The 72089-nt window shown below is 42.0% G+C and overlaps 1 protein-coding gene across 2 annotated transcripts; it reads left to right on the top strand.

The window, feature by feature from the left end:
* Positions 1 to 32834: 32834 nt before the first annotated feature.
* RIPK2 (receptor interacting serine/threonine kinase 2) lies at positions 32835 to 71753 on the top strand. 2 transcript variants are annotated; one of them, XM_043507640.1, is made up of 12 exons: positions 33663 to 33839; positions 33896 to 34092; positions 39541 to 39694; positions 49441 to 49596; positions 53909 to 54066; positions 57350 to 57399; positions 57603 to 57764; positions 62591 to 62676; positions 62835 to 62930; positions 63642 to 63747; positions 65954 to 66133; positions 67242 to 71753. In XM_043507640.1, exons 2-12 carry the CDS (start codon positions 33902 to 33904, stop codon positions 67592 to 67594), a joined length of 1692 nt encoding a protein of 563 aa, XP_043363575.1. In that variant the 5' UTR covers positions 33663 to 33839; positions 33896 to 33901; the 3' UTR covers positions 67595 to 71753. The 2 variants fall into 2 exon arrangements, with proteins under 2 accessions (XP_043363576.1, XP_043363575.1); XM_043507641.1 differs by lacking the exons at positions 33663 to 33839; positions 33896 to 34092 and adding an exon at positions 32835 to 32924.
* Positions 71754 to 72089: the final 336 nt, after the last annotated feature.

Below are 72089 nucleotides of genomic sequence, written 5' to 3'. Positions count from 1 at the left end.
GCCAGGATTTCAACCTACATCTTGTGGATTCAGTCGTATCTCCTTACTTTAATGCTGAAAGTCAGTTTTTAACTGCATTTTGCTCCTGCCAGCACTGCACAGCCAACACAGCTAAGGGAGAGCTGCCAAAGCGTTTTGCTAACAGCCTGTAACACACGTTGGAAGTGCCATTTGCGGGATTTAAAGGTTTTGTCCTGTTAAGTTATAGTACATGCATATTATTTTGTATTGCATCAATGAGCTCAATATTCACTGAAGTTCTTCAATGAAAAAAATAATTTCAAGATTTTATTTTTTTTTAAAAAAAAGAAGACAGGAAAGGGAAGTGTTACACCTGCAGAAATTAGACTGCAGAATCAGGGCCTACACTTCCTTCCCTGTGTTTCTTCCACCCAATAGCTTGTTCTGAGAAATGTCGGTGGGTTTTTTTATATAGAATAGTTCTATATGCTAATAACGCATTAGTTACTCACATAGATCTCAAGTGGAGGTGGAGTTTCACCTGCAAGGAGCTCTGACTGGGATGACTGATACATTACAGTAAGGATGGCTCTGGAAAGGTTTTCAAAAACACAAAAGTTTGCCCTCCCACATAAGTGGGGTCACAGAATTTGCCCAGTCTTGTAAAAGAACACCACCCCAAAACCTGTACTGCAGCTTCCTCTTACATAGTTCTGTTGCTCTTTCCTTTTTAGTTTTTCTAAGTAATCTGGCCATTCCCCTGTATAAAAACTAGTCTGTTCTGTAGCTACCATTCATGCTCTTCTATGCCTTGCATGACATCAGAACAGCACCCTACCTCCTCATAGGCTGAAACTTACTAAGAAACATTTATTTGAAAATAAAATGAAAAAAGTATAATTTGCTGCTTTAAAATGTAGAAAAGAATCACTTTTATATAATAAATGTGTGTGAGAACTCTACTCCTATGGGTATCACATCCCTGACTACCAGGGAGGTTTATATAGCTTCTTGAACTGTCAAGCAGATTCAGCCCTGGTCTACACTACAAACTTATGCTGGTATAACTGCATTGCTCAGGGGTGTGCACCTAACTCCCAGTATAGACAGAACTATGTTGACAAAAGGGTTGGGGAGCGGGGAGAGGGTTTCTGGCTTTTCCCATCAACATAGGCAGCATCTTCACTAAGCACTACAGCATTTTAGAAAGGTTTTGAGCTATTAAATTGCAAATAAGCTAGCACATGATGTTGCTGTTCCCTTTATCTTCTGTTCCTCCTTTTGCTCCTATTCTTTGTCACTCTCACATGTCTTAAATTAGATTGAGAGCACTTTAGGGAAGGGAGCATATCTTTCTCTGAGTTTTTTGTATTGTGTTGAGTACATCAGTCCCTAAGTCCAACTGGAGCCTTTGAATACTACAAATAATAAGTGTTTAGAAACATTTCAAAACTAGTAGCTGTAAAGAAAGATCAAAACAAACATGGAATCTGAAGTCCCATCACCCCAGGGCGGAGGTTAGCTTCAAATATCTGATCTGAATCCACCTCCTAAGGTTTTGGTCAAAATGCTGTTTTCTGGTTCTAGTTCAGAAAGGGTCCCAGGTTGCCAAAAAAAAGTCTCATGAGAATTTCTGATCTTATAAGATTTAAAGCATTCCAAGATGAATGACGAAATCAGCATTCTTTCAAGATCTATCATTTGGAGTGAACATCTCATGACACCAACTCACAGAATTTCAGTGTCACTGAATGAAAGCCATTGACCTTGAACCTGAACAATGGATTTAATTCTATTACAGATCAAACAGGTCCTAGGGAATTTTTTGTTGTGTTTTTTTAATTTGGAGGGATTTATACCTGCAGATTTTATCTGCTACTCCTTTCATGTTTTGCCTTTCTTTAACCGTACAGGGATTGCTATAGCATATCTTGTGTCATGAGAATAGATTGCAGGTCTAAACTAATCCTGATTTGATATGGAAAACATCTAAGGTTTTAAGAAGCTTGCTGGAATCTGACCATGCTTAAGTTTTTCACATTTCATACGTCCCTAGACGTAATTTTTATTGCATAATCTTTCCTGTATGTCAAATCTGATAAATGGAATATGCCTTATTTTAGTTAATAACCACAAGGTGGCATGCAATACGCATAGAAATACTTACCAGGAAGAACACAGTACAAATAGTCGATGGTATGTACTTCCTCTACAGTGACTGGAAGTTTAAAGAATTTTGTAATATTAAGTCTAAGTACGTCAAGCTAAGTATCTTGGGAGTGTCAGCCTATTCCAGTCCTACTTTCTCAAATAAGACAAGGAATAAAATGGACTGTATACCTCTTAGCGTGGTTTTATATTCTCACTCACTTAATCACCACAGTCAGATCAGAAGTTTTAAAAAAACTTTTAAAAGTTTTAAAATACACAGAGAAATGGTTTCAAACAAAAACCAAGCTTCTACAGCAACTCTTTGAATGTAGTAGAAATTCCTGTGGCAAACTTAGAACTTTTAAAAACTTCCTTTTAATAAAAATGCTTCTTTGCATATTCTAACCCAGCCACAGGGATGTGTTCTACTCAGATAGATGGAGTTCAGAACAGTCAATGGAAACCTCAGAAAATTTCTCCTGTATGGCCCACAGAACTACAACAATTTTAGCTGCCTTGCTCTGCACGATATATGCACCTACAATGGGTGACCCTCCAATTTAGTTTAAACTACTAATCTCCATTGCAAACTTTTTAAATTAAACCTAAAGCATTCCCCTTTTTCATACAAATGTAGGTGCTATGACAGGTGTGTACTGTTGTTGCCTAGTATCTGAGGCCTGAGTCCATTCATGCTGAAGACCACAACACATGGAGAAAGCGAGTTTAAATATTTCTGCATTTTTTCAGTTGAAGGTGGTTACAGGAATGCTTAACTTACAGCCGATCTCTATTCTTATGAAGTATTCAATGACCCTATGACAGGAGGTTTGGGGCGTTGGTGGCCTAGTGGTTAACACACACAACTTCCAGGCCTTTGCCTCTCTGTCAGGGTTGTAGAGGCTTTGGCTTTCTACTTGCATCTAGGCCTTGGCCATCAAGGGGGTATTGTTGGGGACCTGGGCCTTCCCTCTCTATCAGGTCCCAGCCCAGGGATCTGTGGTAAGGAACACAGGCAGGGTCTTTCCTGCAGCAAATCCAAGTTTGTTTCTCTGGGCTACTTCCTACCTTTTCTGTTTGGGGCATGGTCCATAGTCCAAACACTCAGTCACTCAACAACAACAAAGGGAGTCCAAAGGAGGTTCTCAAATGGGGGATGGTGGCTAGATAAGGTACTTCCCAAGACTCTTACTCACCCTGTGATCCCCTCTCAGGTATCAGCCTCCTGTCTGGCTTCCTGAAGAAGGCTTCCTCTCTGCTGCAACCTATCCACCACCCTTTTCCTGGATTTCTGAGCCCCCACTTTAATCAGCTGCTCCAGTCAGAGCATGCTTGGCAGGCCCAGACAGGTGGAGCTATCTGGGCCTAGTATTGCCCCCTTTGGGCACCATGGGGTTTGTATACCCATCAGAGACCTTAGAATCATAGAATCATAGAATCATAGAATATCAGGGTTGGAAGGGACCCCAGAAGGTCATCTAGTCCAACCCCCTGCTCAAAGCAGGACCAAGTCCCAGTTAAATCATCCCAGCCAGGGCTTTGTCAAGCCTGACCTTAAAAACCTCTAAGGAAGGAGATTCTACCACCTCCCTAGGTAACGCATTCCAGTGTTTCACCACCCTCTTAGTGAAAAAGTTTTTCCTAATATCCAATCTAAACCTCCCCCATTGCAACTTGAGACCATTACTCCTCGTTCTGTCATCTGCTACCATTGAGAACAGTCTAGAGCCATCCTCTTTGAAACCCCCTTTCAGGTAGTTGAAAGCAGCTATCAAATCCCCCCTCATTCTTCTCTTCTGCAGACTAAACAATCCCAGCTCCCTCAGCCTCTCCTCATAAGTCATGTGCTCTAGACCCCTAATCATTTTTGTTGCCCTTCGCTGTACTCTTTCCAATTTATCCACATCCTTCCTGTAGTGTGGGGCCCAAAACTGGACACAGTACTCCAGATGAGGCCTCACCAGTGTCGAATAGAGGGGAACGATCACGTCCCTCGATCTGCTCGCTATGCCCCTACTTATACATCCCAAAATGTCATTGGCCTTCTTGGCAACAAGGGCACACTGCTGACTCATATCCAGCTTCTCGTCCACTGTCACCCCTAGGTCCTTTTCCGCAGAACTGCTGCCGAGCCATTCGGTCCCTAGTCTGTAGCGGTGCATTGGATTCTTCCATCCTAAGTGCAGGACCCTGCATTTATCCTTATTGAACCTCATTAGATTTCTTTTGGCCCAATCCTCCAATTTGTCTAGGTCCTTCTGTATCCTATCCCTCCCCTCCAGCGTATCTACCACTCCTCCCAGTTTAGTATCATCCGCAAATTTGCTGAGAGTGCAATCCACACCATCCTCCAGATCATTTATGAAGATATTGAACAAAACGGGCCCCAGGACCGACCCCTGGGGCACTCCACTTGACACCGGCTGCCAACTAGACATGGAGCCATTGATCACTACCCGTTGAGCCCGACAATCTAGCCAGCTTTCTACCCACCGTATAGTGCATTCATCCAGCCCATACTTCCTTAACTTGCTGACAAGAATGCTGTGGGAGACCGTGTCAAAAGCTTTGCTAAAGTCAAGAAACAATACATCCACTGCTTTCCCTTCATCCACAGAACCAGTAATCTCATCATAAAAGGCGATTAGATTAGTCAGGCATGACCTTCCCTTGGTGAATCCATGCTGACTGTTCCTGATCACTTTCCTCTCCTCTAAGTGCTTCAGGATTGATTCTTTGAGGACCTGCTCCATGATTTTTCCAGGGACTGAGGTGAGGCTGACCGGCCTGTAGTTCCCAGGATCCTCCTTCTTCCCTTTTTTAAAGATGGGCACTACATTAGCCTTTTTCCAGTCATCCGGGACTTCCCCCGTTCGCCACGAGTTTTCAAAGATAATGGCCAAGGGCTCTGCAATCACAGCCGCCAATTCCTTCAGCACTCTCGGATGCAATTCGTCCGGCCCCATGGACTTGTGCACGTCCAGCTTTTCTAAATAGTCCCTAACCACCTCTATCTCTACAGAGGGCTGGCCATCTCTTCCCCGTTTTGTGTTGCCCAGCACAGCAGTCTGGGAGCTGACCTTGTTAGTGAAAACAGAGGCAAAAAAAGCATTGAGTACATTAGCTTTTTCCACATCCTCTGTCACTAGCTTGCCTCCCTCATTCAGTAAGGGGCCCACACTTTCCTTGGCTTTCTTCTTGTTGCCAACATACCTGAAGAAACCCTTCTTGTTACTCTTGACATCTCTTGCTAGCTGCAGCTCCAGGTGCGATTTGGCCCTCCTGATATCTTTCCTACATGCCCGAGCAATATTTTTATACTCTTCCCTGGTCATATGTCCAACCTTCCACTTCTTGTAAGCTTCTTTTTTATGTTTAAGATCCGCTAGGATTTCACCATTAAGCCAAGCTGGTCGCCTGCCATATTTACTATTCTTTCGACTCATCGGGATGGTTTGTCCCTGTAACCTCAACAGGGATTCCTTGAAATACAGCCAGCTCTCCTGGACTCCCTTCCCTTTCATGTTAGTCCCCCAGGGGATCCTGGCCATCTGTTCCCTGAGGGAGTCAAAGTCTGCTTTCCTGAAGTCCAGGGTCCGTATCCTGCTGCTTACCTTTCTTCCCTGTGTCAGGATCCTGAACTCAACCAACTCATGGTCACTGCCTCCCAGATTCCCATCCACTTTTGCTTCCCCCACTAATTCTACCCGGTTTGTGAGCAGCAGGTCAAGAAAAGCGCTCCCCCTAGTTGGCTCCCCTAGCACTTGCACCAGGAAATTGTCCCCTACGCTTTCCAAAAACTTCCTGGATTGTCTATGCACCGCTGTATTGCTCTCCCAGCAGATATCAGGAAAATTAAAGTCACCCATGAGAATCAGGGCATGCGATCTAGTAGCTTCCGTGAGTTGCCGGAAGAAAGCCTCATCCACCTCATCCCCCTGGTCCGGTGGTCTATAGCAGACTCCCACCATGACATCACTCTTGTTGCACACACTTCTAAACTTAATCCAGAGACACTCAGGTTTTTCCACAGTTTCGTACCGGAGCTCTGAGCAGTCATACTGCTCCCTTACATACAGTGCTACTCCCCCACCTTTTCTGCCCTGCCTGTCCTTCCTGAACAGTTTATAACCATCCATGACTGTACTCCAGTCATGTGAGTTATCCCACCAAGTCTCTGTTATTCCAATCACGTCATAATTCCTTGACATCACCAGGACCTCCAGTTCTCCCTGCTTGTTTCCAAGGCTTTGTGCATTTGTATATAAGCACTTGAGATAACCTGTTGATCGCCCCTCATTCCCAGTATGAGGCAGGAGCCCTCCCCTCACAGACCTTCCTGCCTGTGCTTCCTCCCGGTATCCCGCTTTCCCACTTACCTCAGGGCTTTGGTCTCCTTCCCCCGGTGAACCTAGTTTAAAGCCCTCCTCACTAGGTTAGCCAGCCTGCTGGCAAAGATGTTCTTCCCTCTCTTCGTAAGATGGAGCCCGTCTCTGCCCAGCACTCCTCCTTCATGGAACACCATCCCATGGTCAAAGAATCCAAAGCCTTCTCTCCGACACCACCTGCGTAGCCATTCGTTGACCTCCACGATTCGACGGTCCCTACCCAGGCCTTTTCCTTCCACGGGGAGGATGGACGAGAACACCACTTGCGCCTCCAACTCCTTTATCCTTCTTCCCAGAGCCACGTAGTCCGCAGTGATCCGCTCAAGGTCATTCTTGGCAGTATCATTGGTGCCCACGTGGAGAAGCAGGAAGGGGTAGCGATCCGAGGGCTTGATGAGTCTCGGCAGTCTCTCCGTCACATCACGAATCTTAGCCCCTGGCAAGCAGCAGACTTCTCGGTTTTCCCGGTCAGGGCGGCAGATAGATGACTCAGTCCCCCGGAGGAGAGAGTCCCCGACCACCACCACCCGCCTTCTCCTCTTGGGAGTGGTGGTCGTGGAACCCCCAACCTCAGGACATCGCATCTCATGCCTCCCAACTAGCGGAGTCTCCTTCCGCTTTCTCCCCCCAGACATATCATCTGGTCCACTCTCCGCATTGGTACCTGTGGAGAGAACATGAAAGCGGTTAGTTACCTGTGTCTGTGTTACTGGAACCCGGACATTCCGCTTACCTCTTCTGGAGGTCACATGTTGCCTTATGACATCTCACCACTTAGTTATGCGAGAGGTATGGGTCATAGTAGAAAATGTGTGGCCAGTGGTTTTAAATCTCTGAAAGCAGCATTCTTCAGATTTTCTGAATGTCAGTTGACTGAACATTCCTTAACATTAAAGAGAAGTGCTAATTGCTAAAATTCTTAGATTTATTACATATTATTAAAGTCCAAAATGACCTACATCTAAATTAATGAGGATGAACTACAATAAAAAGATAAAATTGCTAATGAGATTGTGAAAGGCAGGGTTATCAAAATATATGTTAATGCATAGGGTTGACAGCAAACACTAGTATGGTTGTGATGTTTAAAAAAGTAAATTTTTGACACACAAACCTTATTATATATAGTGCAGCAATAGAGTAAATGATATCCCACGATATAAGAGGGTTTCTATGGAGATGACTCTGAGTCACAAAGTTTGGACCAGATCTGAACTTTCTTGAAGTTTGAAGGGGTACAAATCCAAAGTTCCAGTGTGAGACCCACAGTCTCATCTGGGGCTCAGTCCTGAAAGGTGCTAAGTACCCCCAACTCCCACAGAAGCCAACAGGCATTGAGAGTATTGAGTGCCTCACAGGATCAATTCCTAGTAGTCTTACCCCTGCAATTCATACTTGTTAATTTAGATGTAGGCCATATTGGAGTTTAACGTCATGGCACATAGACCTATATAGATTTTGGTAACTAAACTCTAGTTTCTGATGACATTATAAATTATAAAATGAAGAATGAATAGTCTGTACATGTCACTAGATTCCAGCCCCCAATGATAAAAATATAGCGAGAGTTTGGCCATGCTTTATTTTTTAAATAATTCAGTGCCGATATAAAACATGGAAAGCAAATATGAATGCTTATTAACATTTGCGTCCCATACCTCACCTTTTGTCTCAATGTACTTATTTTATTATCTAGACATTTTCTCCCTCGTCTTGTGATAATATGGCAAAAAATAATGTTTTACATCACATCCACAACAATTCTGCTCCATTGGGGTAACAAATTAAGAGAGAGAGAGAGTGAGATTGGACTAAAAAGATGTTTTAGCACATCCCTAATAGGAAATTTTCTGTCCAGGCTAATACTGGCTTAAATTAAAATCAAATTATCAGCCTCCTCGGACGTGGTGTTATAAAAGCAATGGCATTTTATAGATTTAAAATATACAAGGTCACATTACCCACCCCAGGTTGAACACTGGGGGGGCGGGGCAGGGGACGACATTCCCCCAATGTCTTCCATTGAGGGAATGTAGAAATTGTTCCAAGCAGAAAAGGGGGTGGGGCCTGACCCCAAACCTAGCAGACCACTGGGCCATCTCTGGGTAGGCCATGTGTCCTCACAGGTTCTCTGGCAGCAAATTGAGGAAAAGGAGATAACGCAGCATACATATGTGTTGTCTTTTCCAAGTCAGGTTTTCCAACACCCGCTCCCTAACCCCTCCACACCATCCTATCCTGTCCAGTCCCTGCCCCCTACACTAGTTCAGTGGAGATGGCTCCATTGGGTCCTTGTTGTGGGGGGTTGGAAAAGAATTGGCAACACACAGGTGTCTGACGCCTGTGTGCAAAAGAAGGAGAGATCCGTGCATGGAGGACACCTCTGTGCACAGATCTAATAGGGGGCCAATCTGATCCATAGATATCAAAATGATTAAAATGCAGGATGGCTTTGTTATGAACTATCACAACTGATGAGACACAATTACTGGAGTTTCAGAGAGCCACCAACTAGCCATGGTACCTTACCCAGATACTCTATTGTGATATTTGTATTATGATGTATCATCAGAACTTAGCATCATCACAGTGCAAAACAATGTAACCCAGTGTTAGGATGTAGTACTGAGAATATTATGTGACTCAGAGTCTGCTAAACACATTACCTTCTCCTTTTCTCCTCTCCTCCTCTCACTTCATCACTGCTGGATAGGAGCCTGGCAACTTTGGCCTGTTTATTCAGTACTTTCTGTGGTGCCATTGTGTTGCAATAGTTGAACACATATATATTCACTCATGTCTGCTAACAATGTTTCAAATGTAAAAAAATACTCACCAAAACATTATGAAGATTTCAGGTAATTCCTAAAAGATCTTAGGTCTTTAAAAACCATGTAGTGATTTGGGACAAGTATTGTCTTGCTCCTATGTACCTCATGCTAATTAAAAAAGAAGCTGTACCAAGGGGTACTTTAGGCATACAGGTGAATGAGGCAGCCTCTTAGGGTCCAATTTTCACCAAATTCCACTGTTATAGCTGCCATTGTCAACCAGATTTGTGTGTGTGTTTCCTCATGATACAACTGCTAAAGTAGACAGAACCAAGTTTAAGCCAGGGGACACATGGGGCAAACATGGAGAGGTTACTCACCTTGTATAATAACTTGAGATCTTCAAGATGTGTGCCTCTATAGGTGCTCAACCTGAGCAGGATATGCACTCACCTGAGCAATCTTGATCAAAGATTTTGTCAGCAGTGCATGTGGGTCGGCACCTGTGCCCTAGACACCCTCGTAACCTTCATATCAGGTATATAGACAGGGACGGACCCACCACCACTCCAGTTCCTTCTCAACCTCGAAAGTCCCATGAAAGAGGGGAGGGGCAGAGGGAGAAAGGTGAGTAATGGAGGACCCATAGGGACACACACCTTGAAGAACTCCAGTGATGGTCCTTCTTTGAGTAGCGTCCCTATGGGCGCTCCATGTCAGGAGATGCCCAAGCAGTACCTCCACCATGGAGGAGGGTGCCAAGGAGACGGATTCTGTACAGATTGTAGGATAGCATCTCCGAAGGCCACATCAGTCCTGGAAGTGGGCATAAGAGCACCATGCCGGTAAAACATGTGCAGCAAAACCAGGTGCCTACCCTGCAGATGTTTGAAATGGGTACATTTTTGAGAAGTGTTACTGAGATAGATTGAGCCCTGGTGGAATAAGCAATAACTCTTATGAATGAACCCCTGCCCTGAGGCTTCAAAGCACGGCAGGACACAACCTGCAATCCATTTGGACAGTCTGTGGGTGTAGATTGGATGACCCTTCATTTGTTCTGCAATAGAGATGAAGAGTCTAAGGGAAACCCAAAAGGGCCTACACTCCTGTTGAGGTAAAAATCAAGAGCTCTTTTAATATCCAGTGCATGGAGGCTTGCTGTCAGGCTCTGTGTTCTAGATGGTCAGGCCTGGTGGTTGGATCAGTGGTCAAAGCCAGAGGTAGGGTTGGAGCGGACCGAGGTGGGGGCAGTGCTGAAACCAGGGTCTATGGACAGGCTATGTTTCAGAACCAGGGTTAGACTCCATGGACAAGCCAAATCAGGACTGAATTCAGAAGCAGGTAAAAGACCTGGCGTAAGTCCAAGGGTGCGGGGGTCAAGAGTTGGGTGCAAAGTTGGAGAGGGTCAGGAACAGGGCTGGAGCAGGAACAGGGTAGGGCAAAGACAAGGCTGAAGTGGGCTGGAACCAATCTTGGCCAAGGCTGGGGCAGGCACAGGAAATGGATCAAGCGCAGGCTGGAAGCCTAGGGAGTCTGACACTGAGGCAGAAGGAATATTTCTGGCCAAGCAGTGCTGTTGCTCAGACTAACTTGCAACTCCTGAAGGGTCAGCAAAATACCCGTACCTCAGGATAATCTGATGCAGGCCCTGCTCAGAGATAGGCTGCTGCAGCATGACTGAGGACTGAGTCACTCAGACTCTGCTGGAGAGATGAGTCATGGCAGCTGAGTGAGCAGCCCTGGTCTAGCTGTGGGTTTGCCTCACACTTCTTCTCTAGAAAAGGGAGGCTTGGGGTAAAATATTGGTAGGTGACTCTCCTGATTAATGTGGAATTCAGAAGATACTTTAGGAAGGAGGAAAGGATGTGGATGTAGAGTCTCAGAATCTCAGACTTTAAGGCCAGAAGGGAACGTTGTGATCATCTAGTCTGACTTCCTGCACATCACAGATCACATTACCCACACTCTCCTGTAATAGACCCATAACCTCTGGATGAGTAACTGAAGACCTCAAATCATGATTTAAAGACTTCAGGTTACAGAGACTCCACCATTTACACTAGTTTAAACCTGCAAGTGACCCAGGGCACATATTACAGAGGAAGGCGAAAAATCCCCAAAAACAGGTTCTCTACCAATCTGACCTGGAGGAAAACTCCTTTCTGAACCTAAACATGGTAGCCGGCTGAACCTTCAGTACGTCAGCAAGAACCACCAGCCAGACACCTGGGAAATAATTCTCTGTGGTAACTCAGCCCTCCCTATCTAGTTCCCCATCTACAACCGTTGGGGATTTTTGCTACTAGCAGTCACAGATGAGCCACATGCCATGGTAGGCAGTCTCCTCATACCATCCTCTCCATAAACTTATCAAGCTCAGTCTTGAAACAAGTAAGGTTTTTTGCCCCCACTGCTCCTCTTGGAAGGTTGTTCCAGAACTTCACTCTTCTGATGGCTAGAAACCTTCATCTAATTTCATGCCTAAACCTGTTGATGGCCAGTTTATATCCATTTGTTCCCAGGTCAACATTGGCACTTAACTTAAATAACTCTCCCTCCCTGATATTTATCCCTCTCATGTATTTACAGAGAGCAATCATTTCTCCCCTGAGCCTTCTTTTGGTTAGGAGAAACAAGCCAATCTCTCTGAGTCTCCTCTCAAAAGGTAGGTTTTCTATTCCTCAGATCATCCTAGTAGCCCTTCTCTGCACCTGTTTCAGTTTGAATTCATCTTTCTTAAACATGGGAGACCAGAACTGCATACAGTATTCCAGATGAGGTCTCCCCAGTGCCTTGTATAATGGCAATAACAATTCCCTATTTTTACTGGAAATACCTCACCGGATTCATCCGAGGATTGCATTAGCCTTTTTCACGGCCACATCACAGTGGCGACTCATAGTCATCCTGAGATCAGTCGATACACCAAGGTCTTTCTCCTCCTCTGTTGCTTCCAACTGATACACCCCCAGCTTCTACCAGATATTCTTTTTGATAGTCCCTAAGTGAATGACCTTGCACTGTGCACTTGAAAGGGTTCCTTCCCCACTCTGAACTCTAGGGTACAGATGTGGAGACCTGCATGAAAGACCCCCTAAGCTTATTCTTACCAGCTTAGGTTAAAAACTTCCCCAAGGTACAAACTTTGCCTTGGCCTTGAACAGTATGCTGCCACCACCAAGCGTTTTAAACAAAGAACAGGGAAAGAGACCACTTGGAGACGTCTTTCCCAAAAATATCCCCCCAAGTCCTACACCCCCTTTCCTGGGGAAGGCTTGATAATAATCCTCACCACTTTGTACAGGTGAACACAGACCCAAACCCTTGGATCTTAAGAACAATGAAAAATCAATCATGTTCTTAAAAGAAGAATTTTAATTAAAGAAAAGGTAAAAGAATCGCCTCTGTAAAATCAGGATGGAAAATACTTTACAAGGTATTCAGATTCAAAACACAGAGGATCCCCCTCTGGGCAAAACCTTAAAGTTACAGAAAACAGGAATAAACCTCCCTCTTAACATAGGAAAAATTCACATAAACAGAAGATAAACTAATCCGCCTTGCCTGTCTTACCTATACTGGTTGCAATATTGGAGACTTGGATTAGGATGGGTTGGAGAAAATGGATTTCTGTCTGGCCTCTCTCAGTCCCAAGAGAGAACAAAAACGTAAACAAAGAGCACAAACAAAAGCCTTTCCCTCCCTTATTGGTCCTTTGGGTCAGGTGCCAGCCAGGTTAGCTGAGCTTCTTAACCCTTTAGAGGTAACAGGATGTTGCCTCTGGCCAGGAGGGATTTTATAGCACTGTATACAGAAAGGTGGTTACTCTTCCCTTTATATTTATGACAGCACTATTAAATTTCATCCCATTTCTATTACTTCAGTTTTCAAGATCTTTTTCTATGCTATTCCGGTCCTCCTCTGCATTGGCAATATATCCCAACTTTGTCATATCTGCAGATTTTATTAGCACACTCCCACTTTTTGTGCCAAGGTCACCTTATCTTGGTAGAATACTGTGTATGGTGGGTCCGCCCCCAATGATGCAAGCTCCCTTACTCTTCTGAAGTAATGGCTACAAGGAATGATGTCTTAAGTGAAAAACGAAGGAGGGAACAATACCCTATAAGTTTAAATGGGGAATTCCTCAGAGCACTGTGAACTAATGTGAGGTCCCATGGTGGAGTTGATTCCTTGATAGGAGGGAAGAGCTTGAATAAGCCTTTGATAAATCTTGCAATAGTGTGGTGGGAAATGACTGAGAACCCCTCTGTGGAAGGGTGAAAATCTGTGATGGCAGCTAGTTGAACTTTGATGGAGCTCAACAATAAGCCTGTGGTCTTTGAATTCAGCAGATAATTGAGTATGTGATCCAAAGAGGATTTGAGAGGAAATTTGATGGTTGCCCCAAGCCGGGAAGCATTTCCACTTCTACAGGTAAGTTTTCCTACTTGTTGTCTTTCTGCTATTGAGTAGCCCCCTTTGAACTTCTGGAGAGCAGACCTGTTCTATACAGAGAGCCTTTGAGTAGCCATGCCTTGAAATGAAACACTGTGAGACTGGGATGGATGACCAATCCTGATACCTGGGTAAGCAGAGTCAGGGATCAGAGGAAGGAGGAGAGGAGGCTGCAGGGATGTGCAAATCAGCTCTGGGAACCATGCCTATTTTAGCCGCAATGGTGCTATGAGAATAGCTATTAGCTCATCTTGTCTCAAGTTGATTAGAAACATGAGCAGTAGAAGCACTGGGGGATAAGCATATACCAGGAATTAAGGCCATGTAATGACTAGGGCATCTCTCAAGGAGCTGAGCCATATTTTCCCCTTGAACAGAATCATCTGCACTTTGCACTGGATGGAGTTGTAAAGAGATCTACCTGTGCATGGCCCCAGGTACAATATATCTCTTAGAACGCTTTGTTGTTCAATTCTCACTCATGGTCAATGTTGAAATGTCTGCTGGGGGAATCCACCATTGTGTTCTGTAGTCCCAGTAGGTAAAACCACTGAGATCTATATGTGGTATGATATGCACCAGTTCCATAGTTTCATGGCTTCAGCACATAAGGACCAGGATCTTGCTCTTCCTTGTGGACTGATGTTCTGTTGTCCAGAATTATTTTGATTGAGTGGTTCTGTTACCCGCACAAAATTTTCTGTTACTCACACACTCAGGGGCACCCACCTTTACCCGGTTCTTAGGGGTCAAGACGTAACCCTCTTAATTTAGGCACCCCCACCCTTTCCCAGTTCCTAGGGCTTCAGGCAAAAAGAACCTAACTTTACCCCTCTGTGGGCTCTGGGCTCTACTCCTCCATGGGCTCCAGGCAAATACCCTTTCCCTGTGGACTCAGGGCTTAATCTTTTGCAGGTTTACTGGGTCTTTTCCCAGTGAAAGAGCCTTACACAGTAATATACTACATAACCACTACTTATTAACATCACCAAACACAGAATGCACATGCTACACATACAGTGCTCACCACTCCCAATAAGACAGATAAACTTTTCTTGATGGCCAGTCAGGATCAGATCCATCTGGGGGACTCCAGTTTCTGTACGGTGTCATTGGCAGAGTGTTGAGGTCTGGCAGCTCTGATCTTTGGGACTGTGTCCTGGAGTTGTTTCCCAAAGAACTTCCTTTTGGACCCCAGTTTATATGGTGAAATTTGAGTCCTTATTAGCTATACCTTAACCAATCATTATACTAAAATTTTACTAACCAATCCTAAGATAGTATAACAAAATTATTTAACCAATCCTACCCCACCACCTTAATTAATTTACACCTAGCAAAATTAATTATGTAATAGACAGAAACAATTAAAGAACCAGACAGAGACCATACAGATAAACAATTGGGAAATAGGGACCATAATGACAAAATAATGAAGAAATGAGTATTTCATAAGCACAATTATTGATAAGTGATTTCTTGACAGACAGAATGCTATCAAACTAAGTTTTCTTTAACCATCTTAAGATCTTTTTCTTTATCTGGTGATAGTGGGTGCCATTAGGATAGGGTCTCCTTCTTAACAGCCTGATATTACATTGTTTTAATGTAATTAAGATGGAATGTGAGAATGTGACTTCCTGCTTCTCATAATGGCTACTGGTTGGTTGCTCTTTTAATCTGGCTGCAGACGAAGGCCTTATCCTTACAGTTCTTGATGTGTGATAGGAAGTGTGGACAAGTGTAGTTGGCTGTTCTGAGCTCTAATACGTTGATATAAAGATTGTCTCCTGAAGGGTCCATTTTCCCTGAGCTATGAAGTTTTGGAAGCATGCACCCCAACCTATTAGAAAGGCATCTGTAATCCTTGTGGGAAGAGGTTGTACAAATGGAACTCCCAGGCACTTTGGGGGTCCTTCCACCAGTTCAGAAAGAATCGAGGCTCTTCAGAGGTACGGTTACCTGCTTGGCTAGATTAGGCGTGTAGAACTGTAGACTGTTCTCAACCATGTTTGAAGACTTCCAAGAGTGAAGTCTTGCTAGGGAAATCACAAATGTACAGGCTGCCATATGGCCCATATGGCCTATGGTTGTAGGCAAGCCCTTGCAGTGGCTTGTGGACTATGTTGGGTTGTTGAAACAGTGATTGACATTGTGGTGAATCTATCCCTGTGCTGTGGCAGAAGAGGAATACCAGAGTGGCACCAATGAAGTCTATACATTGTGTGCATTTTAAGGTAGACTTCTCCACATTGATGTGGAGACCCAGAGAATGAAACAAAGACAAGGCCTTGCTGGTTGCTGGCTGTGCTTCACAAGTGAGCAGCCTTGCAGGAGCAAGTCATCCAAGTAGGGAAAGATGATAATGCCAATCTGGCAAAGATAAACTGCTGCGGTTGACCGAACTTTGATAAAGACCCTTGGGGCAATGGAAATGGCTCTACTTCGCTTCTGAGTGCACAACATGGTCTTCTTAGTTGGTACCATGGTTATGGTACCAAAAGGAATGGGAGCCTCAGCAGTACCCATATTAGGACATAAGGTCTCCTGAGACCCAGATCAAGGAGATGACTTTCCCTATTTCTTTTCTCATTCCAGCGAATGGGGTCTCTTCTTCTTGGAGGGGCTGGAGAGTACCCCAGAGCCTCCGGGGCCTTGCTTACCATGGAAGTAGAGGTGGTCAGCAGAAGCAAAGGGCCTCAGAGTGCACTCCACAAGTAGGAGTTCAATGCAAATTTTTAGATCTTCTTTTAAATCCTAAGTAGATCTTACATATAGAAGGAGTATGGGTTTCTTCTAAGCAGCAGAGGCAGTGTGAATGTCTGTTGCTGAGAGGAAAGGACCTGTGGCAGGTCTGGCAGGATTTGAAGCCCAGGGTCTTGGGCATAACCTGCACTCGATGCTGCCACCACCCAAGCGCAAAAACCCTTTGAGAGCCCAGGAAGGCACACTTGGGAATTCCTTCCTGTGGGGTACCCTCAAGCCCTTTCACCCCCACCCCTCCAGGGAAGAGCTGAGAAAGGGGGAAAAAAGGAAATTAGCTGTTGCCACCAGCTAATTAAACAACATGTACACAACCCTTTTAAGACAAAATCCAATTCTGTTCTTAAAAAGGTAAATTTTATTTAAAAAAGAAAAGAAAGAAATACATCTGGAAACTCAGGCTATTGCTAGATTTTAGAAGAGCAACTATAAGGATTAAGCACAAAGAATAGTCCATTTCTTGAGGTCCATCTTAAAGGTTACAAGCAAAACAAAAGCACCTGGGGTTAGCACAGCGGAATCCACAAGCCATAAAGAAATAAAAGGGATAAACCTAATCACATCTTCCTAGATATTTCCTGATTTACTTATATATCTGGGGTTTTAAATGAGTAATTCCTAGGTATGATACTGATGATTTTTTTTTATACCTGGCCCAAACTTCTTACAGCATACCTGTTGCCCTGTCCCCTTCTCCCTGGAAGAACAACAACAGACAGACAAAGGGAGTCTTTCTCAATTTTAAAAAGTTGTAGCCTTCCCACTGGCTTTTTTGGCAGGTGCCCACTCACTTCCTCATAGCAGTGAGACTTTTTAACTCTTTTCAGATAGTAACTGATCTCTAATGCTCTAAGAGGGATTTTATAGCTACTGGCTGGCTGGGTGTCCATAAAGGGAACTACCCCCCCTTCATTTATCATAGTGTACACTTAGTGTGGGGCATAATGATTTCCCAAATATTCTTCCTTCTATTTAACAGAAAAAAACAACTTTCATACTTTTAACAGAAAAACAAGTCTTACTTATAGCAAATTCAATATATGAAGCTAAACAGTCTTGCAGATCAAATGCATCATTCAGATATAACTTGATAATATCCAGGTGAGTATGCCAATATGTACATTTCACCAAACCAGTTTGGCTACTTCATCTGATCTGAGGTTTGTACAAATCTGAAACACATGCGTAGGCTGTTTCCTGGGAATTCCCTACACCAGCAGAAGTGGTATAAAAACTAGATGAAATATATGCACATACAAAGCTTGCTCTTGTCTTTCACTTGCTGTATAATCCCAACTGCACCCCATACAGGTAAGTAACTGAATAGTAAACAAAAAGCCACGTTGTCCTCTTTGTTATAAAAAAAAGTACAGCAAGGGCAAAGAGCCCCAAAATATATTGCAGAGAATAGCTGCATCTGTATCATGTGATACAGTCATGAGAACAAAATGTAACAAACAATGGGTGTGACTAAAACACCCACAGAAGAAATTTTAAGAAAACCTTTTAGACTATGTGCTGGAGAAGATACAGAGAACTGCTCTGGAACTGAGCATATAGTTCATAACATGACAAATAACTGGTTGAATTTCATATCTTTTTCTGTTCCCTAAACAGGCAGATTGTGAAATTCTTCAATTCCATTAACATTTTTGCCTATATGATATTCTAGCAAACAGTTCATTGCAAATATTTAAACCCTGAAGAAATTCATGCTGTGTTAATTGGCTATATAAAGTATGTTCTATGATTGGATTATTATCTAACAGACATGAATTTTGATTATAACGGAAAATACAAATTGAAATTTGCTTACCATGAATCTTTGAACACTTAAACTTAACATTCTCTTTCCATTGATATGTGTTAGTTAAGCTGAAAAGTTCAGGGAGAGCAAACGCAAAAGAATTGCAGTCATGGTCAAATTTAGCATATTTTCAGATTTAATAGATAAGAGTCAGGTCAGTCTTCCATCTACCAGTAAAACTGGTGTTATAAGCATCAGCAGCTTAATACAGAAGAGGGCTGTGTTCTGAGTGCTTGACATACTTTGGTGTTGCCTCATATGCTCTTGTAAACAGTCTTATCTAAGGGAGCTAGATTAGCTGCATTTAAGATTAACATTTGTTTATTCTTATGTTAGTCATAAGTAGTAAATCATGATAATGATTACTTGAGTTTACATATTTAATATAAAGTTTATTTAGCAGTAAATTATTTTGACAAAATACAACCACCTTTACCACTTGATTTTAATCCCTGAGTCATGAAGTCCCTGAGTTATATGCCAAAACTGTAGCAGTTTACTATATAGTCTGCCACAAAATTCTACACACAAGCTAAAAATTCTCAGTTATTGTACTGTCATACCAAAGTCCAGCACAAAAATGATTCCACTCAGAATACTTCCAAAACATCTGCAAACTCCACAAAAGAAGGTGTGGTTCAAAGCAATGTGGGAGGAGTCAGGACAAAGCCAAAGTACTGAGAGCCTGATTCTGCTCATTATTTTGATAATTATAGTTTAGTTTTAATTATTTATAATATCTTTGTAGATTCATAGATTTTAAGGTCAGAAGGGACCCTTTATGATCATCTGCTTTGACCTCTTGCATAACGTAGGCCACAGAATTTCAGTAAGTGATTACTTCATCAAGCTCACACCTTCTGGTGAAACTAGAGCATATTTTATAGAAAAACATCCAATCTTGTGTGCTGTAAAATTAATAAAATCTTGTCTGACGTCCTTAAGTTTGCAGTTACTAAATTTTTGTGGAGAGGAGGAGCAAGGTTGCCAGTTCTGTGGACTTATTAATAAAGTATGGATCAGCAAAGTTTCTACCATGAATTATTAAAGGAAAGTGACAGCCTTGCTAGCAGCAGAAATATGTATGTCAGTGTGTCAAAATATAAATGTCAGTAGATGCCTAAGCATACAAAAGCCACCAGTGGACTGAAAGCATGTGCGTAATCAGTCTCTGACTTCAGGGTACTCAGAAAAGGACATTACACATTTCCATATTGTGTGCCCTCTTTCTACCATATGAGTAGTTAATTAATTAAATGGGAAACCTAACAGGTCTTTGAAGTTCACATTGCTCATAGGGAAGGATGTAAGGAGTGACACTGACCTGAATACTTACTTATGTGACTGCAGTAATGGGAAACTTTTGAAAACCTTAGTTGTTATTATATTTATTAATGAGCATGTAGAGAAAAATATAGCGTGTGCACTCCATTTTGAATGTTGACTTCATGACATACTGAGAATACAGCTGTCCTGCATGACCTCACAAGCTTAACGCATGCGTAGGAACAGTGCTATACATTATTTATAATATGAACAACTGCCAGGTAAACAATCACAGAAGAGGCGGATAATCAGCATAGGTGAAAGTGCTTCTCAGAATAGTTCATTTCTGTGATGGTTTGGGGAAACTATCCAATTTATTAATTCTGGGTGGTGCTTATGAAGTTATGAAATACTGTATTTTAATGCTCCTATGTGAATGTGGAATCCATGATTTGCTGACAAGACCTGTAGCATGTACCCATCAGACTAGGGACAACAGAGAGTCATTAAACTTGGCACTGCGCCTCTCCACCAAACAATGGGTATGCTAAGGACGGTTACTTAGTTGGGAAACCAATGTGACCAAGTGTCTCTGCAGGGGGCTGTTGGAGTGAAGGGAGTAGAAAATTCTCACACAGGACATAGTCAGAAGTAACAAAGCAGGTATTTAAAAAGGATTCATAGGGAAGGCTTTAGGAGAAACAGGAAGCTTTGGACAAGAGAGGGAAAAGATGACCTTGATTTCATAGCCGGGGGAGAGGGCTAGTTTAGCTGTGTGAATAACCAAGTAAAAACCAGCTAACCTAGTTCAGAAGACAAGCATGAGCTGCAGGAGATGGGTCCTGGATGCCCCTAGAGGACTCTGACCCAGTCCAAAGAATGCTCTGAAAGCGGTGAGAAAACTGAGGCAGATAAATGCGTGTAAGGTTTTATTATTTTTGACTAGAGCTGGGTATTTCTCAAAATCAATGGTGTTCTAGAATCCTGTGCAAAGTTTGTGTGTGTTATGTGTTACATTTACATCATGCCCATGAAGAGGAAACTGTAAACCAAAGGCAGTGTTAAGCTACAGGAGAGTTTCAGGGGTCAGCACTAGTCTCAGAGGCTAGGCAGTTGGACCACATGGTTTAAGCTCTCAGGAGGTGATGTTAGACAGCAGATCTAAGATTGCAGGAAGGGGTGCTAGACAGAGGATCTGCACATTTATTAGTATACGGGTTAATTTACTGGATGTGGTTTATCTTCTCTACCTCAAAGTTTATAGTCTGTGTTTTGCCAGAAGTTTTATTGGACATTTATAAAGCTGGGCTGCTCTAACTTGGCTTGAGGCCAGGCCCAAGATCAGAGAGTAGACATAAAGCCACTTTGTCCTTGCTCAGTTTTTGCACTCAGCATAATTCAACCAAATTCAAGGATTGGGGACCCAGTCTCATGCTGCTGGGCTAAGAGCACGTGCATGTTCCCTTACATCAGAAATAATCAGGCGATGGTCACATCCTACTGAAACGAGGGGTGGGGAAAGCTAAACTTTTATTTTAAGTATTGAAATATTTCCAGAGGAAGTTTGTATGAGATGAAACATCCAACAAGTTGCTTGCTTGCAGCTTTAAGGCCTCCTTCAACTTTAACTCTTCACTTTGATGTCTTAAAGCAGTTTCCTAAAATTAGGAAATTCCAGTTCCTTGAAACACAAATAAGTTTTAACTAAGAAAGCAAAATTTCTTATTAGCAATATCACATAGGCACCAAGTTTCTCCAGGGATGGGAATTTGACTAGCTATCCCCCCAAGCACTCACTAGCTCTTGTAATCCAGGCTGGTTACTTTGCACTTCTGATTAGAGCCATTGACTTGGGAAGTCTAATGCCTACTATCCACTCATAAGGTACTTATATTCCCGTACAGTGTGACCCAAGTTTGAAAACAAAGGCTGCACTGCTGCTGTTGAACAAAACGATAGAAGTACGGATCCTTGTATGCAAAGTTTTGGACAGGAATACCCAATTTTGCAGGTGTTCTTCAGCCTTTAAAATTCCAAAGAGCAGAATCATTTCTAGTCAGCTTAGTAAGAAAATCAGTTGTTACTGATCACCACTGAATCTAGTATTTACTTTTTGCTGCAGGTGGTTTTGCACCTACTATAACTCAATGATCCTTCTTACAGTAAAAACAATCAAAGAGAATTTAAGTAAATCTGGGGGCCTTAAAAGCTAAGTGTTTTTCACGTGTGAAATGTTTGAGACAGATAATATATGAGGAAAGAACAAATGAATATCAAGGGAATTCTCAATTGATGATCAAAACAAGGAGATTTAAAAAAGCCCCCAACATAACAGATGTTGCGATGTGGCATACCAGTTTTTCAGATCTTGTTACAATTACTGTTAGGAAAGACAGACAACATAACCATTGTAAATGTTTGGATAGCAGTGATTTGTTGATTGGAGGATTGTTATGAAATTCTATACTATCCTGAATTAGCTATATGCAATTAAGATTACTGGTATATACAAAAATATACAGGTGTGGTATAATTCAGGGGTTTTCCCCTTTTGTGCCTTAAATTATACAGATATATAATTGAAAAAATAAACACAATGTATTATTTAATATGCCATAATCTTTCAATATAAGACCTGTATTTACCATTATTTATAAATACAATATTTGAATACAAACTTAGCAACTTATCTTGTCCACTCCACTCAAATACATTTGTCAACACTTCCCCCCACCCACCCCTTATGCTCCGAGCCCTATCTTGTAATATGATATTTGAGGACACTCATCACCTCACAAGATTAGGTCCTTGCTCAAAGTTTGTTTCTGCTCAACTTGTCCAAGACACTATTGCTTTCTCTGCACTTGCATTTTTCTTCTAATTTCCCATTGTTGCACTGTCACATGTGCAGCCAGTGATAGCAATGGTGGGAGCACCAGTGTAGACAGGCTGACGGTAGTTGCTGACATCATCAGTCAGTCTAGACCTCTTTGAGCAGCATTATACAGGATGGTAGCTAACACATGGGACTGTCTATGCTGGTGCTCCCTCTATTTTTATCACAAGTAGTACAGTGCTAGAAAATTTTGAGGAACAATGCTAGGGTGGACACAGCCTATGGGCCCAATTCTGTCCTGATATACACTGTGCAATTCTGCTGAATTTGAATGGGTTCTATGAGCATAGCTGAAGTCAGAATTTAGCAGTGTGCCACATTCCTGCATAATTGGTGAAATCCTGGATCCATTGATGCTAATAGCAAAACTCATTGATTTTGATGAGGCCAGGATTTCACCTATTATATTGAATGGTGACTCTCACAGAACTGACAATGTCCTTTTAATATCACAGTCCAGCCAGAAAATATCCTCATCTTTGCTGCTTAGACTTTGCAAAAATAGATGTCAGCATTAATGGTGCCTTGAAACAAAATATTTTAAAAATTCAGTTTGCAGCATTCTGTAACTTCTTGGATACAAAACTATCACTTTGTTTTCTCGCAGCAGTTAATGCCACACATCTTAAATTTACAGTGATGTGAAACCCAAAGCTTTTCAAATTACTTGGTATGATGCCAAATAAAATACCAAAGAAGGATAGGATTTTCCACAATCAGTTGCAGATTCTTCTAAACTTTCCCTGTGTAACCAGACATTACTCACTCCTGCCTGGGGAATTCCCACTACATTACAAAACTTTTTTTTTTTCTCTTTTTAAAATACATTTAAATATGAATTGAACTATTGGTTTCAGTTCATCAAATAAAATACATAGCTACTGCCACAGAACTTGAATCAAATGGAAAAACCTGCTTTCCTTCCATCTTACATTTTAACAAGCAGAAGTGCTATTTGGTTCAAGCCCCTGAGTTGTCATTCTAAAAAAAAAAAAAAAAAATTGTAGTCAGCAGCAACTGGCTACTGCTTCCTATCACCCATTTGTTTTCCTTTTATTTATTGTTACCAAAGTGGGGCAAATTCTGCTCACACCCAACAGGCAGAAGTTGGGAAGGATATCATTGACTTCAGTGGATTTTGGATCAGGCTCTAAATGTAATTTACTGTACTTCTGGAGTAAAATCCTGGCTCCTTTGAAGTCAATGGGAGTTTGACACCCATTGGCTTCAACTTGGCCAAGATTTCATCTCCGGTTAACAAAACACGTGTGCAGCATGTTTTACACAGCCTTACAAACTGTGAAAATAATCTATAATATTAACAGACTTCAGACCATAGTGCTATTGTATAGTAAGTGCTGAGCTATTGTGAAGAATATTTTTCTGCTACTCTTCTGTTTCTTTTTTGTTTGTTAGTTTTAAAATGTAAGGCTATTTTGCCACTTTTAATCTCTATCTTTCTGCAAGTTTACATTTTACATAACACAAAATATCAATACAAAAATGTATAAAAGATACCAAGATACATAATATACTTTTTTGTATGGACTCCATAAATCTTCAATAGTGATATTTATAATTTGTGGTGAACAGTTATAATGGGTGCCATTAAAACTGTACATTTACCACTTAGTGGGGTTAAATTGATCACAGTATTTGAAACAGTTCCCATTCTAAGTATAACAAGTATAACAAATACCAACATAACAGTAAATACTGCAGTGTAGTAAAGGCACATTTTTAATAGTTCCCACTGTATATTTTCATTATTAAAATATTAATCTTTTACATATTGTTATGAGCCAGGTGAAACCTTGTTATGGGTAGAGTTAACACTGATGCATAAACACGCCCTTCAATTAACATAACTGTAAGGATAACTGCCCATCTAAAACAAAAGGAGTATGTGAACCTGCCCTAGCTGAGTATTGTTTGTTTGTGTGTGTGAGAGAGAAGGCAGAACACAGAGGACCAGGCAGAAACACAAACAACCAGAAGGAGCAGCTGAAAGCATGGGGTCTGACCCTGAAAAAAATTTGAAGGAGAGGTTTTTGGGTCAGGACGCAGGATGAAAACATGCAAATAAGAAGGATTGTATATGCAAAAACATGCACACCCCATGGCAGATTGCATCCTTCTGGGAAAACCAAAGTGTTCTTAAATGACAGATGAAAGTGAAAGCTGAAATTAGGGGAAGCTCATAATTACTCTATTACTTCTACAGGTTACTATGTACAATATAGTATTGAAACAGGGGAAGTGAACCCTCTGAAACTCAAGAACAGAGAGGTTGCAGGTGGCAAATGCAGAGAGTGAACAGAGATAGATCTAATATGGCATCTAAACAGAGAGCTGCAAATAACTGTCATGCATCACAATGTTGCAACAGTGTATTATAATTTTATTGCAATTTATCATCAAGTATAGATGCAATGTCAGTATCTGAAAATTTTGCATCCTCATCTTATCTTCTGACCTCCATTGGCTGCTGGAAATAAAGGGATGGACAGAAGGGATAACCACACTCCTTATTCTCTCTTGGCCATAGGGTCCATTCATGAAAGAAGGCGAGGCATTTCCCTTATTCACATTGTCCATTTGCTTAGCACTCCACTTTTTGATTAACTTGCATGAAGTCTTGCAAACACCAGTTTACTTGCTTTGTTCAGGATGAAGTAGAGCTAGTGGGATATAGAATGTACTGAAGAATTACATGTACAGCTTTGAAGAGTTGCATTCATAAGAACCACAGGTCCAGCATAATTGATCTGGATATTTTAGTTTTACTCCAATGTCCCCATCTACTTCTAGATTCTCTGTCATGAAATATAGAGTAGTTGATTCTTTCTAGATCATTAGGTTAATATAGTATGACTGGAAAAAGCACCTAAGGGGTTTAGGAGCATGAGCATCAGTGAAAGTTGACTTGCTCACACCAAATTCTGATTGACAAGTTGAGCAAGTTTGAATCAGTTACATCTGTATAAGTCCCAATGGTGCAGTGCTGGGGCATTACTAAAGAACAAAGAAACCCCTTTATCTGTTAAGTAAAGTAAGTGTTAACCACAGAACAAAGATAGTACAGACTGAGGCCTTATCTACACTACAGAGTTTTGGCGACAAAACAGTGGATGCATATACACTATAATGTGACTTTCAGCATAAAAAATGCCCTGTTTTAGTGACAAAATAAAACCATCTCGATGAGAAACATAAGACTTTTTGCACAAAAGTTTTGTCGACAAAATGCCAGTGTAGACTTTGTGCTTAATTTTATCACTTTAATTAGCCCCCAGGAGGTGTCCCACAATGCCCATCCTGACTTCTCTGGTCAGCAGTTTGAACTTTGCTGCCCTGCAGCCAGGTAAACAACCATCTGCCCCTCCTGCTTTAAAGCCCCAGGAATTTTTGAAATTCTATTTCCTGTTTGCTTCGCAGGGGAGAAGTCTCATCACATCTTCCCAGGTGACCATGGCAGCTCACCCGCCAAACACTCTCACTTGGACCACTGTGGAGCTGTTGGCTCTGCTCAGTATTTGGGGACAGGACACTGTGCAGTCCCAGCTGCACTTCAGCCATAGGAATTTCTGTATCTACAGGCCGATTTCTCAAGATTTGTGCAAAAAAGGGTATGGCTGGGACACAGTGCGGTACAGAGTGAAGATAAAGAAGCTGAGGTTGGCGTACCAGAAAGAGAAGGAGGCAAACTGTGGCTCTCGTGCAGCACCGAAGACCTGCCAGTTTTATAAGGAGCTGGATGCTATCCTCAGCAGTGATCCCACCTCCACCACTAAAAATCCCGTGGGTATTTCGGCAGACCTGGAGGCAGCTGCAGAAAGAGGACCTAACCCAGAGGACAAAGTTTTTGATGAAGAGGTGGAGTTAGACAATGATTTGGAGCCCATGGCGGGGTCACCCAGTGGGGAAGACAGCCAGGAACTGTCAGCACTCGAGAAGAGACTAGCCAGTCTCAGCAGTTGCTCTCCAGCGAGCAAGAAGCAGGAGAGGAGACCCCAGGAAAGTGGCTTTGCTTTGTGTAGTGCAGAGGTGGGTTCAGGGTATAGAAAGGCTATACAAGGGTATACTAGGCTTGCTGCATTTCTGTGTGTTGGACATTTCCCTGTGCAGCTAATCAGTACAGCGGAACAGGGTGTTGATGCATGCCAAGATCTGTAGAAAACTTTCTTGGAGGTACTTGGCAATCCTCTGCCAAAGGTTGCTGGGCAGAAGTGCTTTATTCCTTCTCCCATCATAGGAAACTTTCCCATGCTACTCAGCAATCACACGTGCAGGGACCAAAGCAGCAAAGAGGCAAGCAACATACAGACCGGGGCGGAAGCCGCAAGCGTGTAGTAGATGATCCTTGCTTCCCACAGCAGTGAGATATCTGCTACAATGATACCCACCTGTGGAAAAGTGTGGGAGATTTAGAATTTTGTCCTTAGTTGGCTGAACCATGACCCTTCCAGAGTGCTCTATTCCCCAGGTAGAGAGCCCCCGCCCCAGACAACATGCACCATGCTTGGGGTGTTCGCCAAGATTTGTGCTTGCCAAAGGTCAGTGAGAAAGTGATTTGTTATGTTACCAGAGCTATATTTTACTGAAATGTTTCAATGCTGTGAGTGAACTTAACAATCATGCTTCTGTGTATTGTTTGTTGTGCTTCTGCAGATGGGGCCTTCAGGGGCACCCCCTACACCCTGGCGGAGCGTCTCCGCCAGATAGAAAGCACCCAAGATGGAGCAAAGACAACCTGTTCAGGAGGTACTGCAGTGCTCCAATGCAGAGAAAAGGGAACAAAGAGAGTGGAGGGAAGCTGAAAGGCAAGACAGAAAAGAAAATCAGGAGTTCATTAAGGATGTTACTTTGAAGATGATTAAAGTTATGGAGAAAACACAAATGCTGAAGTCCTTAATAATGCTGCAGATACATGTATGCCCACCCTCCCCTGCAGCACATTCAGAACTGTTTTCCGTGCCTGCCCCCACCTCCACCCGCACATTCCTTTCCGCTTTTTGGAATTTCTCAGTTTCCTATTCACTCCACCCCCTTGGACAACTTTCAAAATGATAGCTGGACCTACACACAGCTCTGAAAGTCTGCCCTTCCCTGGTACCTCCTTTCTCACCAAGCATGATTGTGTGTGTTCTTTTTCTTTACTTATCGTGCAAAAACTTTGCTTTTAATCTTTATCTGTTTCCTACAAATTGAGATAGCAGGCACTATCAAGACGCACACAGGCAGTTTAATCATTTGTTTACTGGAATTTAAGGCCCCAAAATATACAATTGCTTCTTAGGATAACTAGAAGTAACATAATACTGCAGTACCAAGCGCAGGGATATACATTACTGGTTCTCAGTTTCCAAGTGTTGCCTCAAAGCCTCTCTGATTCAAATAGCCCCCCCCCCCCCTGTGCCCCTCTGATAACCCAGGTATTTGGCTGTTCAAAATCAGCAGCCAGGCAGTCTGCCTCAGCGTTCCACCCCTGAGCAAACCTTTCACCCTTAGCTTTACAAATATTATGCAATGTACAACACACGGCTATGACTATGGGAATATTATCCTTATTGAGGTCTAGCCTGCCATAAAAGCATCACCAGCGCACCTTTAATCTGCCAAAGGCACATTCCACAGTCATCCGACATCTACTCAGCCTGTTGTTGAACCGCTCCTTACTGGTATCAAGGCTTCCTGTGTAAGGTTTCATGAGCCATGGCTATAAAGGAGTAAGCTGGGTCTCCCAGGATCACTATGGGCATTTCAATAATCCACACTGTAATCTTCTAGACTGGAAAGAAAATCCCCACTTGCAGCTTTCTGTACAGGCTGGAGTTCCTGAAGATGCATGCATCATGAATCCTCCGGAACCACCACACGTTGATGTCAGTGAAACACCCACGGTGATCCACAAGTGCCTGCAACACCATGAAGAAGTATCCCCTTCCTATTGATGTACTCTGTCACAAAGTGGTCTGATGCAATTGTATATTTTGGAATGTGTGTGCCATCTATCACCCTGCTGCAATTAGGGAAACCCATTTCTGCAAAGCTGTCCACTATTTCACACACATTTCCCAGAGTCATGGTCTTTCATAGCAAGTTGTGATTACTGGCCCTACACACTTGCATTAACGCAGACCCAACAGTTGACTTCCCAACTCCAAACTGATTCACAGCCGACTGGTAGTAGTCTGGAGTTGCCAACTTCCACACTGCGAACACCATACACTTCTCTACTGATAGGGCAGTTCTCATTTTGGTGTCCTTGCACTGCACTGCTGGGGTGAGCTCTGTACACAGTTCCTGAAAGGTGGCTTTCCACATCCGAAAGTTCTGTAGCCACTACTCTTCATCCCAGACCTGCATGACAATACAATCCCAACACTCAGTGCTTGTTTCCCAAGTCCAAAAGTGATGGTCCACCTTATGCAGCTGTTCCTTGAATGCCAAAGGAAATCTAAAGTTCCTTCTATTCATATCATAGGAGGTCTGGCAACTGGGAGCTCTGTTCAGTTAGCAACTTCATAATTAACTGAACTGCCATCCATGATGTGTTAATGACAATAATCAGAGTCTGGGAGAGCAGTGAGGGATCCATCCCTTCACATAGAGATGCCAAGGTGCCCAGCAAACAAGGGCAACTGAAAAATGCCAAAAAAGAAAGCCAGAAGCCCGTGGAATCCTGGGATAGAAAACAATGCCTCATGGGACTTTGAACCCAGTCCCAAGATGTGCCGCAATCTGCTCCGCCTTTCTACAAGATCTAGCGGCGGTAGATGTTGAGCTGGACTGTGGGATAGGTACCCATAGTACACTGCTCACACTGTCAATGTTAGTGCTCCAAATGTGAATGGGCTCTGCCAACAGAGGAAGCATAGTGTGAACATGAAATACCAATTTTTATTATAGCACTTTTGAGTGTTGACATAACATTAGTCAACAAAACTCTGTAGTATAGACAAGACCGGAAGCAGGGAGGGAAGAGAGGTAGCTGAGGCTGTGGGACTGGAAAAGAAAGCAATAGTTTTTAAACTGATTCTCTCCCTCCAAAGTGACACACAGCCTTTTCAGTAGCAGTTTGTAGCTCTACGGCCCCTTTTAGCTCACTTTCTGTTTTAAAGACTATAGTAGGGATTATGAAATATTCCAAATGTACTTCCTTTAATAGAAAATGAAAGCATTTATTACAAACTGTAGCTGAAAGGGTAGCCAAGCTTCTTGGGGCACAGAAACACAACAAGGAGATACACATAATCCAGTGGATCAACAGAGAAGCGGGGGCGGGGGGGAGTTGAAAAATATTTAGCAGATATTAAAAACAGCACTTTTTTGTCATCTATTTATTCAAAACCACTTTCTATAGGAGGACACTTAGAATCTCTCTCCTCTTCCTTTACCTCAACTTCCCAGCTTCTTGAAGTTTTAGGGATAGGGTTGCCAACTTTCTAATTGCAGAAAACCAAACACCCTTGCCCCGCCCTCTACCCCATCCCCTCCCCGAGGCCCTGCCTATTCTCCAAGGCCCTGCCCTTGCTCACTCCATACCCCCCCCCCCCGCCCCATCACTTGCTCTCCCCCACCTTCACTCACTTTCACTGGCTGGATCAAGGGTTGGGGCATGGGATGGAGTGAGAGCTCTGGGTTGGGGCCAGGGATGAAGGGTTTGGGGTGCAAGAGGGGCTGAAGGGTTCAGAGTGTGGGAGGGCACTGCAGACTGGGGCAGGAGGTTGCGGGGGATGAGAGCTCTGTCTGGGGGTGTGGGCTCTGGGATGGGGCCAAGAATTAGGGACTTGGGGTGCAGGAGGGGGCTCCAGGCTGAGGAAGGGGGTTGGGGGTGCAGGCTCCTGGAGGTTGGGTGAAGAATGGGTGCCAAGCTGGGACAGGGGGTTGGGGCACAGAAGGGGGTTCGGGGTGCAAGCTCCAGGGAGCACTGACCTCAGGCGGCTCCCAGGAAGTGACGACATGTCCCTCCAACTCCTAGGCAGAGAGGCAGCCAGGGGTCTCCACATGCTGCCCCCACCCACAGACACTGTCCCTGTAGCTCCCATTGGCCGCGTTCCCAGCCGGCATTCAGGGCAGGGGCAGCACACAGAGCCCCTGTGGCCACCCCTCTGCCTAGGAACCAGATAGACATGCCATCCACTTCCTGGGAGCTGTGCAGAGCCAGTCAGGGAGCCTGCCAGCCCTGCTGCGCTGCCAACTGGACTTTTAACGGCCTGGTCAGCGCTGCTGACTGGACCCTCCAGGGTCCCTTTTTGACTGGGTGTTCTGGTAAAAAACTGGATACCTGGCAACACTATGTAGGGATCTTTTTAAAATGAAATTGAAATATAATGGTCCTTTAATGGAAATAAAACCACAACAGGAGAAATGAAGTAAATAGTAGGCTACTGCCATATTCTCCAGATGGTGTTTCATATGGCCTTCAGTTTTAACATTTGTCAGGTAGGTCTATGATCATGATTTAATTGAGTGTCTGTCAATTTTGTTTGAAAAATTATATTTTAAACTTTAAACTTCTTCATCACAATAGAAGAACTATAACTGGTAAATATGCAAATACTGGTCCTGATCCTGCAATGATGTACACATGAGTCAAGTTAAGCATCTGTATAAAGTGAATCAGGTAGATACATTTTTGCAGAATTGGGGCCACTGGGAGTTAACTAATTGCTACTTTTAAAATAGCAGTACACAGAAAAATCCCTAAGAAACAAAAATCTAAATAATACAAGAGATGCCATATTGGCAAATATCATTTTAATCTGGTCCAGCTACCCTGGTACTTTATGTCAGAGAGAAAAATATTAGTGGAAGTGAGATTCAGAAAAAGCCAACAACGCACAGCTTTCAATTACTGGATTCATTTCTCACTATTTGCATAGTAGAAATGAAGATTCTATTCTGTTGATGTTCTTATACCACACCCATTACCATACCTGAGCAACTGAAGGGGGCAAAGGGAAGAACTTTTAGTATTAGGAAACTCAGCACAAGTTACTTAGGGCTTGGCTACACTTGTGAGTTAAAGTGCATTACAGCAGCCCCGGGCGCCGTAGCTCACTACCCATCCACACTGGCAAGGCACGCAGAGGATTCTGACTCTGCGGCTAGAGCGCTCCTGGTACTCCACCTTGGCGAGAAGATTAATGCTTGGTGCGCCTTGGCTGAAAAACCCAGGCGTTAGTGTGAATGGAATGTTGGATTACTGCACTCTGATCAGCCTCCAGAAATGTCCCATAATCCCCTTAAATCATCAGTGGTCATTGTTTTGGAATCGCTGTAAGAATGCAGATATACCCTTTGAAACCTCCATTTCTGACGGTTGGCATGCTTATCTGCTCTGAGACAAAGCAATCATTAGTGTGGAATGCTATGTGTGTGTGTGTGTGTGTGTGTGTGTGTGTGAGAGAGAGAGAGAGAGGTGGGGGGCGGAGAGGGAGTCTGCTGCTGTCTGATCTTACAAGACAGCATGCTGACATGCTCTCAGTCCCCCCCAAAACCCACTCTCTCACCCCCCACATACACACAATACACTCCCTGTCACACTCCACCCTGCCCCTGCCCCCACCTCCCATTTGAAAAGCAGGTTGCAGCCACTTGCATGCTGGGATAGCTACCACAATGCACTGTTTTCTGTGGCCAAGCCAGTGAGATTGCAGCTGGCAGTGTGGACAGACTGCAGTGCCTTCCCTACTGTGCTTTATGAAGGCTAGTTTAACTCAATGCACTCTACAACTGCAAGTGTAGCCGCACCCCTAATAAGGTTAGTGAGCTTGATGTTTGCAGCAGCTCAACATGCAGAAAGTAGCTGAAAGTGACAAGGAAGAGTTCAAGCCCCTGGGTCCACTGACTCTTCCCAAACGCATCACCTCTAAAGTCACTTTGAAAGTAAGCACTTACCCGATTTTTCATGATCTAAAGCCCACTTGTAAGGCAACAAGGGTAACAAAAAAAAAAAATCTGCCAAGGAAAAACGGCAAACTGTGAACTGTGTTTCTAGAGAAAGAAATGCGAAGTCTTTAAAAGTTTTGTTTTAATGCTTCCTTCCAAACAGCGCACTCCTCCCTTGCTTGGCATTTACACGTGATCAAAACTAGTTACAAGACAGTAACACCCTTGCCACTGACACTGATGACAGTTACCAAAGCGGTGCTACAATAATGACGCACTCGAGCTGTAGCGCGCACCCCGCTTGTACTCCGAGAAAGGACGCGGGAAAGCAGAGACAGCACCCGTGAACACTCTGCTTTTTCCACCAAATGCATCCGATGAAGCGAGCTGTAGCTCACGAAAGCTTATGCTCTAATCAATTTGTTAGTCTCTAAGGGGCCACAAGTCCTCCTTCACTCTGCGGACACGCATCCACCTTTCTGCCCCCGCCCCAGCCCGCCGGGGTTTCACGCACCGCTCTGCTTCGGACTTTCCTGATTACAAGCCGCGATTTCCCGGAAGAGGCGGGTGAGGTCTGACGCTTCCGCGTCCGCCAGGAGCAGCTGAGATTGGATGTGTGCGGCTCCCGGGGGAAGGCGACTAGGCTGGGCGCGGCGCTCGGGGCCCCTGCGCTCTCCTAGGCTCCCGCCCACAGCGAGTTGGGCTCTCCTGACTTTTGATCTTTGAGGATCGGGTGTGCGCGCCTGCCCCCCCCCTCGCCCCAGGCTGGTAGGAGGCTCCCCGAAGGGAGCGGGGCGGGAGGCCCGTCCGCCGCCGCGTGCGATGATGCTGCCGGGGGGCTCTTTTGCCTGCAAGAACGAGCGCCCGGAGACGGGGAAGCGGGGGGACGAGTCCTAGCCTCTGGCGGCTAAACCCGGAGCCGGGAAGGGGCTGAAACCGCAGCCGCGCTTTGTCGCTGGACGGGGGTTTAGGGGGCTGGGGGGAGGTCCCGGTGGCTGGAGGGGGGGAGGTGAGGGGGCTGGGGGGAGGTCCCGGTGGCTGGAGGGGGGGAGGTGAGGGGGCTGGAGGAGGGGGCTGGGGGTAGGTCCCGGGGGCTGGAGGGGGGGGCTCGGGGAGGTCCCGGTGGCTGGAAGGGGGGGCTGGGGGGAGGTCCCGCTGGCTGGAGGGGGTGGGAGGTGAGGGGGCTGGGGGGAGGTCCCGCTGGCTGGAGGGGGGGGAGGTGAGGGGAGGTCCCGCTGGCTGGAGGGGGGGAGTGAGGGGGCTGGGGGGGGGATTGGGGAGCGCTCCCTAGACAGGGTTCTTAGGGGGACCCCCTGACGAGGCTGGTGACGCGGGGCTAGGGGTGGGAGGGAGAGGCGAGGCCGGCCGGGGCGCGCTCTGGACACGTCCCTTCGCCGGTGCGTGGGGGCAGGGAGAGGCCGGAGCCAGCCAACCCGGAACCCGGCTTCCCGCGAGTCCCTCCGGCGGCCTCCCGGAGCCGCCTCCCCGCTTAGTCAGCGGGGCAGCAGCCGGGCCGAGTCGGCGGCCGCGGGGCGCCAGGATGAGCGGCGGCGGCGGCGGCGGCGGCTTGTCCTGCAGCATTAACTGCGCGCTGCCCACCATCCCCTCCAGCAAGCTGCCCGACCTGCGCTTCCTCAGCCGGGGCGCCTACGGCACCGTGTCCTCGGCGCGCCACGCCGACTGGAGGGTCCCGGTGGCCGTCAAGTGCCTGCAGGGGCCGCTGCTAGACAGGTAACTGGGGGGGGCGCGGGCCGGGGGAGTTTTGCTCCTGACTCTTCTCCCGCTCCCAGAACGGGGCCTTCCCGCCCCCCACCGGGATCCCCTCCCGCCCAGGCTGGTCCAGGGAGCCCCGCCGGGGCTGCCAATCCCCCTGCACCCATGGCCCCGATCCTTCTCCCGGGCCCCGGGTGCCCACGGGGAACCAGCGGGTGCCGCTCCCAGACTCGCCCCGGCGGCTGATCCTACCTTAATTTTTTCGTGGCTTTGGCCCACTTCAAAGGTCTGGCTTGTTTGCCCCTGTTCCCCAGGAAGGGTAATGGGAGCTAGTGGCTACTCTTCGAGGGCCCAGGTCTGTGAGGTGATGAGCGCTTTTTCTGCCCCAGTGAGGTGCAGAGCAAGGATCAGGGTGAGATGGAGGGTGTATATTGCGAGCAGACGACCCTGCCAGTTTGCCCAGTCTGACCGACAGAACCCCTGCTGCTTTCAGCCCTCCACTTCCTCTTAATAATTACAATGTATAGAGAAGTAGCACATGGAGGCCTACATCTTCCCCATTGTTCCAGGCACTGTCAAACACATAGTGACAAACAAGGAAAGCCCTGCCCCAAATCGTTTACAATCTGGTTTAATGAGAAGTGAGTATGCTGACTGTGCTGAATTTCTTGGTGGAGTTTGTGATGATACAGGTTTCAGAGTGATAGCTATGTTAGTCTACATAAGCAAAAATAACAAGGAATCCTTGTGGCACCTTAGAGGCTAACACATTTATTTGGGCATAAGCTTTTGTGGGCTAACACCCACTTCATCAAATGCATGGACTGAAAAATACAGTAAGAAGAACATATATTATAGCACATGAAAAGATGGGAGTTGCCTTACCAAGTGGGGGGTCAGTGTGAGCTGTAGCTCACGAAAGCTTATGCTCAAATAAATTTGTTAGTCTCTAAAGTGCCACAAGTACTCTTTTTCTTAGTGCTAACAAGCCAATTCAATTAAGGTGGAAGTGGCCTATTCTCAATAGTTGACAAGAAGGGGTGAATACCAAGGGAAGTAAAATTAGTTTTGTAGTGCTAACGAGGCCAATGCAATCAAGGTGGCCCATTTCGAGCAGTTGACAAGAAGGTGTGAGTATCAGCAGTGGGGAAAATTACTTTTTGTAGTGACCCATCCACTCCCAGTCTTTATTCAGGCCTAATTTAATGGTGCCCAGTTTGCAAGTTAACTCCAGTTCTGCAATTTCTCGTTGGAGTCTGGTTTTAAAGGTTTTTTTATTGAAGAATTGCCACTTTTAAGTCTGTTGTTGCGTGTCCAGGGAGATTGAAGTGTTCTCCTACTGGTTTTTGAATGTTACAATTCTTGATGTCTGATTTGTGTCCATTTATTCTTTTGTGTAGAGACTGTTTGGCAAATGTACATGGCACAGGGGCATTGCTGGCACATGATGGCATATATCGCATTGGTAGATGTGCAGGTGAACGCGCTCCTGATGGTGTGGCTGATGTGGTTAGGTCCTATGATGATGTCCCTTGAATAGATATGTGGACAGAGTTGGCAACGGGGTTTGTTACAGGGTTTGGTTCCTGGGTTAGTGTTTTTGTTGTGTGGTGTGAGTTGTTAGTGAGTATTTGCTTCAGGTTGGGGGTTGTCTGTAAGTGAGGACTGGCCTGTCTCCCAAGGTCTGTGAGAGTGAGGGATCGTCCTTCAGGATAGGTTGTAGATCCTTGATGATGCGTTGGAAAGGTTTTAGTTGGGGGCTGTAGGTGACTGCTAATGGCATTCTGTTACTTTCTTTGTTGGGCCTGTCCTGTAGTAGGTGACTTCTGGGTACTCTTCTGGCTCTGTCTATCTGTTTCTTCACTTCACCAGGTGGGTATTGTCGTTTTAAGAATGCTTGATAGAGATCCTGTAGGTGTTTGCCTCTGTCTGAGGGATTGGAGCAAATGCGGTTGTATCTTAGAGCTTGGCTGTAGACAATGTCTCATGTGGTGTAGTCTGGATGAAAGCTGGAGGCATGTAGGTAAGTATAGCAGTTACTAGGTTTGCAGTGTAGGGTGGCGTTTGTGACCATTGCTTATTTGCACTATAGTGTTCAGGAAGTGGATCTCTTGTGTGGACTGGTCAAGGCTGTGGTTGATGGTGGGGTGGAAATTGTTGAAATCCTGGTGGAATTCCTCAAGGGCCTCTTTCTCATGGGTCCAGATGATGAAGATGTCATCAATGTAGTGCAAGTAGAGTAGGGGTGCTAGGGGACGAGAGCTGAGGAAGTGTTGTTCTAAGTCAGCCATAAAAATGTTGGCATACTGTGGGGCCATGCAGGTACCCATAGCAGTGCCGATGACTTGAAGGTATAAATTGTTCCCAAATCTGAACTAGTTGTGGGTGAGGACAAAGTTCAGCCACCAGGTTTGCTGTGACATTATTGGGGATACTGTTTCTGACAGCTTATAGTCCATTTTTGTGTGGAATGTTGTGTAGAGAGCTTCTACGTCCATAGTGGTTAGGATGGTGTTTTTTGGAAGATCACCAATGATGACACAGTTACTTGCTAATAGGAGGTCATCAAATCCATTTTTATTTGTATATCAGCCTCCCCTTTGTTCCAGATGCATTCATTGGCTGACAGTATATCCTCATGAACTTTTAAGATAGTGTTTTCACATACAATGAAGTTGTGATTTTTAGCACTGAAAAACAAATTCCAAAGGGCGACAACCCCAAATATTTCGGTGTAGCTCTCTCAGTCAGAAGTTGATCGGAGTAATGATCATTGTCTTTGACAACAGAACTTTGGCCAAGATATGTCAAAAAAGCCAGTCGGCTTATTATTTTTTAAAATTGAATTGCCAAATTCAAAATATTGATCTTTGAGTTTTTCCTATTTCAGCTACTGAAAAGTAGTGGCTGCCGAGAGAAGGTGTTTACTGATGTTAGTCTTGGCATCCACAAGAGTAAATGTAAGGCTTTCAAAAAGATGAAAAATCCTTCCGCTGAAATTAGACAAAATTTAGCAAAGAAGGGAACTCCAAATGCTGCTAAGTAATATGGTAAATTTTAAAATAGAAGGACAAGTTTAGTGTCTTGTTGTTCAAACTCGTTTGCTTCTCATCAACCAGGTATAAATATGCTTTATTGTTGCCTTGGAAAACTTACCGCCATGAAGCATCAGATTCTCAACCAATTTTGTGGCAGACTCTTATTCATGTCTTCATCCTTTCCACCTGACCACTACAATTCTCTTCTTTTTAATGTCTCCTTCAATTCCAGATCATTCACAATGAGCTGTCTCATCCGTCAACTTTCCTAGAAATAAGTACACATCACTTCCTCCCTCTAGAAATTTACACTGGTTTCCTGTTTGCATCAGAGTGCAGTACAGCATGAATATTCCTTATGGAGTTAGGCTGGGTAAACCCCTACTTGTATCTCTCTCAGATTTAGTCATTTATGGATTTTCCAGATTTTTCCCCAATTTCCAGTTTCCTTCAAACTGCTTTTTAATTTTCATTTTCTGTAGTGTCTAGTAGCAAGATCCTGCCTTCTTGCAACATCAGGAACAACTCCTCCTTCTCTATATCTATTTGACTTCAAGGTCTGATGGCTACATTTCTTTCTAAAGACCCTATTTTGTCTCACAGGCCTATAGATTCTAACCTTCTCTGTAATAAAATAAACTAATCTTAGTTTCAAAACACCCTCCCCCACCCCCAAACCTAATGGGCTCTTACCCTTTAGGGCAGTGGCTCTCAACCTTTCCAGACTACTGTACCCCTTTCAGGAGTCTGATTTGTCTTGCATACCCTCAAATTTCACCACACTTAAACTAGTAGCTTTCAAAATTAGACATAAAAATACAAAAGTGTCCCATCACACTATTACTGAAAAATTGCTTACTTTCTCATTTTTACCATATAATTATAAAATAAGTGAATTAGAATGTAAATATTTTACTTACATTTCAGTATATAGAGGAGTATAAACAAGTAATTGTCTGTATGAAATTTTCATTTCTACTGACTTTGATAGTACTTTTTATGTAGCCTGTTGTAAAACTAGGCAAATATCTAGATGAGTTGATGTATCCCCTGGAAGATCTCTGCGTATGCCCAGCAATACACTTACCATGGTTGAGAACCATTGCTTTAGGGTTCCAAATCCTGCAGTCAGATTCATGGGAAGATCCTTGTGCTTGTGCAGAGTCCCATTGACCTAGAGTCTGAGTTTAGTTTCTTTTCATTGCTCAAGCTATGTAAACACTACAGTTTACGTTGGTATAAGTTATGTCTGTCAGTGTTGCCACAGGTTTTTTAATATTTTAATACTTTTTTTTAAAGAGGTCAGCCTCCAAAAATTGATTTGTTTTAAATAATATGATATTGAAAACAACCTCCTCCCGTATTTGGGGTTTTTTACCCTCTACCCCTTTTTTTAAAAAAAGTAGGTCCACTCAGATCACATTATGAAGCTTTTCCCTGCAATCTTGAAGGCAAGAAACTTAGTTTTCTTAATATTGTTCCCTGGAATTAAAAACCAATATTAAACTGTAATGCCTTCTTCCAAACAGCACAGACAGTATATCTCCAGCCTAAAAACATATCTTCACGTACAGCTGAAAAGCGTCTCCTGTGGGGGGTGTTGCTTTTGATGTCTTTCAGGGCCATAACCAGTCTTGAGTGATATTTTTTTATTTGATAAGCAAGATTAGAAAACTTTTCTTGATAACCAAAAATAGTTAATTTGAGCTATTTCTCTTTTCCCCTCTTTGGATAATTATGTTTTCACTGGATGTATTTATCTTAACTTGTATTTTCCTAGGGTGCACTGATGTCTGCTCAGTCAAAGACGCTAAAAACCTTTTGAATGCCATTAGCTCTGGCTCATGAGATGAATATGGAAAATTCCCCACTTTACACTAAACAAGCAATGGATATAATTGAAAATTCCCATTTGTAGTTATGGTGGTACCACAATATACCAAAAATACAAGGAGATACTAATTGTCACTAGAGTGATAAATTTGGAAATGTTAATGGCACCCACTGTATTACCCATGTTTCAAGTATTATAGTAATATGCCCAAGAGTATAAATACCAGAAAGACAACCTGCCACAGCAAGGCCCAATTATTCTTGCTGAAAAATTGAATTCCTGTTGTGGCATATCTATCAATGCTACTGTGTAGTAAAACATAACCCGTTTTTTTGTATTTGCATCTATATGTAGTAAGTAATCTGTTGTGAAGCATTCTGTGATAATTGTATACAGCAGTCCAGTAAAAAATAAATTGTAGTGCTGTCAATGTTTTCGTATAGTGACATCTTAATTTTGTAAAGCTAATTCAGTGCACCTTTCATCTATGTTTCTTTTCTTACCTTAGAAGTAAACATAATATATTTAAACGAACTAAATCATAATTGCATGTTTCTTAGCACTGATTTAGTCATTTAATTTTTTTTCTTGCAGTGAAAGAAGCAATCTCTTAAAAGAAGCAGAGATTTTACACAAAGCCAGGTTCAGTTACATTCTACCAATTTGGGGAATTTGCAATGAGCCTGAGTTTCTGGGAATAGTGACTGAATACATGATAAATGGGTCATTAAACCAACTTTTACATGGGGTAAGTATATAGTGTTTTTCTAAAGCCTTTTGTGTGTCCCTTCTAGTTGTTGCTGTTAAATGGTCTGTTTTGCATGCATGAGGAAATCAAGTAGTAACCATTTTTTTAATAGAAAAAAATATTGGGCCCTATCCTGCAATTTACTCTGCTCAGGCAGACTGCTATATCTGTGAAGAGCCTCTTTGACGTCAGTGGGGCCTTGTCTGGGAGCAGCAGCCTACCCCCATTAAGACCGTTGCAGTATTTGGGGCTTTAGAGAAATTACAGGGAAATGAATGGCGAGTTAAAAACAATCAGCTGTGATTTGCAACTAATTAGAAACTCAATGAGAGCTCAAATAGTTGTACTTATTTCTGTACTGGTTTCAGAATCTTTGGCCTTTACTGTGCATGCATGCGTTTATTCATTATTCCTGGGGGAATCCTGCACCACTGTGTGTGTGCAGAATTCATGCCCTCCTCCTTCTTCCCTCCCTCCCCCCATCAGATTTTTTCTCCGCAGAATATAGATTCTGCAGGAGAGGCTCTGCAGTTATGCCTTTTGCCCACCAGGCGCTGCTACGGCACCAGAAGAGAGGGCAATCGGCTGGCATGTGAGGGCAGTTCCTTACAGCGACGCCAGGAGGCACAGGCGGGACAGAGCATGGCACACAGGATTGCTAGGGGTCACAAACTGGGGTTCAGAAGGGCTAATGGAGCGGGGTAGGAAACAGACTGGGACGCAGGCTCAGGAGCTAGTATAGTGACAGCTTTGAGCCAGGGAATGAATGGGAGGGAGGCTGCAGGGCCACATGAGGATGAGGCACAGGGATTGCATGGCCACATGGGGACAGCACATAGGGGACATACGGGGACAGGGGCAGAAGTGCCTGACTGACTGGGAGAGGCTGGGTCAGCCAGGGTCTGCATGGGGGAGGCTCCTAACAATCCCCTCCCCTCCCCCCCCCCGCGCAAAAACAACACTTTTCCATACTTCTACCACCACACCCAACAACCCTCTGGGTTCACTCCCAGGCTCTTTCCCACTCTCTCAGCTCCTTCATTACCCCTGACTTCTTTGCCAACCCTTTGCACTGCTTCTGAGGGATGTGGGAAATATGTTTCTGTAGTGTAGTTTAAATGAATTACTCAAAGTTCTGTTTTTATATGCCTAGTAAGGAATCTACTTGTCAAAAAAACATTTCCTAAATTTTGTTGTTGCGTGTTTTGTTACAGACATACTTCCTGAGAGGTATTTTGACATAAATTACCAAAATAACTGGAACTGGTGTAGTTATATTATGGTGTTTGGACAAAATAAAATATCCAGAATTTTAAAATATTGTGCACAGAGTTTAATTTTTCGGTGTGGAATTTAATTAATTTTTTTTGGCAGGAGTAATTCATTCATGTGAATAATTTGCATTCATTTTCTCTTTACTGTGAATAGTCTTTTAAAAGAAGACTATGACTCAAACTGATAAGTCAGAAGTTGCAAAACTAAAACAGGCACGTAGTTGTGCTTTTTTAAAATGAAGGACTGAACTTTCATATTCAGTTTGTGAAACATACCAACAAAAGCTTAGAAATTCAATCATAACATTTTTAAAAGATAATGTTTGTGTTTTAGTGTAATCTGGCATCACTGGGAGGCAGTATTGTCTGGTGGACAGAGCATTCGATTGGGACTTAGAGGACCTTGATTCTCTTTTTGCAACTGCCAGTGGCCTGCTGGGTGACTTTGGACATGTCATTTTGTCTGTGTGTTCTTCTGCTTTCCCATTTATAAAATGGGGATATTATGCTTGCCTTTACTAGGAGGACATCTCTTCTTGGGATATTATGTATTATTTTCTGTAGCCACAAGTAGAAATTTTCTTTTTCCTCTTGGCTAGCTTGATTTGTTGGAGCACAAAACATTGAATAATGGACACTTTCTGGAACTTTGGTGTAAATAGTACTGTTGTTATCGTTTCCAGGACTTGTGCCCATTCTGTCAGACTTTTGGTTGCCCTCTTTTGATAATATAAAACCTTTGCCATCTCTGTGTATGTCACTGGCATTTGGTAGCCCAGAACATAGTAAAATGTGTTCAATTGACAAAAGATGCTGCCTATCTCATTTTCCTTAGACCTAGTATATATATCTAGTTTATATCTATAGTATATATATCTAGTTTATATCTATCAATTTCTGTTGTTTGGACCACTTTTTTAGGCTTATATAGTGTCCACATATAGGAGGGTTAGCACTCCCTAGACACACTTCCCCTCCTCCCCCAGGTCCCACTGTCCTTCGTTTACTCTCTCTACTCCCCCAGTGGCTGCACTTAGGGGAGTTTTCTGGGGGTAATTGCTCCCTGGCAGAGGGCTGGTTCTTCTTTCTCCCTGCCCTTTGTTAGAGGAGGGTCTGGCTGAAACAGTGGTCAGCCTCTCAGACAGTCCCTGGATAGGCCTTTACAGGCTCAGTTTCTGAAAGTTTGTTACACCTACATAGGGTTTACATCCCCCCACCCTTCTTTCTGGAGTGAGTTACTTGGCTGTCAGCCGGGACGGCTCTGGAAGCAGTGTGTTCTGTGGCTGTCTGTTCCTCACCTGGTCACTTGGTTATTCATAGCCTCTTCCTGATCACTGCCCCTTCCTGTGGTAGGCTTCCTCAAATAAGCCCCTTCTCCTCCAGGAGGAACAGGTGTACCTCATTAGTGCTGCACAGGCCAAGAGTAGCTCATTAGCATCCTTGCGGCTGGTGGAAGGGCATGTCCCTTCACACCGCATATTCTGCATACCAATTTAGGAGACAACAAATTCATCAGCAGAGTAGCTTCCTTGTGTGTTTTGGCCATTTCACATCATCATCTCTCTTAAATCTATTTGAATGGAGTTGAGTTGGATTGAGTTTTTGAACTGAGGGGTAGTGCAGATTTCCCTAACAACTTTGTTTCTTACTGTAGTGGCTTATTAGCAGTTGGGTCGGTGGACTGCCTTAAGTCTGGCTCCTACCTTTGACCTAGACATGGATGCTAAAGTAGGGAGCAATAACACTGTCAGGGAAGCTATTATAGGGAAACAAGGCATCAATGGAAAGAAAGTGGCAAAATGTTTGCTGATTTTTGTAGAACAAATGGCCTGATCATTGGAGGAAATATCTTCCTTCACCACAGTATTATTAAGATAACTTGGAGGTCACCAGGTCACAGAACAGGAAAACAAATGTATCACATTACAATGTGGCTCAAATGAAGAAGAACATTAGAAGATGTACATAGAAGGAACGGGGCAGATATGGGGACAGACCATGCATTAATGGTAGATATTTTGAGAATAAAAATAAAGATGACTGAGCAACAGAGATGCCTACATTATAATATCACCAACCTAACACAGATGACAATGCCATCAGAGTTTAGAATTGGATTAACAGGTGCTTGAAGATGATGGAACAGTAGAAGGCAAATGGAAATGGGTAAAGGAAGCTATCACTAAAACTTCTGAAGAAATGCTGGGATTCAGGAAGAAACACCACAGTGAATGGTTATCTGAGGATGTATGACAGGAAATAAAAGAGATCAAATTAAATAAACTAAATAAAGCAAGACCAAGAAAACAGACACACACACACACACACACGCTCTCGCTCTCGGAGGAATATACCATAAAAAGTACAGGGACCAAAATGAGTGCTACGAAAGACAAATGAGAACTTATAGATAAATTGATGTACAGACCACTGCAGCAAAAAATGATATGAAGACAGTGTACCAACCGACCAATTCAAGACAACAAGGGCAACCTAATGATAAAGACATCAAAACAATTAAATGTATAGAGGCAGTATTTTATTCAACTACTGAATGGCGAGCCAGTGGACACTCCCCCTGGATATAGAGGAAGGAGAAGATCTGGATGTCAAACTAGAACCTATCACCAGTGTAGAAGTAGAGAGGGCAGTCAATCAGTTAAAAACGGAAAGGCACCAGGTCCAGGTAACATTCCAACAGAGGTTCTTAAGGCAGACTTGTGGAAAACAGTAGACATTTTGATAGGCTCCTTACAAAATATATGGAAAGAAGAAAAGTTACCAGATCAGTGGAAAAGAGGTCATGTAGGGAAGCTGCCAAAGAAAGAAGACCTCAGTCAGTGTAAAAACTGGAGGGGCATAGAACGGATGTCTCTTGCAGGTAAGGTGTTTACAAGTATTATTCTAGGCGAAATCAGTGCATAAGAACAGCCATACTGGGTTAGACCAATGGTCCATCTAGCCTAGTATCCTGTTTTCCAACAGTGGCCAATGCCAGATGCTTAAGAGGGAATGAACAGAACAGGCAATAATTCATCCCCCGTCGTCCACTCCCTCCTTCTGGCAATCAGAGGCTAATGATACCCAGAGCATGGGATTGCACCCTTGGCCATCTTGGCTAATAGCCATTGATGGACCCATCCTCCATGAATTTATCTAGTTCTTTTTGAACTTCATTATCGTTTTAGACTGCACAATGTCCCCTGGCAAGGAGTTCCACAGGTTGACTCTGTGTTGTGTGAAGTACTTCCTTGTTTGTTTTAAACCTCCTGCTTATCAATCAATGTGAAGGGGTAAATAACATTTTGTTGTTCACTTTCTCCACAGTCACGATTTCATAGACCTTGATCATATCCTCCCTTAGTCATCTCTTTTCCAAGCTGAAAAGTCCCAGTCTTTTTAATCTCTCTTCATATGGAAGCTGTTCCATACCCCTCATCATTTTTGTTGCCTTTCTCTGTACCTTTTCCAATTCTAATATATCTTCTTGAGATGGGGTGACCAGAACTACAGGCAGTATGCAAGGTCTGGATGTATCATGGATTTAAATAGTGGCATTATGATTTTGTGTTTTATTATCTGTCCCTTTCGCAATGGTCCCTGAGGCTGCCCATTAAGCAGATGTTTTCAGAGAACTATCCACAATGGCTCCAAGAACTCTTTCTTGAGTGTAACAGCTAATTTAGACACCACCATTTTGTGTGTGTTCTTAGGGCTGTTTTCCAGTGTTTATTATTTTGCATTTATCAATGAGGAATTTCATCTGCCATTTTGTTACCCAGTCACCCAGTTCTGTGAAGTCCCTTTATAACTCTTCATGGTCTGCTTTGGACTTGAGTAATTTTGTATCATCTGCAAAATTTGCCACCTCCCTGTTTTACCACCTTTTCCAAATCATTTATGAATATGTTGAGCAGCGCTGGATCCCTGGAGGACACTTCTATTTACCTCTCTCCATTCTGAAATCTGCCCATTTATTCCTACCCTTTGTTTTCTATCTTTTAACCGGTTACTGATCCATAAGAGGACCTTCCCTCTTATCCCATGACTGCTTAATTTGCTTAAGAGCCTTTGGTGAGGGACCTTGTCAAAGGCTTTCTGAAAATCTAAATACACTATATCCACTAGATCCCTCTTGTCCATATGTTTGTTGACCCCCCTCAAAGAGTTCTAGTTGATTGGGGAGGCATGACTTCCCTTTACAAAAGCCATGTTGACTCTCCTCAACAAAGTGTATTTATGTATGTCTCTGATGATTCAGTTATTTACTATAGTTTCACCCAATTTATGAGATACTGAAATTAGATTTACCGGCTTGTAATTGCTAGGATGGCCTCTGGAGCCTTTTTTTAAAATTGGTGTAACATTACTATCCTCCTGTCATCTGGTACAGAAACTGATTTAAATGATAGATTATATCACACAGTTAGTAGTTCTGCAATTTCATATTTCAGTTCCTTCAGAACTCTTGGGTGAATACTATCTCATTCTGGTGACTTACTATTTTATAGAGCTATCCATTAATCGCAGTTAACTCAAGCAATTAATTCCAAACAAATTAACTCACTGAAAAATATTAATCGCACTATTAATAATAGAATGCCAACTGATTTTTTATAAATATTTTTCTACATTTTCAAATATATTGATTTCAGTTACAACACAGAATACAAAGTGTACAGTGATCATTTTATATTTTTAATTATAAATATTTGCACTGTAAAAGAAACAAATTGTATTTTTCAATTCACCTCATACAAGTACTGTAGTGCAGTCTCTATCGTGAATGTAGAATTGTTACATAACTGAACTCAAAAACTCTTAAAATGTTAGAGCTTACAAGTCCCACTCAATCCTGCTTCTTGTTCAGCCAATCACTAAGACAAACAAGTTTGTTTATATTTATGGGAGATAATGCTGCCTGCTTCTTATTTACAATGTCACCTGAAAGTGAGAACAGGTATTCACATGGCATTTTTGTAGCCGGTATTGCAAGGTATTTACGTGTCAGATATGCTAAACCTTTGGAATGGTGGTCAAAGCATGAAAGGCATACAGAGGACATGCTTCCATGCTGATGACTCTCATTAAAAAAATGTGTTAATTAAATTTGTGACTGAACTCCTTGGGGGAGAATTGTATGTCTCCTGCTCCATAATTCTACCTATATTCTGCCATATATTTCATGTTATGGCAGTCTCAGATGATGACCCAACGTACGTTGTTCGATTTAAGAACACTTTTTAATTGCAGTTTTGACAAAACGCAAAGATGGTGTCAATATGAGATTTCTAAAGATAGCTACAGCACTCAACCCAAAGTTTAAGAATCTGAAGTGCCTTCCAAAAATCTGAGAGAAACGAAGTATGGAACATGCTGTCAGAAGTCTTAAAAGAGCAACACTTCGATTTGGAAACTACAAAACGAGAACTACCGAAAAAGAAAAATCAACCTTCAATTGGTGGCATCTGATTCAGATGATGAAAATGAACGTGCATTGGTCCGCACTGCTTTGGATCGTTATCAAGCAGAACCTGTCAGCAGCATGGTAACGTTCTCTGGAATGGTAATTGAAGCAGGAAGGGGCATAGGACTGTTTAGCAAATCTGGCATGTAAATACCTTGCAATGCTGGCTACAACAATACACTTTGTATTCTGTGTTGTAATTTAAATCAATGTATTTGAAAATGTAGAAAACATCCACAAATATTTAAATAAATCATATTCTATTATTTAAGTATGATTAAAACTGTGATTAATCACAATTTTGTTTTAATCTTGGTTAACTGAGATTTTTTTAAAATCATTTGACAGCTCTACTATTTAATTTATCAATCTGTTCCAAAACCACCTCTATTGACATCTGGGACAGTTCTGCAGATTTGTCACCTAAAGGCTCACATCCTCTGTAGATTCAAGATATAGGCACGATTCAGACAGGATAAAGCAGGTACATATCAAATAATAATCTTTTATGTATCAACATAGAACTGTTGATTGTACGACAGTCACCACTTTATATGAATTTTTTAGATTTCCAAAAATCTTTTGGTATAATGGATAGAACCGTTTTATGGAAATTGCTACACCACTATGGAATCTTCCAAAATTTGTCATGATCATTCAGAGCTTCTATGAAAATATGACATGCCAAGTAGTACATAATTGTGAACTGACTAAACCATTCAAAGTCACTCTGGGCATCAGGCAAGGATTTCTTATTTCACCCAGGATCTTTTTACAGATAGTGGATTGGATTGAGAGAGAGGGAGCACAGAACAATGAAAGGGACATACAATGAATTTTCAAACAGAAGTTAGACCAATTTGACTTTGTGGATGACATCAACATGCTGTCACTTACCCTAGAGACATGAAAGCCAAAACAAATGATCTCCAGGCTTATGCACAATTAATAAGGTTGAAAATCAACACTAAGAAAACTTAAACTGTAAGAATCAACACACGACACCAATAACATTTTCTGGGACTGGCACAAAAGAGGTCCGATACGTGAAATATCTTGACAGCATTGTAAGTACAACAGGCGACAGACTGACAATATCCTGCACAATCCTTATGGAATTAGGATAAGGTTTAACTTAATTCTGTAAACTTTATTGAATTAGGTTTAATACTTTGGGGGTCCATTGTATTAAAAATGCAGTTGTGCATATTTATGATGGAATTGTAGGTCACTCCTCTAGGAGGAGGGGGATGCTATTGTAATTCCTCAGGTTATGAGCCCCTTTGAAGTCGCCCCTTAGTGAGGTCTGCATATCTTAGTTCAAAATGGATTCTCCATGGACCAACAGACAAAGAAAAGACTTTTGGATGACTATCCTGGTCCAGGCCCTTCTTCCTGGCCCAGTAAATGGACAGGATCTCTGGTCCATAGAGGCCCCAGTTCTTTAAGGAAGGATTGGATGGACTTCGCGTACTGAGGCCCCATAAGACTGTGTGTTTGTTCTGAACTGAAGCTATGATGAACTTGAAACAAAAGGGAAACCCCTTTTGGGGGGTGGGTGAATGCCAGAACCAATGTTAGGGTGATCTCTGGTAATCGTATTAGTGTGCATGTAGTTGTATTATTTTTAACATATTCTCTGTAATGTTTTTTTTACCTTAAGAATAAAATAGCCTTGCTTAAAAAGAACTGTGTGGTAAATTGCAACCACGGGCAGTCACTCTCCTGGGTATAATACAGCAAAGGCAGGGAACTTCTCAGCCTGGAAATACCCTAGTGAGAAGGGAGTGAGATATAGGTCTCCACCCAAGAAAGGCAGTGGCTGGGGAACTGCACCCTGGCTGGCCCACTGAGAGGGAACAGGAAAATGTCCTGATCTCTGACACAACAAAGTAGAGCAGATGAAAACATTAAAGCCAGACATGCCTTTGTAACTCTAAAGCCAATCTGGAGAAACAAATCTTGCTTCCAAACTAAAAACTTGGAATACTTAACACCGTTCTAAAGTTGGTCTTGCTATATTGTGCTGAAACTTGGAGATTCAAGACTTCACTATCTAAACTCCAAGTTTTAATAAACAGCTGACAGAATAATCCTCAGTATCTGATGGCTGGGGGGAAAAGAGTCACAAATAAAGAATTCTGGAGAAGGATAAAACAGAAGCCAGTAGGACAAGAAATTCTGGAACGAAAGTGGAGATGGAAAACTAAATAATGTAAGACCGGAATTGGATTGGAACCCCTAGGGCAAGAGGCAGGCAATAAGGTAGACCAATGATAACGCTGAACTACATAATATAAGCAGAATTGAAAACTAAGACTGCAGAAGGAGACCTGCAAAGGTGAAAGGCAGCGGTAAAGACCCTGTGTTCTGCAATGGAATAGAGAGGGTTAAAAAGATACTTGCCCACTTTTGTAAAGTACTCTGAGTCTGTTGATGATATCTAAATCTTATCTAGAACTTTATCATCACAAGGTCATAAAGTATGTGTATTAGTAACAGCGTATATAATCATGAATTGATAAAAGAAAAGGAGTACTTGTGGCACCTTAGAGCTAACAAATTTATTTGAGCATAAGCTTTGGTGAGCTATAGCTCACTTCATCGGATCCGTTAAAATGCATTTTAATGCATCCGATGAAGTGAGCTGTAGCTCACGAAAGCTTATGCTCAAATAAATTTGTTAGCTCTAAGGTGCCACAAGTACTCCTTTTCTTTTTGCAAATACAGACTAATACGGCTGCTACTCTGAAACCCATCATGAATTGATGGAGTATAATTCCTAAATAACAGGAGCATAGTAATGAGTGATTAAACAGTTCACAATGTTAAAACAAATACATAAATTAACACCAATCACAATGATTTGTCATTTTTTAAATTTGTGAATACAAGATGTAAAAAAACCTCTTAAACTGTGTGTCCTCTAACTCATAGATTTTTGTTAGAATATTTAAATGGATGATGATATTGTGATTTTGCTGGTTTTCTTTTTTCTTTGGAAGAAAAATGTGTATCCTGATGTTGCGTGGTCACTGCGATTCCGTGTTTTGTATGAAATTGCTTTGGGAGTGAATTATCTACACAACATGAGTCCTCCATTGCTGCACCATGATTTGAAGACCCAAAATATTTTACTGGATAGCGAGTTTCATGTTAAGGTAAGGTTCTGATTATTTTAGTTCCTATATTTCTCTTCAGCGAGCACATGTAAGCAGGGGAATGTTCTCGCCATTGTGAGGATCTTTCCTGGCTTATACGCTATCCTAGTGAACTGGGCTAGCGAAAGGATGTGAGTCCTTGCTCCCACTTCCTTTACCCGGAGGCCTGCCTGACCTCAAGGGCTCCCCTTCCACTCTCCTGTCTGGCAGAGTCCTCTAGGCCCAGGATTCCTGGGGGGCTTGTTGTGGTCACTTAGGGCAGGAGCTAGGGTGTCCCCACTCCGGGGTGCTCTCTCTGCACTGGATGCTTCCCTAACCCATAGATCATTACATACAGTTCAAAGCAAATACAATGTATTAAACAGCAATCTGTTTAAAAAAAAAAATAAGGAAAAAATGGGAATGTGTCTGCAGGTCAGACACTTGCTCTGGCCGTGGCCACAGGCCCTCAGGCTTTAGGTGGCAGGACCCTTCTTCCCAGCATTGCCCCCGCCCCGTCAGGGTTACGATCCCCCTCCAAGTCTGGCCTGCAAGACATCTTGGCTGGGGGCATCTCCCTGCGCTGGGCCTGCTGTCCAGGGTCCCGCTCGCTCTCTGCAGCTGCTAGCTGTATCTGGCTCCGGACTGCTCCAGCTCCACTCTGTCTGACCCAGGCAATTCCAGCTCACAGGGCGGATGGGATCCCCTGGCTTCCTGACTCCCTGATTAGCCTGCCCGCCCTGTCAATCAGGCTGACCTGGAGCATTGGCCTCTCCCCATTGTTCCTGGGGGCTGTCAGTCTCAGGGTCCTGATTTCCCATCGACCTTTCGCCTTACTTTTAGTACTGGGAGCTAGCCAACCAAAACACTCCCACTGAGTTCTAATAAGGGGACAACAGTCCCCTTACACATATCAGAACTGAAGTGCGTTTAATATTTCAGACAAGGAGTGGGGATAGGAAGGGACAAACTTATACTTCTGTCCTGCAGTTGTGTCTTTGCAGGCAGAGCCCCATCTTCTTCAGGAAGGTTCCACACAGAAACAGGGATTGACTTGCACCAATCCAATTGCAGATTCCTGGCCTTTAGCAGCACACTGGCTTTTCATAATGTTGGCCTATGCAGTATGCCATACAGATGAAATAAATCAAAGTTAGTAGATAAAAAAATTTAACTGAGATGAACCTGTGGATATCTGAAGGGATTATACCTAGGGAAGGAAACCAAATTCTCAGCAAAATTAACATAAAAGTAGTTGTGAGTTCACAGGTTTAATTACAGAGAAGAGAGGTTAGAGGTACTTTGATAAGATGGTGTTAAGATAAGCATGTTAGTTCATGGTAACAAAATAGAGAGGAATTAGAGAAGTAATTAGGCAGTGAAAGAAATAAAAGCAGTGGCTAATATTCAGAAGTGGCAACACTTTCTTATGAAAGTCCTTGAGGATAACCCTTAATGTGGTCCTTTCAGAGTAGAAACTCCTTCTAAGAACTACTCAAGTTCTGAAGTCAGAGGAGCTCAGGTAGGCCCTGGTGGGTTTCCCATTCCCAGCAACAATGTAATATATGATGTGCTGTCTTGCTTCCAAATTGTCATTCTTCACTCAGCAATGCTTAGTGTAGTCTTAGAACATCTCTTCAGATATGCACACTCTGGGTTTGGATAGTATGGGAAGGGAAGAAACCTACCTGGCATATACTTCCCAAGGAGATTTGATGAGGGAATGATCAAGGCCTAGGTTGCTTGTTAGGCTTTATATTCACCTTAAAATGGAACAAAACACACATGAAATTGTTTTTCAGCCATCTTAACTTTAATGGTTTATTATGGACCTTTAATTCAGAGGCAAAGGGGAGAAAGTATTGGTGATGAAGAATCCATTTGTTAAGAAAACTGTTGGTCACTTTTAGAATTCGAATAGAAATAAAAACAGTCTGATAAAGTTTTGTTTCCTTTCATCAACAGTTTTAAAATTTGAAATGGAGGTTATGGAATATTTAGTATTACAGTAGTTGAGGGAGATGCTTTGCATTAAATTTGGATGGTTAATGCTTTAAGATTAATTTTTTTACAGATGCTTTATGTGGGGGTTAATTGCTCATTGCTTATTAACTAGCTCTCTAATTATTTGAGCTGCTTTTGGGTGGAGTGAAATTAAGATTTTGATAACTGGCAGAAAATGGAAGAAGCAATATTAGATACATCTGCTGTGTATTATAAAAAAGGAAGTATTGAATATATGCGTAAAATGCAATAATACAGTGTCTGATTGCATCAGAAATCTGCTAAATGAGTAAGATTTCTAAAAGGTTGAATTACGAGACCAGACACGCACAAGTGCAGTATGCAGATTGGTTTTAAAAGCAGTTCCTCCTTCCCCAATGACCTCAAAAGCTAGTCAGGAGAAAGCACTTGTAGACAGGCCATGTACTCCATGACACAATGAAATCAAGTCCATTACAAGCACCTTAATTTATTCTGTTCTCATGAAATATTCTTCCTTCACTTCCACCTGTCCTACATAAATACACACAACTATGGCCCAGTCAGTAACATAACACCAGTCCATAATTATTTTTAACTTTTGTTTTCATGTATTCTCCAGGAAGCTCATATCCATAGATCTTACTTTTTGCAACGTTGTCCCAGCAGCCTTGCTCAGAGCCCTTTTTTCCCTCTCATGTATGTACCAGGAAAGTGGGCAATTTGTAGTTCATTTCATCTCTTTGGACTCCCACCCATTGGCCACTGTGAGGAATTCTAGGATCCCAACTGGCCAGCCTACACTTCTGGTTCCCTCTCCCCTATTCTGGAAGCTGGATTCCAGCTTTTGCTCCCTGATCCCCTGCTGCCTGGTTCTGCGGAACAGTGTGGGATGCTGTGACAGGTTGCTATACTCGCTGCTGGATGATTCCACCTCTTGGCGGTTCTGGGGATTACCTCGGTCACGGAAACGCCCATTCTAGTGGTTAAATCCCATCGGTTTCTCCTCTTCAGCTCTTCTTGCTCTCAGGAGCCGCAGCTGTCCTCTCTGTGTTTCAGCCTCTGACCAGGTCGCTCAGCATTCCCCCCTTCTGGGGTATAGTCCTTCAAAGTCTCTGTTAATCTCATAGTGACCAAGGCAGTCTTCCATTTCACTACCCTGCCAGTGCCGCTTTCCCAGTGTCAGGTAGAAGAACATGGGCCTACTCTCTACTCCGGGTTCCACCCCAGGGACCCTACAACATGCAGCCAAGGACTGTTCAGTCCCCAACCTTGCTGCTTACTCCTAGGCTGCTTCCAATCCCGGCACGACCCCACTCTCTCTGGGGTTTGTCCCAGGGAGCAGTATTGGTCTACTTGTCCCACTTGTCGATAGCCCCCCAACACACCTCCCTTCTCCCACGGAGTGACTGTAGACTCCCTCCCTGCAGTTCTTCCTGCTATCAGCTCCCTGGCTTTAGAACCCCTCCCTGTTCCCACAGAGGTTTGCTTTCCTCTCAGACTAAAAGGTTATTTGGCCCATCTGGCTTCCATTAACCCCTTCAGGGAAAGTGTGGAGGGTGGAAACCCCATCAGAGGTGCATGCATTGCAAACCAATTAACTCTTAGCTTGTAGGGAAGGACAGAGAACAAGAAGCAGTTTCAGGCATGTCCCAGCCAGACATGGAAACAGCAAACAAAATATTGGATGCCTGTCTACAGCAAAATGGCAAATTTCACAGCCAAAATTATGAATTCTATGGCATCTTGGAAAACACTATATTACATAGCTGGGGAATTGTAAGGTCCAAGGAGCTCTGATTGAGATGATATGAACTGCACCAGTCTCTGAATTGTTGTTGTTTTTGGATAGTGCTGCATTGTTTTACACTTAATTAATGTTTTCAAGATTTTTTTCCCAACCATAAGGGCTAGAAACATAAGTGTTTGGTCTTTGAAAATGAAAGCTAATATTCTGAAATGCAGGTTTTTTTAGCAAGGGTGAATTCCACAGCCAAATCTCAGACTATGTGGGGATGTTGTCCACAGGGAGCAATGGGAGGGAACGTCTTTTTATTCTATTTATTTTATACACCACCTATCACAGTGGGGTCCTGGTCCATAACTAGGGCCATTAAGTGCTACGTTAATTCAAATAATAAATAATAATAATACTATGCATGACAACATGAATCCTGTTTTGGGAACATATTCTGAATCAAGGTTGATGTTTTTTGTAGCTAGCAGAACACTATAGCTGCTTTCATTTCAACAAACTCTTCATTCAGTTCTATTTTTGACAACTTACACTAACATCAGTGCATAGATGGGACCTGTTCTCTCAGAATGACAGATTTTTGTTCTTTACCAGATTGCGGATTTTGGTTTATCGAAATGGCGCATGGTGTCCACATCACAATCACGAGGTGACAAATCTCTGCCAGAAGGAGGGACTATTATCTACATGCCACCTGAAGACTATAATCCCAATCAGAAAACCCGTGCAAGTATAAAGCATGATATATACAGGTACTGCCTGTTATCCTACAGTGAGCACTGCAAACTGAAAAGTAAAAATTGTCAAAGGAACTCGATTATAATGAATCAGAACATGTTATTTTGGGGCACTAAATGAATAAAGTAAAATTTTTGAAAATCTCTTTTCCTAGCAAACATTAGGACAAATATAATGCCCTAGAAATTAGGGTAAAACCAGGATAACTAGACAAAGGGGATTGGTTGTAGTTAACCCAATGTTATTTAATTTTCTGAACATCCCACAAATCAGGCTTGCAGGGAATAGAATTACCCTGCTGAAAACAGGATGGATGGGGGGAGAGAGAGAATAGGTAGCAAAACAAAGTGCAGGCATCCAGATGAACAAACTATACACACCTACTTGAGAGATCTCTATGGGTAATGTCCAGAGATTAATGTAATTTGCAAGACAAACATGGGGTGAAAGAAAAAGCATTAACTTAGAAAAGGTCAGGAGAAAGGACAGGCAAAAACAGAGTATACATCAAATAGAAATTCATATAGGAGTATACATCAAATAGGGACAGGCAAAAACAGAGTATACATCATATAGAAATCCAGGGAGAGCTACTCCAGTAAGCTCTTGAATAGCACATATAGAGTAATAATACCTATAAAAGAAACAACAGAAGTTGCTCTCTACGTATAAGAGATACAGTAACTCCTCGCTTAACATTGCACTTATGTTCCTGAAAAGTGCGACTTTAAGCGAAATGATACTAAGCGAATCCAATTTCCCCATAAGAATTAATGTAAATGGGGGGGTTGGGTTCCAGGAAAAAAAATTTCACCAGACAAAAGACATATACACACACACACACAATATAAGTTTTAAACAAACAATTTATACTGTACACAGCAATGATGATTGTGAACTTTGGTTGAGGTGGTGAAGTAAGAGAGTGGGATATTTCCCAGGGAATGCCTTACTGCTAAATGATGAACTAGTACTCAGCTGAGCCCTCAAGGGTTAACGCATTGTTGTTAATGTAGCCTCACACTCTACAAGGCAGCACAAATGGAGAGAGGGGAGACAGCATGGCAGACAGAGAGACACACCCTGTGTGTGAGAGAGATGTGTATTGCCCCTTTAAGTATGCTGACCGACTCAAGTACATTGCCTCTTTAAGTAGATCAGCAAGTTGAGACAGTAGCTGCTGCCAGCAAGCTCCCTCCTTCCTGAGCCCTGTTGTGTCGTCGTCGTTCGTCCCCTCCCCTCCCCCCGCTCTATGGAGATGGGGTAAGTGGGGAGGCAGGAGCAGGGGGAAGGGGGACACCTTGAAATTAGCACCCCTCACAGCTAAATATGAGGTGCAACAGATTGTTTAGCATAGGTAGGTAGTAGTTAAACAATCGGTTCCACTTCATATTTGGCTATGATACTCAGAGTACCTTTCCCAGACATGAAGAAGAGCTCTGTGTAGCTTGAAAGCTTGTCTCTCTCACCAACAGAAGTTGGTCCAATAAAAGATATTACCTCACCCACCTTATCTTTCTAATATTGTGGGCCCAATACAGCTACAACACTGCATACTAAAGAAGAGAACAGAAGCAAATCAAGCTATACAATGGAAGGAAAGAGAAAGGTGTGGTGAGGGAAAGAAGAACATGAGCCAAAGGAAAACAAATAGGAAGTTGCAGACTACAATGTCACAGAAGAGATGATGATGTTTAATTATATCTCAGATTGAATGGGAGAGTGATGATGGGGGTTTCCCAGGCTGTGGCAGAGTTCATTCACCTCTCTGAATACCCTTAGGCCTTCCTGTCAGGGATGAGTCTTTGTGACTTCTGTACCAGTTTGACTCAGTTACTCTTGTTGAAAAGCAGAATTTTTGCCTTTAAAATCCACTGCTTTGTACCAAATGTCAGAGACAGTGACTCTCTCAAGTCACTACTCAAGGGACCAACAACAAAGGGTTGCTGCATATAGGAAGTGTTCTGCTCCACCTTTATTAAAACTGTAGTTATGAGCCTATTCCTGCTCCCATTGAGATTAGTGGGAAAAGTCCCATTGATTTACATATTAACATGATTAGGTTTAGTAAATTTGGAGTTATTTCCATGTGGTCTCCTGAAGATTCTTCTCTGCAGAGTGAATATGGCGTGTATGACACCTAACCCAACCAATCTCTGTTTATATTCAGAGTCCCAACAGCCATACTTTATGGACAAAAATATTTATTGAATTACTTTTCACTGCGTCGGTAGCACTGCATCAGTAACACAGCTCTGGAGAGGGAGCTAGATTCTATTTTGACTTGTCCATAATTAATAGAATTATTAACTGAATTCCAATTGCAGGACCACATTTTTTCCCTTGTTTCCCCTTCGCAGTCTGTTTAAAGGTTTTGCACAGGTGTAACTAAGGATAGATGGTGGCCTGCTGAACTCGTATTACTTTAGGCATGTCTATGCTGCAAAATTAAGTAGACTTATGTTAGGTCAGCCTACAGCCACCGTGGTAATTAAATCTGCTCTTCCTCTCCATACTATGTTCCTTCTGTCTGTGTGCATCCTCGCCAGCAGCGCATGCACCAACTTAAGTGGAGCATTGTGGGGCAATGAAAGCCAGATGCCCAGTCCCGCCGCCCCTGGGGCTGACCCCCCGAGCTATGAGCCCCAGCACTCTGGGGCAGCAGGACTCTGACAGTCAGCCCTGCATCGGCGAGGATCCAGCTACCAAAGACAGCAACAAGCGGTGTAAGCAACTCAGTGTCTATATGGACACTGCATCTACCTAACTATATGAACCTAATCACTACACCTTTCCTGGAGGTAAAGTTATTAGGTTGGCCTAGTGCGTGAGTTAAATCAGCAGGAGGAACATTGTAGTGTAGACACTTCCTTAGTTAGGTTGACGTAAGCTGCCTTACTCTGGACCTACTCTGAGGTGTAGACGGGGCCTGTGAAAGAAAGCCCTCTTAACACTGAGAGCCCAGGATGAGAAGGGCTAGCAGTTAGAAAAATACTCTTGACTTATAAACTGATTTTTTTTTTAATGTGAAATCAGTGAGGTCCTTAACACAGAACCCCAGTTCTTTGGTTTTTCAAAGGCACATATGGCCACCATAGTCAGCTATAGCACATTGTTCTTTACTCAGTACTATCCCTGTTGTTGGTTTTCATAACATGTATCAAGGGGCACATCATTATAGTCAGCCATTTAAGTTGGTGTTGTGCAAGTTTATTTTAATGTTTTGTATGATGCTGAGTGCATTGTCGGCATAAATAATAAAGTGTTCTAAAGTAATGCACATTTTTACTTTAATAGCTATGCCATTATTATGTGGGAAGTGATGTCAAGAAAACAGCCCTTTGAAGGTGAGAATGTGTTCTTTAGTTTTCTTTTATAGCCTTATTTACATTTAGCTAAAGCCTATGTATAGTAATCTGAAAACAATTATTTTGGCAGAATTACAACATCCCTAATTATTGTCTGCAATTTTAATGTATCCTCCTATAGTAAACAATAACTATTTATAGTACATATATTTATAATAAATGCCTGATATCTATTTTGACAGAAGTTATAAACCCCTTGCAGATTATGTATAGTGTATCACAAGGACAGCGACCAGACACTAGTGAAGAAACTTTATCAATGGACATACCCCACCGAGTGCTGATAGTAACATTAATGGCAAGTGGATGGGCACAAAATCCAGATGAAAGACCTTCTTTTTCAAGTGAGTTTACTTGCTTTTATAGATTAAGTGGAAAACCATACCCCCAAAAATACCTGAATGTTAATACAATATTGAGATTGCTTAGTTGCAATCACAAAAAGGAAATGTAAACACCTGTATCCAAAACAGCTTTAACTCAGCCTTGTCAAATATCCTATATAATTTACAGTTTACATTTAACAGCATATACAGTAACATTAAGCTACTCATGCTAGAAGTCAAACAGTAATAAAAAATGGAACATGTACAATGCAGCCAGGTTTATATTGTAGCTGGAGTCTTCAATTTTGTATTTCCTGTCTTTTTGTGATTCATTATGCAACCTTAACATAATTAATTTATGTGCACTTAATTTACTGTTTGTTTTTGAAGGGGTGGGAGTTTTAAGGAGGAAAATAATTTGAGGAAAACAGATAAAATAAGGCTAGTGGAACTTGTAAGCAATCAGAGGTGTTTTGTTTGCTGAACTAACAGTGAGCTCTGGATTATAAATTCCTCTTGAAACAAAACTGAACCAGCCTTTTACAAACAAACTTTTAACCTTTCATAAACAAATGTGTGTTCCTGGAACACACCCATGTTCGGGGGAAGCCATGTGAAAATACTGTCCCACCTTCCAGAATGAGGGGCTGCTGTTGCAAAAACGTATTCAGCCCGCTTCACATCTAGCTCATTAGCTCTGTTGCACAGTAGTTCCGCTGCCAGTGGGATTTCATGGCTGTGGAATTGGCAGCTGGTTCTGCCCCTAAGTGCACCCATAGAATTAAAAATGTCTATTATGCAGGCTCAATACACAACTCTCAAAGTCTTAGTTTTTGTTATACGTAAACCAGTTTGTTACAGTTCATGCAAGACACTAGTGCCAACTTCCAGACCACCAGCATATTGCTACAGCAATGTTCAAAAAGTTGTGGTTAGATGTATTATGTTTCTAAAACACTGGAAACAATGCTTTCTGGGTTTCTCCCTTGTCCCTCACTCATTTTGCTTATACATTTCCCTCCAAATCACCATTAGGTAGAGAGCTGAGACTAAGTGCAAATGAGCCTAAAAGATTAATATTGTGTGGAGAAATATAGGAAACTGTAATGTAAAAACAATGTTGCGGTTTTTACTAGATCAGTCTCTACCACCAATTGCAGTGATAATTGGAAACTAATTGTATATTTAAGACTTAAAGTGGCATTTGACAGATGTTAAATGTTTATCAAACTGACTAGATGACTCATTCTAGTTATAAATATCTTCTATGCTTCTCACCTTTAATGCTGTCAGATTTTACTATGAAATCCTATCTTAATGCTTTTAGCTCTTTTACAGTGAGTGCGAAAACCTGGAACACTGCATTCAGAAGGCAAACATGACATTGAACATATATATACTAGAGAGGGACAAAGCGAGGAGGAGTTTGGTTTTGATTTTTGCAAATCCTTGTTTATCAGGCTTCTATCTTACAAAAAAAAAGGGGTGGGGCAGGGGGATGGGGGCGTTATATCTGGGTCCCACTTTATCCATTACCATCTCAGTTCAACATAGAGTTCTTCACCACACACACACTTTTAGCCCATTCCTAACTTTGATTACAGCCAGGTTGTGTAATTCCTTGTGTACTTGTATCACCTGACTGTCCATCTTGTGAATGTGAAAGCTGAGAGCACACTTTTAACTCCCATCTTTGGAAAAGCTGATCCTAAATGTCCACGGAAGATGCCAGATTATCTTGTAAATGCATAAAAGTAGCAATCTTTAATTGTTCAGAATTTTAAAGGCCTGGATGTTTTTCTTCTCCCCTCCCAATTGGTGTTGCAGAATGAAGATGGTAAGATTGTGCTGGGGTAGAAAATTCTGCGTTTTATAGGCTCTGTGACAGTTTGCATGCCCAGACTTGCAGTTTTCCTTTTAAAAAAAAAAAGTGATTTCTTTTTTAAAACTTCCCCAATATGAAACACTAAACCTTTATCTTTCAAACTGAGGGTTGCAGCAAATTTAACATTTCAATTTTTAGGGTGGTGGTTGCACAGTTGCTTCATTTCTCTAAAACTGTTGCTGGTTCTGTTCTTTTGAGCTGGAAAGTGTTTTGAAAGTTCTTTCCCAAATAGCTCAGAAAGCAGACTGTTTTGACAATTTCAGTTCCTTCAGTGAAGCTGGCAGGAGAGAAAAATGAGGCATATTTATGTCTTTAATCTGAACACACACACACAGCATATTAGTGGATGGTTTAATGGGTCTGGTATTTGGGATTTACAACCCTTTGTTTGGATCATAGACAAGTCTTTTAATGGTCTTTTAATATTGGTGGATGTTTTGAAATTGAATGTCCGTTTTAGACAGAGTCCAGTTTGGGGCCTATGAATTTTTACCTTGTCTCTCGTTTTAACCCAAAACAAGGAATATGTCATATCACATCTTTTTATAAAAGCAGAGAAATGTTTCTGTGCTTTTATACTTCTTGGGTATTCTTATTTTGTAATGAATTGCATCAGCTAAAACGTAGTTTGTAGTGTTAGCACAATGTTAGAACTGTAAGGATTGTTTAATTAATGTTATAATTATATTTATCTAGGTTACATAATCAAAGTAGTATGTATCTTATGTGCCTTCATAACAATAAATAACCTCACTTTGTTTTGTAATAAAAGGAAGAAAACAAGTGGTTTTATTTAAGGAGAAAGCTTTTTCTGCTGTCTTATGGTAAAAGCAGAATTTTCTGTCCAGTTTACTTTTACTTCCCTTCATTTTGGATTGATCCTTGTAAGGGTTGAAATGTCTACTTTTTTGCTTCCTGTTTATATTTCTGTGATACTCATTGATAGTAAATTAGGAGAATTAGTGATGCCTAGATAATTGGCTACCTTTTCTCTGACTACATGCTCACCATTTGTAGAGTATCTTGCTCGGTTTCTGGAAAGTGCTTTTCAGTTTGAAAGAGAGAAAATTGAGAAGCAATTTTGCTCATAATCTGTCGGTAATATGTGGGGATGTATTTTTTGTTCACTCAATATGTTTTCCTCTCAGTGCATCCTTGTAATGCTCACTATGGTTCATAGGAATTGTGTGTGCATCAAATATCATATCTCTTTGTTTCTACAAATTTCTGCCTTAAAACACAGTTTGCATGATCAGAAATAACTTATCTTCCTTATTTTAACTATAAATGGATCTATGGATCATTTTGCAAGTTTTCTGTAAAATATTTTTCTCTATTGATGTTCTGTAATTGTTTTGAAATATTGATAATTATATGCTGTCAAATGGACTCTGAGTTTTGACATGTTATATCATGAATACCTGCCCTGAAGGGATACAGTAGTTTAAACTCAAAATTTGACCCACCTTGAAGCTTTTGATAAGGAATATCTCCAAATTCTAAATAACTTTGTTGTTCTAGATTAGAGAGTTCACCACACTATTGCAAAGGAGGTGAAGGGTTGTTTTGTTTTAAACCAGCTACTGTTTACATTATGTTGGCCTTATACCAGAGAAGCACTTCATGATGTTTTACTCCCTCTGTGCGACTGTTCAGAAGCAGTCAACTACAGAATGCCATTGCTCAAAGAAGGAAATATTTTTTTAAAAAATGTAAATTTTGTCTCCATTAGAAGAGCCGGGGGAAAGTAAAAGACATAATAATTAGAGGGGAAAATTTGTTGTAAGCTTTCAACAAGTATCCCAAAAAAATAGAGACTAAATTAGAAAAGACACAGAGCCAGATTATCAGTGTAAATCAGCACAGCAATGTCAATGAGGTTTTGCTTAGTCATGCCAGCTGAGGATCCAAGTATTTAATAGTCCCCTTTTAACAAAATTACGCAGTATATTGTAAGATAGTGGTAGAAGTTGTGGGGTTTCTCAGGCCTTTCTGTTTGCTTTTTGTAGCTGAGCTCAACCTAAATTAGACATTTCTACAAGAAACAGTCATCCAGAAATTTAAAAAATCAGCTATGTAAGCCTTACATCAACACACACATGCTGGGATGGAGTAGTTGAACTTTCTGCCATCTAATTATTAAAATGACACAAAATCACTAGATAAATAGGTGGCATTAATCTCCTAGGGATGTCAATCTACCATTTTTCATGAGCATGAGAAAAATAGCATATGGATAGGTTGGGTGTGGTGGGACATTACATTCACTACGTTACATTCCTTTCTGGTCTGGCTTCAGAGCCACCAATCTCTGCATAAGGGAAAGAAAAGGTAACGGTGGGAAAAGAATCAGCATTTTGTTGTGGGTGATATGCCAGCCCTAAAACTTTCACCCTTTAGAATCTGATCATTGTTTCTTCCTTCTTGTATCTCACCCACTCTCTATATTATTGTTCATAGGATCTCCTAACTTCATTTTGGATATTGCTGATTTCATTCTAGACTTCTCAATGGTGGTCTAAGGATAGAGTTGTTTCTCCAGTGGAGTGGGGAGGCAGCATTGTTCTCCAAGGCCAGTGGTGCTTCATGGCCCAGCTAGTAAATTATGCCCTGGGATGAACACTCCACCCTAGAATTACGTCTTGTTTTCAAGGTTGTGATCTCCACATCCCAGGGATCCCAAGACTCTGTCTCTCCGAGTCAGGTCTCCCTTGATAGAGCATTCAGTGTTGGTGCTGCCAATCCTCTAGGCCACACTGAAATTGTTTTTAATAGATTAACTGGTGGTTTTTTTTAATAAATGCAAGAAGTGTTTCTTTAGCAGCCTAAATTCTCTAATTACTGTGTGTTGGTGGAAGCAATATTTTCATAATTGCAAGATAAGTAGCTCAAACAACTTAAAAATGCAATTACTGTTATTAAAAATTAATGTTGAACTGAGTATTCTTTTCTTATTTAGAATGCTTAATAGATCTTGAACCGGTGCTGAGAACATTTGATGAGATATCTATGCTTGAAGCAGTAATGCTCTTGAAGAGAGATAAGGTAAGTAGGTTTTATTACAATATGAATGTAATATGAAAATACACTGAAATGGCAACTTGTGTTTGTCACAGTGTAACTAACCTAAGAATTGAGTCCCTACTGTCCTGGCCTGGTAGATTTATAATGCTCAACTAATAAGAATACCAATGTTTTTTCAGTCACGATATGAGTCGCAGTGTATTCGCGTCAGTCAGAAGACGTCCGATGTGGAGCTGACATCTGTAAATATACCTCTGAATCTTAGTCCACAGGAGGTAAATCTCTTTCCTTTTAATTTTGAGTTAAAGTTCTTTCCCAAATGTGTTGGGATAACTAAAACATTTTGAAACGGTTTTTAGTTTAGGATGGGGAAAACTTTTCTCCCGCTCCCCTTCTGCAGTTGCACAGCCATGAAAGGCATAAATGCAATGGAACTAGCAGTGGAGCACACAGCAGCAGGGAAGTCTGTATCTATCTTTTGCACATCAGAGTGCAGTGCATTTGCATAACAGCATGGATGGAGTTAGTTGTGGGTGGCCCACGTGAGCTGGATGACATGACCATATTATCTACTGAATATAGGGAGCACACACATACCTGTACAGAGAGTGTAGCAGACCACAGATGCTGCAATAGCCTGTTGTTTGCCACACAGTGGGTGCTTTCGGGGTTGGAAGAGAGGATTTCATCCCCCACTCCTACTGATGTTGCTCATGGAAAGTACTGTGGATTTTTTTTTTTAATTATTGTGTCCCTTACTGCTGCTGCTTTTCATTCTTTCTACTAATAATTAAAATAACACACAAAATCTTGGTCAGATGGTGGAAGAACATTTTCATTTGGTTTTTAACTTTTTAATGTCTTACAGTATTTTAATTGTAAAGTAACTTGAGCATCTTAGTAACAAGGAAAAGACAACAAACTTTAGAAATTACTAAACCATTCCAAAAATGTACATCTTCGCTATATAACTGAATTCATTTCAGGAAACGTGTGCTCCCTTCCTACAAAGTAATGTACTCCCCCTCCGGAGCATGTCACCTGAATTATCAAGACTCAAGTCTCTACCAAAGTATAATATCCTCTCAACAGGTATGTAACCTTGCTGCACAGTATTGAGTCACGATACTCAGTTATTATTGAACTGCGACTTTATACTCTATTTGTGACACTGCATTTGTACAGGAGTACTCACCCTACACTGAGATTCCCTGCTCTACTTAAGTAGTCCTCTGCAGCTGAAGTAGATCACTAACTCCATGACACCCCGTAGGGACAACGAATTGCCCTCTATATGGCCGGATCATGGGCAAGGGTGAGGAATAGCTGCTGAGCCACGACAGTCCGTTTATGAATACTTTCAAAGTAGAAACAAAAGAGATGGAGGAGGATTGTTTAGAGTGATACAAAGTAATTTAACTAGAAGTATGTGGTGAAACTGACGTGGGAAAATTAGGCTGAGTATGAAGGATGAGTATGAATGTGACTGGATAAGACACTGGTGAGTCTCAAAACCTCTTGACATTGGCTGTGTACTGCCATGTACAGAATCTCCCATTGTGGGGAATGTTCATTGGTGATGGTATCTGGAGTCTTCTGTCAGACGTCAAGCTTCCATCTATAGGACGGAAGCTCTGCTGATGACATTAGCCAACGATATTCATCTAGCCATGAAGATTAAATGTCAGTAATGATTCTTTTGGCTCTGTTAGCACTCCATCACACAGCTGACTGTGTTCTCTATGGGGTGTATATGAAATCTTTCAAGTGGCTCTGAACCTTTCTTTGTGAAAAGTCACAGAAGATAGTTTAGAACAATTATTATTTATTCTGATAGTACCCAGAGGCCCTGGTCTGGATCAGAGTCCCATTGTGTTAGGTAGAAGTAGGAACATAGAAGTAGGAACAGTGTCAGGCCTGAAAATCTGACAGTCTAAGAAGACAAGAAACGTGGCGGGGAGACAATCAAATATACTTTGTAAACACATCAAAAATAAAAATTGACTTCCACCAGCTGCCCTTAAATGTTAGCTGATCTATTTTAGGAAGCACAGCAGAAAGATGATGTTAGTCCTTGAGCTGCCATGAGCAAGTAATTCATGCCATTGTGGGGGGTTTTTTTGTTTTTTAAGTTTTGCAAATAAAACATTCAGCTATTTTACTGCTTTCCCCTGATTGAATAATGAATACAGACTGTGTTTTAACCTTTTGTATATGATCAGTTTCAACTCTCAGGTTTTCATGCACTGGCACAATGTTGCAAATATTTGGGTTTTGTTCCGCTTGTACAGTGCCTAGAAAAAGGGGACCCTGGTCCATAACTAGAGTTCCTAGGCACAGTGGTAATACAAATAATAAAATACAAACACTGCAGGCAATGTTTGTGTTAAAACTGTTTCTTTTGAAATTACACTTTTTTGTTAAAAAAAGGAAACATATCTGTTTTGGGTTTTGTCAAATGTGTCTGGGTACAAACTTGGCCTAAAGGGTCTTTTAAGTGACATACAGTTTTAGGCTTACACTGGTTAATGTGTCCATATAAATTCTATGATTTTGTTGTCTGTCATGCCCTGTATCAAGGTAAACCTATTACCATATTGCTGCATCTCTTTCACAATGTCATTTGTTCTCGTACTCAGTCAGTTCTGCAGTTGAATGAATTGTCTATCCATGAATTAAGTTAGACATAGTTAGTATTCAAACCTCTATTGCCACATAAGAAGACTTCATTTGAAATTTTTATTAAAACTATAGGGAATCCTCACAAGAGATAGCTAATAGAACAGATAAAAAAGCAGCTTTTTCCATTGGACTTCCAATAAAGATCACTATTAGTCTTCGAGATGCTACCGTTCTACTTGAGTCTCTTTTAGGAAGGTTTAGTCCCTTCACATTTGCTGTGCTAAAATAAATAAAAGGCACTAAAATAAATCTGATAAGAAAAAATAATTGACAACATGAAAGTTGGAAGTCAGAGCTCTGGTTGGTCCTGCCACTTTGGAGTTTTCTTTTGCTTAAGGCTTTTTAAAGTTGGAACAGACCAAACCTGGTTTTCTCAACCATGTCGTCTCTCCCCCCCCCCCCCCCCCATCCTCCAAAGCTAACAGAAAATAAGAAAAAAACGTAAAAGTGCTGTGAATCTCAGCTTCATGAAAAATCTGAATGTTGTTTGTAGAGAACAGACATCAAAGGCATGCAACTAACAACTTTTTTGTAAAGGTGCTGTAAATAATTTCTAACATGTTTTTGTTTCTTTCCTGAACCCAAAAGTAATGTGATTCTTTATCTTTTATTTAAGGTAAAGACAACAGTTCTGAAGGACCATGCTCTCTTGTTAGCATGGATGAAAATATCTCTCCAACCCAGAGTGCTAAATTGTATGTGCCCTACCACAGCTACTCTTCCTCATTTGGTGCAAATCATTCAGATACATCAAATCCTGTGACACACATGCTGCAGTCATCAGCACTTACCTCAGGTACAACACAAATTGATGGCGTTTTAAGTCCCACTAACATCACAGGGAAACAATGAATGGTCAGTGAGATGCCTGTTAGGTTTATTCACAATCTTGATATATGTGCAACTACCAATTTGTGTGTGTGTGTGTCTGAAAGGAAAACTAGGCCTATTATTATTTACTAAGCACTAACAAAGCAATACAAAACACAATATGCAGGCAATACTGCTCTGAAGAATTTACAGTTTAGGGTAAGGAAGATTGCACATACAGTGTGACTGTGGCGTGTGTGATTGTCCTGCTTCAGTGTGGTATTCATTAAAGGGGTATTACGATGCAGAATGGTCCAATTACAAACACTTACCAGGGATGGTCAAGGTGTATAGCTAATCCTGTCTTTCTCCTACAGACATAGAGTAGGAGAAAGGAAGTGTTATATTTCTATCGTGCAAATGAGGAGTTGAGGCACTGAGAAATTGTCTTGCCCAAGATTACACAGGAAGTCTGTGGCAGAGCTAGGGTTTGAATGCTGGTCTTGGATCCCAGTCCAGTGTCCTAACCAAATATCATTCTTCTGTCTGTAGTGTGGTAGTTTTGATCCTAATATAGCTGTGCAAATTGTAAGCAAAGCCAGCTTTGAGTATAAGAAGCATAAGAAAAGGATAATAGGGCAAGCCAGAAAAGGTGAGAGGAATGACTTTGTTTTAATAGGGGAAAAAAGCATCATCACAGATTGTCATCCATACCTGCAGCTATTTCCGGAAGAGGTGGGTTTGTGTGGGAGGGAGGCATTGTGTTGGGAGTGGTTGAAAGGATTGAGTTTCTGTTTCAGAATAATGGTGGCATTTTAGGGAGAGCAGTTGTATTTGTAACTTTTACTTCCCCTAAGAAATAAAGACACAGCATTAGAATAACTAAAGAGAAATATTTTAAATAATAGTTAATACATTAACAGAGTTTTTTAATCTGGATTAATGTAGTAACATTTTGCAGAGTATTACGAGGCTGTCATTTTAACTACAGGTATGGTTTTGGACCATTCTTTCTCAACTCACTCTTCATTTTATAGCACTATAAATTCACTTTAACTATGATACCAGATTTCTGAATCTTTCTTCAATTTTAGGTTTTGCTATGGAATCCATGCAACAGGATGTAGCTCACCAGTGGATCCAAATTAGGAGAGAGGACATTGTCGGCCAGATGACTGAAGCATGTCTGAACCAGTCTCTGGATGCCCTCCTATCAAGGGATTTAATCATGAAAGAAGACTATGAACTTATCAGCACCAAACCTACAAGGACATCAAAAGTCCGACAACTGCTTGATACTACTGACAGCCAAGGAGAGGAGTTTGCTAAAGTTATAATACAAAAGTTGAAAGACAATAAACAGATGGGCCTTCAGCCTTACCCAGATATGTCATCTGCTTCTAAGACTGCATCTTTAAATTTATCATATCAATATAAAGCCATGTAAATGTTTCCTTACAAGTAGGTTCCTGTTTCTGAAAGGTTACTTTATATCTTTAGTGCTTTGGTCTTTATTGCACTTATGTAAGGCTGGTAAGCTAAAGAATTAGATGTAAATAAGGTTACATTGTAAGGTTAAAACTAGTCATTTTGAAGAGCAACTGGAAAGTCAAATACTTCATTAGACTGTATTTAAGTATTTTGTTTATACATAAAAAGAGAAAATGTTCCCTGTTCTCTATTTTAAATCATAATTATTCCATTTATAAATATCCTGTAAGTTGTAACTGTCTTAAAATGATGGGGATGCTGCTCACTCACTGTCATGGTAGGATTGATATAAAAGGAAAAAACCCTACAACAAAACCTGTAGAGTTATGCCAATGTTTATTTCTGTTGTAAGCTATTTTCACATTACCCTTCTGGATAGATTTGTTCCTGCCTAAAGAACATTAAGACTACCATATGCCTTTATTTAGATTTTAATTTTGCCTCTCCATTCAAGTAGCTAGTAGTGGTAAATGTAATGATACAAGACCTGCACCTGCTCCCATTTCAGTCAAAGGGAGTGTGATAGGATCCACAGACCAGCATGTGATGTGGTAGAACATTGCTGTCTAACTCATCTCTTGCCTCCACAAGCTTGATACACAATCACATCTGAAATGTAAAATGTTGCATTTGATCCATCAAGCTTCTAATTCCAGTTCATTTTTAATGTCTACATAACCTGCAGTAAGCACTGATTTTATGTGGTGTATAAAGATCAAGTATATGCTGGCCAGGTGGGTTAGCAGTAACAGAAAAAACACACATGACTTCTTTTGACACGCAAGCACTGAGAGTGCTGCAGAGCTAATGTACTTACTTCCTGGAGGAAAAGTGTGGTGTGCTCATCTGTAGCAATCCCCTCTGGACAGAGTAAATATCAGCACTGAAAACTGTGGTGTTCAGCACTTCTGTAGCTGAGAGGGCAGCTCCAGTCAGGCCAATGGGGCCGTGCACGTGGCGGGGGGGATTCTGTGCCTGCTTGAGGCTTTCAGTTTGGCAGGCAATGCCCCTTCTTACCCCCCTTTCTCCTCAAACAACACCCTTGGTGTTCTGCCTTTCTTGTCTGAGGGAAGGCCATTGATGAGGGAGAAGTGTGGCCAGTCTGACAGGAGGAATCTGATTTTTGTTTTAATTCTGTTTAGCACATTTAATACAGTGAACGGTTATAAATCCAATTTATAGCTTTTTAATTTTCTTGGATGTAGCACATACACACCATCTACATTTTACAGCAGTAAGAAGTTGAGTTCAGTTATGCTGTGCACTGAATGCCATTGGCGCTAGTAAGAATTTTGCAATTGAAAATCCCACCTCCCCATCCAAGAGGGTTACAAGCAGCATGAGTAGTTTACTGCCCTTGTCATAAAAGCCAAATCAATGAAGAATCCAAATTATTGATATTTGAAAATCTTGGAGGATGAGCTAGGGACTGATCCATTTCAAACTAGTTCAAGGTTTAAATTGCACATCACTGCTTGTCTGTGTTTAAACATGGCAGTGATATTTTAGTATCTGTCTTAACTTGTTTTGTGAACTCGGTCACTAGAATGTGATGCATAATTTACTGTAAGCTTTTGCAGACTTTACTAGGTAAATTGACATTTTTTTGCAGTAAATTGGGATTTTGCATTTCAACCCTGTTTCTGTGCAGATATTTAAACTTGTTACTAATGTAAAAGTTCTAACTGGAGCACAGGCAGCGCATAACGGGACAATGCCAAGCTCCCATGTGCGTGCTTTTTATAGAACAGATTTGAAGATGACCTGGTAGAATATGGCCATAGTGAGCTGTGCCAGTCTTGCTAGTGATGCCAGACATACATAATGTCCATGCAATGTGCTTTTTTTAAATGCAAGACAGTTGCACCAATAAATAATTGCAAATCCTCTTTTTTTAGGTTCATCCTATACCAGGGGTAGGCAACCTATGGCACATGTGCCAAAAGCGGCACGTGAGCGGATTTTCAGTGGCACTCACACTGCCCGGGTTCTGGCCACTGGTCTGGGGGCTCTGCATTTTAATTTAATTTGAAATGAAGCTTCTTAAACATTTTAAAAACCTTCTTTACTTTACATACAATAATAGTTTAGTTATATATTATAGACTTATAGAAAGAGACCTAAAAACGTTAAAATGTATTACTGGCACGTGAAACCTTAAATTAGAGTGAATAAATGAAGACTTGGCACACCACTTTTGAAAGATTGCCGACCCCTGTCCTATAGTATAAAATTGTCATAGGGACCCAGCAGCACTTCAGACACAGAGACGAGCAGTGCCAAAAATCACTAATTGACTGTACCAGACATATTGCTTTCAAATTCGAGAGCAAGGTTGAAGACAAGTGCTAAATGATAGTGAGTAAATTGGAAATGGACTGGAACAGTAAAGTGAGAAAAGAAATATTGTAACCATAGGTGTTACCTGCATGCCTTGATATTGCTTCCATTTTTCTGTCCCTGGCTCCTTCCCATTCATTTGTTAATGATTTTACCTCTGGGTCTCAGTCTTGTCCTCTGAAATGATGCAGGATGTCTTGATTTTTATAAAATAAATTTCATGAGTGGGCATTGCTAAATAAATGGTAAAAACGGTATCTGCTTATGGGATTGGGTTCTCTTGTGGCACACTAATACAGAAGTACCTTAATGTACCTTTTACAGTACTATATAAGTATTCACTGTGAGAATATGGATGACATGTTCATGTTTGGGGGAGAGGGAAAGAATTTAATTTATAACTACCCATTTATGGCAGATTCTACTTGTGTGGGTCTGTGGATCTACATTCATCCGGTTCATGGGTTTTGCTGAAAGGGAATAAATGGAGAAGAGTCTTAAAAACCCTGCGGGGCACATTTCCTAACAAAGGAACTAGTCCTGGCCTCTGTGACAGACAAGAACTTCACCCTGGGGCATTTCTAGAGCCAAAGTAAACTAGTGTGCCACTTGCAAACTTTGTAACTTTTTTCCCCTTTTAATTCTTAACTATATATTTTAATGCATAAAAGGAAATGAATTGCACAGAGTAGCTAGGAGTCTATGATCTTGTAATCAGTAGTCTGATGTACTATGTGACACATGGAGAGGAGGAGGATGGAGGTACAGCTCTTGTCCTACTGTGAAGTTATACTGGAGCAGCCTGAGTGTACCAAACTGGGAATTAGGTACTCATTTACTGCTGATCTGTTCTTTCAAATGTCAGCTTCTTTTCACGTAAAGGCTGGTAACTAATGAGTCCTCAAAAGTAACCAATACAAAATTTCCAGCTCTTGACTGAAAATTAAATATGCAAAGAGTTTTGGAGTATGTTGTCAGCTGTGCAGTGATGAAATAACTGGTAATCCAGTTAACCATCCAAATAGGAATCCAAATAACCATCTTCCTGATGCTTCCAAAATCCCAGGCTTGGCCTTGTGAAAATGGGAATCCGTTGTCTAGGATATGAAGGCCCTAAAAAATAATTAAACACCAAGACCAGCTCTTCAGGTGAGCACTTGTCAGCCTGAAGGACAACAAAGAGGACAGAGGGCTGTGAGGAAAGCTCCTAGGAGTTTGGAAAGCATCCAGCACAAGGGTAGTACTGCCATAAACTCTGCAAATGATAATTTTAATTGAGGTTTGTAAAATAGATTTTTCTCATAAACTAAAGCCAGAGCTGTGATGGAATTAGAGCTGCTCTGTTAAAAAAAAAATTATGAATACAGTATGTTGACCTGGTTATTGGTATGTTTATTGTAAGAATATATTGATTTGATTTAATAGGGACCTATAAGGAAAAACAAGCAGGAAGGGAAAAAGCATGGCTCAAGATAAGCCACTTCTCACAAACACTTGAGGATTGTTAAGAGACAATGTCAGGATAGGAAAAAGCGTGGGCAGAGACCTGTCAAGTTTAAAAAGAAACCCCTCTCAAGGTTAGGGCAGTTGTTTGGAGGAATGAGTCTGAGATACAGGCACTCGTTAGGGGTCTGAAGAAGTCTGGCCTGTCTAGGTTATCATTAAGGAATGGTAAGTCTTTGGGTAAGATAGACGTGTAAACTCTGGGGTGGAAGTTCTTTTTTCTCTAAGTTTTTTTTTTCCTACTGTGAAAATAAACAATACTTTGGTTTGAAGAAGGCTGTTTTGTCACTGGATACCACTGATCACAGGCTACCAAAGGGAAGAATTGCAGGTGCTGAACTCAGTTGGACCCACTAGGTAAGCATGATTATTGCCCAGAAGTTGTACGGAGAGTGGCAGGATTGTGAACTCCACTCCAGGAGAGGTAAAGGCCCAAGACATGACACATGAGGGGAGTGCCCTCAGAGAAGCACAGGAGCTCTCAGTTGGCATCACCTATTGCTCAGCATGTTGAAAATAAGAGAACATTAAGGCTATGCCACACTTATGCTAGGGGGTAAAGTACAGGTACTACATGGCTACATGCTACAGTGAAAAGCAGGCTGCAT

Source organism: Dermochelys coriacea, chromosome 2, assembly GCF_009764565.3.
Source record: "Dermochelys coriacea isolate rDerCor1 chromosome 2, rDerCor1.pri.v4, whole genome shotgun sequence".
In the NCBI taxonomy this organism is placed as follows: domain Eukaryota; kingdom Metazoa; phylum Chordata; order Testudines; family Dermochelyidae; genus Dermochelys; species Dermochelys coriacea.
Note: the sequence above shows the minus strand (reverse complement) of the source record. Positions and strands in the feature narration are given on the sequence as shown.

What these genes read in the sequence shown, in the direction of transcription:
- RIPK2 (XM_043507640.1), top strand. Translation starts at nt 33,902, where the DNA reads ATGAGCGGCGGCGGCGGCGGCGGCGGCTTGTCCTGCAGCATTAACTGC. An exon ending in ATAGCGAGTTTCATGTTAAG is followed by an intron (nt 49,597 to 53,908) that starts GTAAGGTTCTGA and finishes GTTCTTTACCAG; the next exon opens with ATTGCGGATTTTGGTTTATC. An exon ending in AAGAAAACAGCCCTTTGAAG is followed by an intron (nt 57,400 to 57,602) that starts GTGAGAATGTGT and finishes CTATTTTGACAG; the next exon opens with AAGTTATAAACCCCTTGCAG.